The sequence below is a fragment of the Triticum urartu genome, chromosome 6A (assembly GCF_056163025.1).
Source record: "Triticum urartu cultivar PI428250 chromosome 6A, HENAU_Tu73, whole genome shotgun sequence".
NCBI classification, from domain to species: domain Eukaryota; kingdom Viridiplantae; phylum Streptophyta; class Magnoliopsida; order Poales; family Poaceae; genus Triticum; species Triticum urartu.
In genome coordinates, this window is record NC_141878.1 from 262,559,470 (window position 1) to 262,631,558 (window position 72,089).

The 72,089-nt window shown below is 45.7% G+C and overlaps 1 pseudogene; it reads right to left on the reverse strand.

Moving 5' to 3' along the window:
* Positions 1-6,940: 6,940 nt before the first annotated feature.
* On the reverse strand, positions 6,941-44,915 carry LOC147964938 (uncharacterized; annotated as a pseudogene).
* Between the last annotated feature and the right edge of the window lie 27,174 nt (positions 44,916-72,089).

The window sequence follows — 72,089 nt, forward strand, 5'->3', positions numbered from 1 at the left end:
CATGGCATGGTATAGTAGATGAATTGTGCAATATCATCACATGAAAAACAAAAGCCAATGACCATCATCTCGTCATCTATGCCATAAGTGCAAATGGGATTTATTTTAATGGGGCAAGCATAGTTACTATGTTGAGATTGAAATGATGCAATATGGGATATCTCACGCACAGCATATAACAAGTTCAATGGATTGTCAAACATGATGTGACCAAAAGAATTTTCACATGATATCCTATGGAGCATAGCATCACAACTAGGCAACTCAACATGCTCATCATCATATTCATCATAAATAGGTAAGTCATGACATGATGAAGTCACACTAGCATGAAGTATGGTAATAGGTGTGTCAACATCATGCAAGCAATCATTGTGAGAAGAGTCCACTAGTGGGACAAGTGAAGCACCATCACCCATGTTACCTTTGGAGCTCCACTCACGTGGTGTAGGTGAAGTGTCAAAGACCGAGTCGTGGTCATCTTCATCATGATGGAACCATGCGTGGGGTGCATCATCGTATTCCACCATGGCCATCATCTTGTCCATAGGAAGGATGAAGTCGTCGAGGATTGTCGCATCATCATAAATGGAACCTAGCACCAAATGAGAATACACAATATAGGTAGAGGTCAAGTCATTAGAGTTGAAAGTGGCCTCACATGACCTATCAACTATCTCACTCTCTCTATGTGGTGGTTCACTGACTCCCTCAAGGTAGGTGCACTTAGACTCACATATGGTGGAGTCACTCATCTCACTCATGTGGTGGGGGTTGTGGCTCTCCTCACATGGGAGTTGTGGCAACTCGTCATATATGGGGCTAGTGGTGAAGTCACTCTCACTCTCAGTATGGTGGCACAAGGCACTCAAGTCATCATATGTCGCCGTGGTCGAAGGGAAAATCCCCTGATCAACCATCGCCCTTGAGGGGCTTTCGAAGATGGAAGTGTCGCCCTCGCTCGTAGGTGATCGCCTTGGACTTGATGATGTCGAAGTAGGCGTACTTGTCAGAGGTAGGCGAAGATGCCGTATGTTGAAAGGCAAAGATGCCTTGATAACACTTGGCGAAGATGCCATAGTTGTTGAAGAGGCCACAACTTTGTTGTCGATGTTGTGGTTTTGTAAGGCCCGTGCGCACGAGGTTGTTGGAGGCCGTGTGCACGGGGTCTCGTGTGTACGGGGGTCCAAGGCCCGTGTGCACGGGGGTGGCAGATAAGCCATCTCTCGTCCCGAAGGTCACTCTTCATGGTCTTGTCCGTGGTCTTGGCGGTCCCCTCGAAGATGATGACGGTGCCGCGTGGTACTTGCATCGTGTGGCCATAACGAAGACTTGCGACTTGAGCGTCTCCGCCGTGAAGATGACGAAGAGGACGAAGACTTGTAGTTGGCCCACACGTGTCGGATGTCATCCAATTATGCGTCCAACTTGGTGTCGATGCAGTCCCTTGTCCGTGCTTCGCGTTGGTGAATATCGACGGTGAGCCGCTCAATGCCTCGCATTGCTCGTTTTGGTCCGAAGATGGGCATTTTTTGATGTAGTCGTGATCACCTTCTTGCTCCTCGAAAAGCGGGTTCGCCGACGAAGTTGGCCTATCCATCATAACCAAGTGGAGTGAGTAGGAAAATGAGAGAACAATACTGAACTTACCTTTTCTGAGGATTGAGGATGTATCTCGTATCACTCAATGTGAGGTGAAAGAATAGTGGAATTTGTACCGGACTTGTTCACTCACACCTACAAGTAAAAGCTTATCGAGTGGCTTGGTTAGGACGAGTGGCACAAATTTCATGCAAATTGAAGTCCAAGATATTGTAAATGTTGAAATAAATCCAAAGGACTCAAAATGCAAAGCAAGTGATCACAAATATAGAGGAGGGCAATAAAGAAACACACACGGTGGGATAATGGGGCTTGTGCAACTATAGGGATGAGCAATGCAAAATCGCCTAACAAAGACTAAGCTCGTGTTGCACAAACACTAGGAGAGCACTAGCTTGATTGCACACTTGGGCACGATTCACCACTTGGCACCAACCTATATGTATGCAAGCTAAATGTTTCCTATTCCATGTATCCTCATCCACAAGTATCTCTTTTCATGCTCAACTCTCCTTTGCTTATAAGCTTATGATCTTTCTTTTCTTGCTTAAAAGATTTTTTTGGACTTTCCTCTTCCTTTCCACTATGCTTAATGAGCCTAAACCAAACACATGAGATAAGTATCACAAGATATGCACGGGAGCAAGCAATTGCACTATATGATATATCCAATGATGCAACAATATGATATCGTATGACTATGGTGCACAAGTTTTCGCGAAGCCCGACAATACTCAGATAGCTAGTCTCAATAGGTATGAAGGTATGCGCAAAGATGGTGGGGCTATCAAGATGTAATGCCAAGGAAGGAAAAGTTCCTGACGGAATGGATACCTTCGTCACACTTAACCTTTCACGAAGTCAGGTGTAACCGACCTTGCTTCTGGTTGAACATGGTCTCAAAGGATGGTTGGTCGTCGTCGATGTGGAAGCTCGTGGTGGATGTAGTCGATGGAACGATACAAGTGTTCGGTGGTGATTGAATATGTAACCGTCCCTAAGTAGCCGAAACACCTTAGGAGACTCAAATCACAACTCAAACAACCACAAATACCAAAGGAACCAAAATGGGTTAGTTTGCGGATGTTTTATGCAGTGGTGCGGAAGTTATGGCAGATGGCCTATGCAAAAGATGCAAAAATGGAGGAAATTTTATGGAGTCAAATGGTGGTAAAACAAATATGAGCAGCTCAGGCATGTCGCTAGCTTTTCAACGAGCCAAAGAACACCCAAATCCGAGTTCGGGAGTGGAAGTTATGACCGAAAATGTAAAGTGGACGCGGCTGATTCTGGGAGGGCCGTGCGCATGGGGTCCAAGGCCCGTGGACACGGGGTCCCGTGCGCACGGTACACGTACCAAGGGCACGGGGTCACCTGAGACTACACGGGGCCCATGGGCAAGGGGCTGGGAGCCCGTGTGCACGGGGTAGGCGGAAATTTCGCGATTTTCTTGTCAAATTCGATGGGGGAAAGAAAAATTTGGGTATGGGGACACAAGAGGGGGTAGATATACTTGCTATACATCACATCCACGGATCAAAATCAACAAAAACTCACAAGAAACTTCAAATCACAAAAAAATTGTATGGCTCTTTTTGCGGGGATTTTCGAAATTGGGCAAGAACAAGCAAAATTAGGCTAGAAACTAAGAAGGGGGGCTGCAATTTCGTGATCAACCATGGCTTTGATACCAAGATGTTGTAGGGCAAAACCCTAGAGGGGATCTTTTCTCACTTGGAGGGAGAAAAGAGGAAGAACACTCAAGAGCACAAGACACAAGACACTCAAACAAACCCAAATATCACATCCACTAGAGTAGCACACATGAGATCCACAAGATTACATGAACAATTCAAGGAAAATAGCACTAGGTAAGTTCTTCCCACTAGGTGAGGTCTTGATCTTGATCTTCTCCAAGAGGAGGGCTTGATAATCCCAAGGATTCTTCCCAAAAGGGGTCTAGATCTCCAAGAGGAGGGGATACAAGGAGCAAAGCTCACAAATGTCTCACATATACTTTGCTAAGTCTAAATGGAGTAGGGAGAGGGGTATATATAGGTAGGTGGAGGAAGGGGACGAAGTGGAGGCCCAAAACAGCAGCCACGGCCGGCCATCCTGTAGGGCCCGTGCGCATGGGGTAAGTTGGGCCCGTGCGCACGGGGGTCCCGTGGGCATGGTACAAGCCCGTGCGCACGGGGTGCTCCAGCGCCAACCCCCTGTGTAGTCCGTGCGCACGGGGTCTTCGAGGCCCGTGGGCACGGGGTAGCCTGGGAGGTGCAGAGTTGACCTTGTTGCACTCCTTCCTCCTTGTGGCCTTGGGGTCCTTCTCCTTGGCCTCCGGGATGCTCCCCAACTGCTTGGTGGCGGCTGTCCTCGTACCTAGTGATGCACAATGATCCATGGTGAGGTAGCAACCAAGTCCTATGGATATTCATGTAAATCTTGAAGAGGAGCGTGTCGACGTTCTGGGAATGGGGGTCCCCAGACTTGCCTGCCTGCGGCCTGCGGCGTGGCTCAAAGGGGGGCCCAGCACGGCCCGTCTTCATCGACACAACCCCAAGACCCTCGTGAGGGGCCAAGCCTCGCGGGGCGGACGACACGGAGCTTCCTCAGGCACGGCCACATCAGGCTGGCTCGCGAGGAGGCGGAGAGATCAAGGCGGGGTACCTCACGAGGTGCCCGTGACGCAAGCCATGACGACCAAGGGCGCCAGCTGGGCGCCAGCCCGCGCAGTGTCCTCCTTTCCTCTTTGGTGCAAAGGGAGCAAGCGTAGGCGAGAGCATCAAGCAAAGGCACCCGTTTCGGTGCAACGAGACCAAGACCAGTCCAACGGCAGGAAGGACGTCATTGTGGAGCCCAAGCCAGCGTCACCACCAGAGCCTTTGGCAGGCGAGGACCAACTTTAGTCAGGATAAGTGTACCAGATGTTCCCCTTCAAAATGGCCAATTTTTGGCGCCCTTCCCGCTCAATATTTGGGAAGAGGCCCAGGGCCCTTGCCTATAAATAGGACTAGCCACCCACAGGGTGAAAGGGGGGAAAATCAGAGAGAGGATCGGAAATCAGAGAGAGAATCGAGAAGAGAGAGAGAAGGGTGACTGAACTCCTCCTAGCAGTTCATCCCCACAGCCAAGAGCAGATCCTCGCGAGGCTGTTCTTCCTTGTATTGCTCATCATCATCAGCCCAAGAGGCAATCCACCACACCACACACTGGAGTAGGGTATTACACCACAACGGTGGCCCGAACCAGTATAAACCCTATGTCTCTTGTACTGTCCTTTCCATAGCTTAGATCTCAGCGAGCCGGAGGGGTGCAGGTAGGTAGAAGGCGAAATCTCCACGCGCACCCCAGTGTTTGAACCTCAAGGGTCTGCCGGAACCCGAAATCCGACATTTGGCGCGCCAGGTAGGGGTGCACCGGAATCCACCTTCTACCACTTCGTGCTCCGCCGCGTCGTCGTCACCATGTCCGGCGACCAGGCGGGCAACCCAGATCCATGGGCGGCATGGCCCGCCCCCGCAGAGCCGCTCGCCTCGGGCGACCCCGTGCCCCAGGCAGCTCGCGGTCCGCAGGGCGCTGCGGGCCGTGGGCGACGCGGACAGGCTTTGACAGCTCTCACACCGCGGCAAGCGTGGTCGGCAGCAAGGGCCTCCAATCACGCCGCGACCACGACACCGTACACCTGCCGGGAGCAGACGAACTCGAGGGCCGCGCTCACGGTGGCCCGAGAGCTGCTGCAGTGCAGGCTGCTGGAGGGCGGCCGCGACATGCTGCTGGAGCGGGTGGCAGAGCTCCTGGGCTTCGCCGCCTCGGGGGCTCACCCCTTCTGCACCCAGCTCCCATCTCAAGCCTAGGGCGGCCCGCGCGGGGGCTCCGTGCGCGCCCGTGGGCTCCAAGGCTACTCCAACGCCAGCAAAGCTGTCGTTGCCGGATCGGCGGTGGCGCTACCCCCGCTCCCCGTTCGCGAAGAAGAAGGACTCGACGTGACCCACGGCCCCAGTGGACGGCCGCGCTACCACCCCACGGTGGGCGCGTCAAGCAGAGCTGCGTGGCACGTGGAGCACTACGGCATGGCCTTCGGGATGACGGTGCCAGAAGAATACGTGCCCCTGATGATGGACCAAGGACACCCTCACTAGGGCGAACAAGGCTCGCTCCTCAGCCCAAGCTGGGGGGACGAGGCGCCAGAAGCTGAGCCCTTCCAGGAGCCCCGGGACGGTCCCGCTGGCCACGCTGGAGGCAACGATTATCGGGTACCGCTAATTCCTCAAGAGCAAGCATACGCTAATCATGGATCGCAGGAGGTGCAGGTCACCACAGCGAGCAGCAGCCCCGCTCCACAGTCTCCTACCCCTCGGGAGGAGGGCGCAGGGGGCTGTAGGAGAGGGGCCAAGATCCGACGTCACCACCGCGGCGTTCGGAGCAAGGTGTTCTCAAGAGGTAGGCCCTCTGCTGGGGAGGTGCCTCAGGGCCTGCCCCTGGCGGAGGACCCATGGTCGTCGGGGGAACCGCTGGCAACCGCTCTACCCCATCGGCGACGTCCTGGTTTCCGGTCATCGTGGATGGCACTAGAGTGTGGCGCAAGGCGGGGCCCTTGTCTGGCGATATGAAGCAAGGCCGGTTCCTGTGAAGAAGGCCCAGTGCCTGTGAAGCTCGCCGCCCCGTGACACTCTCACGTAATAATGAGTGGGGCTGTACACGCCCCGGAGTCTCAGGGGTGCCGGCCTCAGGCCCTGGGGCTCCCTCCCACGCCCATCGAAGCACTTAGCTCCGTGCTGGTGAGAAGACGTCCAAGACTAGATTAGGTGCCGGACACGGCCTTTTGTCTGCTTTCGTTGCTTTTCCCTTTGGTTGTTGCTTTCCCCCGCTGGATTTAAGTTGGATTCGAATTTGAGATTTGCGTGTGTTCGGGGAAGGCGTGCTTAGTCTCGTTCGAGCAATTTCTCGCGTTTTGGTTACCACTTCGCCTCAGCTGCCTCCCCTCGTGAGCCCCTCACGAGCCGGGTCAGGCCTAGCTTGCGCGCAGCCCAGACTGCCGCTGCTGCGTCCTCTCAGGAGGGTTTTTTACTGTAGATCCTACGGATTCGATCAGGGAGCACTCGGGACACCACAGCCTCCCACAGGCTACCTCAGGGCCCACACGGGACAAAGGTAAACTAGCCTACCAGTGCGTCGCGTAAGCCAACCACTTGGCGCGGGTGCATGGGCAATGTAACGTCTACTAATACGATGAACACAAGTTTTACATGAGGGGCCCCCCTCCAAAATGCTCTCACAGCCATCAGGCCAAAACCTGAGTTCTATTCATGCAGGGTAAGGGAACAGGAACGATGCATGATCAGTCGGATAAATCCCCCAATGCGTCCTCAGGAGCACCACCCGAACCATTGCTGGCATCGCTGAACTTGCCATCACTGTCTGTGTCGCCGCCAGCAGCGTCAAGGCTGTTCACCACACCGCCCTCGTCAGCAGCCACGATCATGCCGTCATTGTCTGAAGCGAAGGCCCTGACAAGAGCACCCACATTGTCTTCCACCCAGTGCGCCAGGTCGTCTCGGACGGCCTGGGGGACTGGGGCGATGGTGGCGTCGAAGTCGAAGTGGGGATCCATGTTCCGGAGATGGCTGAAGACGCGAGAAAAGGCGCACCCGAGCAGGGCGCGGCTCTTCTCCTCCACCAACCTGTCGGCCCTGACCGACCGCGCCTCCAGCTGCGTCACCACGTCGGTGAAGAACTGAAGGTTGCCGGCGTAGTTGACTGCGTGCGGCTCGCCAACAGTCGCCTCGCAGAGGTTGCCCAAGGCTGTGTTGGCTCTTTCCTGGAGCGTGGTGAGCATGGGGCCGTGCTCATGCTCCAGGATCCGCCGCTGACGTATCTCATCCGCATTCTGGTGCGCGACGACCTCGGCCTCCTCCACCCACTAGCGAAGAAGGAGCACCTCGGCTTGGGAGGTGGTTGACTCCCCTTGCGCTACCTCAAGGGCGGCCCGAAAAGCATCGGCCCGCCGCGTCGCTTCCTCCAGCTTGGCCCTCAAGGCAGCAGTCCTACCTTCAGCCTCGGCCCGGATCAACTCCAGCCTCTCCTCGAACTCGTGCTCGAGGCTCAAGCGCGCCATCGCCACCCGACGTCCGACCTCCTCCAGGACACAGGCTTCCCGTGCAGCGACATCATCCTCTGCCTGCGTCACCAAGCGCTCCCTCGTCTCCAGGCGCTCGTACTCACGGGTACGTTCGGCGGCTTCCAGTGTCAGCGCCTCCTCGCGCTTCTGGAGCTCTGCTGGGTTGCCAGAGGCCACCTTCATCGACGCGAGGGCTGCCTCGCGCAACTCCACTTGCTCCTCCAGTGAGTGGCACTAGGCCAGGAGCTCCCGAGCCCGCTCCTCTACCGCCTCTTGCCACCGGTCGGCTTCCCGGGCCTCCTCAGCGGCCCGAGATCGGGCCTCCCGAGAGGCCACCAGCAACGCCTTGGCCTCTGCGTTGTCAAGATCACGCTGACAGCGCGCAAGGGCGATGGCGCCCTCCAGCTCGCGCCTCTCTGCAGCCAGGCGCAGGCCCTCGGCCTCAAGGCGCGCGTCTTCATCAGCAAGCTCCTCACCAAGCAGGCTCACCGGGTCAGCCGCCCTTCGAAGGAATCCTTGGCGAAGAGCGCGACGCTCCCTGGCGCGCTCAAGCACGTCTTCCACACCATCATCTGCCCCGAGCAAGCGCCGGGGCCACGAATCAGCACTCCCCCTCCGGGCAGGGGGCTGGGGGCTGGCACCCTCGCGACGGCCGGGCACGTCACGCCAGAAGCCCGGCCTGGAGCCAGCCCGTCCCTAGATGAAGAGCGCAGGGAGCGCCTCAGCCAATCGCAGTCCACAATCCGGCGAGAAGCCCACGGCGGGCTGGCTATGCCACGAGAAGGCCTGCGAAGGACGGTCGCGAGGTGCGCAGGGCCACGATGCGCCTCGAGATGGTTCGCCTCTCCGATCGCCCTCACCACAAGGGCTCTGCTGCTCGGAGCGCTTGAGAACGATGGAGGGGGCGGAGCCAAGGGGGACGACACCTCAACCGTCTCCGCGAGCTCAGCTGGAAGGGGCCTGCAGAGCAAGGATCAGTAAAAGCAACAGAAGGATCGGGAGCTAGGAAAGGAGAAGGCTTACTCATCAGTGGCGAAGTACTTCCTACGCTTCAGCAGGCGACAAGGGTAATCGTCTCCCAGGGCCTTCCTTCTCTTCCGGAGGGCCTCAAAGTCCACGCGGAAGCGGCCCAAGAGTTGAGCGCAGGGATCAACCTGCGACGAAGATGGAGCGTCAAGGCGATCCGCGTCAGGGGCGCCTGCCTGATGCGCGCAGCCGATCGCCTCGCCAAGAGAAGCGGCTGGAGCCTCAGGGGCCTCAGTCGCAGGCACTGAGGGCAGCTGCTTGCCACCCTCAGCCTCAGCGGCACGGGCCCCAAGAGCTGCTCCCTCATGAGCATCGCCCGGTGCTGTCACCCCGCCGGGAGCCCCCTCGGCCTCTGGCGCCTCATGCCTCCCTGCTCCGCCACTTGAGGAAGAGCCGCCTTGGTCGACTGGAAGGGCAGTCACCATCACTGGGTTCTCGCGAGGCCCCTGGAGGCCGGCGGGGCGCGACCCCCACTCATCAAAGATAGGCATCTGGTTCACAAAATCGCCCCTGTTCTGGCAGAGGTACAGCAAGGCCCCTCCCTGCTGGATGCTGCCAGGGTTGGGGTCTCCAGTCAAGATCAAGAGCACTGTCCTCAGCACTTCAGGCGTCAGGTCCTCTTCCTGGAGCCTCATACGATCATCACGCCCGCTGAAGGCCCACATCCGATGGGAGTGGCGTTGGAGAGGAGCAATGCGGCGAAGCAGGAACTCCTTCACCACCTTGGGCGCTGTCACGCCAAGCGGCCTCAAGAACGCGAAGCGGTGCCTGACGAAGACGAGCCGGGGGCTCTCAAGCGTCTCCTGGCCCCAGCCCGAATTGGGGACAGCAGGCGAAGTTGGCTCCGATAGCAGGGGGCTGGGTACCCCTGCATCCACATACAGCCACCGCTCGCGGAACCCAGCCACGGGCAGAGGGAGCCTGAAGTCAATCCCTAAGGCCGCTGTCTCAGACACGGCAATGAAGCTCACGCACGCCCAGCATTGGGTAGGGTCGACAAGGCGCAGAGAGAAGAAGTGGCGCAGCAAGGCAACCGAAGGAAGGATGCCCATCATTGCCTCGTAAACAAAGGCAAAGACCGAAAGGAGGGTGATGGATTCAGGACCCAGATGCACCATGTGGATCTGATAGTGGGAAAGCACGACATTGAAGAAATCAGAAAAGGGGGGAACCAGACCCGCCCATAGGGCGTCGGCAAAATACGGGACCTCGGTGGCTATCCCGTCGATGGAGAAGTGGGACGCGGGCCAGGCCGTTGTCCTCCCGCATTCGTTGAAGATAGTAGCCAGAGCCAAGCTGACCTTGCCCAAGCCCTCGGCGGGGGCCGCCAACGGCGGCGAGCAAGGCGGAGGCACGAGTTTCTTCCCTCTTCCCTTCTTCGTCGGAGCCATGGCGATAGGAAGGGGGGGGGGAAGGTTCGAGATTGGGTTGAAGACGGAAGCTGGAGTTCGAGCGGAGGAAGGACAGAGGGCGCTCGAGCAACAGAAAGGGGAGCGGCTGTGTACGACTACGAGTCCGCCTAGCAAGGCACAGAATAAGGAGGCGTGGGGGAATAGTGCCGCCCACGCCCAATCAACCGCCACGCGGCGCCCAAGGCCGCAGGCTGTTAGGGCCCGCGGTGCTTCGCCCTTGTCCTTTCGCCTCCCTGCACGGCCAAGTCCGGGCGCGCCTTGGGCCCCGGGGGCTACTATCGGCGTTCTAGGAACGGGGGTCCCCAGACTTGCCTGCCTGCGGCCTGCGGCGTGGCTCGAAGGGGGGCCCATCACGGCCCGTCTTCATCGACACAACCCCAAGTCCCTTGCGAGGGGCCAAGCCTCGCGGGGCGGACGGCACAGAGCTTCCTCAGGCACAGCCACATCAGGCTGGCTCGCGAGGAGGCGGAGAGATCAAGGCGGGGTACCTCACGAGGTGCCCGTGATGCAAGCCATGACGACCAAGGGCGCCAGGTGGGCGCCAGCCCGCGCAGTGTCCTCCTTTCCTCTTTGGTGCAAAGGTTGCAAGCGCAGGAGAGAGCATCAAGCAAAGGCACCCGTTTCGGTGCAACGAGAGCAAGACCAGTCCAACGACAGGAAGGACGTCATTGTGGAGCCCAAGCCAGCGTCACCACCAGAGCCTTTGGCAGGCGAGGACCAACTTTAGTCAGGATAAGTGTACCAGATGTTCCCCTTCAAAATGGCCAATTTTTGGCGCCCTTCCCGCTCAATATTTGGGAAGAGGCCCAGGGCCCTTGCCTATAAATAGGACTAGCCACCCACAGGGTGAAAGGGGGGAAAATCAGAGAGAGGATCGGAAATCAGAGAGAGAATCGAGAAGAGAGAGAGAAGGGTGACTGAACTCCTCCTAGCAGTTCATCCCCACAGCCAAGAGCAGATCCTCGCGAGGCTGTTCTTCCTTGTATTGCTCATCATCATCAGCCCAAGAGGCAATCCACCACACCACACACTGGAGTAGGGTATTACACCACAACGGTGGCCCGAACCAGTATAAACCCTGTGTCTCTTGTACTGTTCTTTCCATAGCTTAGATCTCAGCGAGGCGGAGGGGTGCAGGTAGGTAGAAGGCGAAATCTCCATGCGCACCCCAGTGTTCGAACCTCAAGGGTCTGCCGGAACCCGAAATCCGATAGAGCGGGTTCACCTTAAGTCCGGTAGGTCCACTTGGGGCTTGATGTGCTATGAAGGTGTACATGGAGATGACCATGGGATGCTCCGCATCAGAAACGAGGGTAAACACGGGGAAAACACAAGAGAGACACTCAAACCAACAAGAATGATTACACAAGTGCTAGATCCTCGAAACACGATAGGAGATACAAGATCCAAAGTCAACAACGGACGGTACACGGTAGCCAGTTCTTCCCCAAAGGATGTCTTGAGTTCTTCCCTAAAAAGGGGTCTTGAATCTTCTTGGGGGATCTTCTCCGGTGGAGGCTCGAATCTCCGAGGAGAAGGTAACCAAGTGGATGAGCAAAGCTCTCACACGAAATATGAGCTAATCCTTTGCTAACCCTAGAAAGAAGGACGAGGAGGAGTATATATTGTCTAGGTGGGCGAAGGGGTACCCGGGCCTCGGGCCCTTACACTGTGCGTAGACAGGGGAGGCCGGACGTCCGAGCGTCGGGCCAGATGTCCGGGCGTTCGCGGAGGGTCGAATGTCCGGGCTGTGGAGGCCGGATATCCGGGCTGGTGAAGCTAGCCATGTTGCTCTCGGGTTCGAGGCTGTCCGGATATCCGGGCTGGCAGCCGGATTTCCGGGGGCTTGGGAAGGGCCGGATGTCCGGGCCCTGTAGTCTCCTGGTGGCTGAGCGGCTGTGGTGGGTGAAGCTCTATGGGCCAGACGTCCGAGGTCATGGCTGGATGTCCGGGGCCTGGGAGGTGTCCTTGACTCCTTCCGTTGGTCTTCTTCATCCGTGAACTTGGGGTCTTGTACATCTTCACGTGCATCTTCGGGAGGATCCTTTTGATACCTAATCATGCACAACGTCTGAGACTTAGGTAGTAGCCATGTCTCATGCATAGGAAGTGGGAGTTTGGAGAGGAGTGAGTTCACCTTATCTTTGATAGCCTTGGCTCGGGCTCTTGTCATTGGTCCAAGTGGTGTCGTTGGAGGTGTAGGTGCGTCCATGGGGATGATCGTGGGATGCTCCGCATCAAATTCTTTCTCAAGAAAGGACCCGGTCTTTGTGACAAACACTTTGCCTTCAGATCTGCGGTAGGAGGTTTACCCAACTGTCTCTTTTGGGTATCCTATGAAGACGCATTTGTCCGCTTTGAGTTTGAGCTTTTTCAGCTCAAGCCTTTTGACATAAGCATCGCAGCCTCAAACCTTAAGAAACGACAACTTAGGTTTCTTGCCAAACCACAGTCCATACGGTGTCGTCTCCACAGACTTAGATGGTGCCCTATTTAAAGTGAATGTAGCTGTCTCTAACGCATAACCCAGAATGATAATGGCGGGTCGGCAAGAGACATCATAGAACGCACCATATCCAGTAAGGTACGATTACGATGTTCGGGCACACCATTACGCTGTGGTGTTCCAGGTGGTGTCAACTGTGAAACAATTCCACATTGTTTTAAGTGATTGCCAAACTCACAACTCAGATACTCTCCCCCTCGATCAGATCGTAGGAATTTGATCATCTTGTTACGATGATTCTCAACTTCACTATGAAATTGCTTGAACTTTTCAAACGTCTCAGACTTGTGCTTCATTAAGTAAATATACCCACATCTACTCAAATCACCGGTGAAGGTGATAAAGTAACAATATCCACCACGTGCGTCAATGCTCGTCGAACCGCACACATCATTATGTATGATTTCCAACAAGTCACTTGCGTGTTCCATTGTTCCGAAAAATGGGGTCTTACTCATCTTGCCCATGAGGCATGGTTCGCATGTGTCAAGTGATTCAAAATCAAGTGACTCCAAAAGTCCATCAGCATGGAGTTTCTTCATGTGCTTTACACCAATATGACCTAAGCGGCAGTGCCACATGAAAGTGGTACTATCATTATCAACTCTACATCTTTTGGCATCAATGTTATGAACATGTGTATCATCACTATCGAGATTTAATAAGAATAAGCCCCTCACAATGGGTGCATGACCATAAAAGATATTACCCATATAAATAGAACAACCATTATTCTCTGATTTAAATGAGTAACCGTCTCACATTAAACAAGATCCAGATATAATGTTCATGGTCAACGCATGCTCTAAATTTCAGGTTCATCACTAATCCTGATGGTAATCGAAGTGCGAGATTGCCAACGACGATCACATCAACCTTGGAACCATTTCCCACGCGCATCGTCACTTCGTCCTTCGCCAACCTCTATCTATTCCGTAGTTCCTGCTTTGAGTTGCAAATTTGAGCAACCGAACCGGTATCAAATACCCAGGCACTACAACGAGAGTTGGTAAGGTACACATCAATAACATGTATATCATATATACCTTTGTTGACGTTGTCCCCCTTCTTGTCGGCCAGATACTTGGGGGAGTTCTGCTTCCAGTGGCTAGTTCCCTTGCAATAGAAGTACTTAGTCTCCGGCTTGGGTCCAACCTTGGGTTTCTTCACGGGAGGAGCAACTGCCTTGCCACCTTTCTTGAATTTTCCTTTCTTTCTATTTCCTTTATTGAAACTAGTGGTTTTGTTCGCCATTAACACTTGATGCTCCTTCTGGATGTCTGACTCAGTGACTTTCAGCATCGTGAATAGCTCAGAGACTGACTTGTTCATCCCTTGCATGTTATAGTTCAACACAAAGCTCTTGTAGCTAGGTGGTAGAGATTGAAGAACTGTGTCAGTGACAGCCTGTGGCGGGAGCTCAACTCCCAACTTAGCCAGACGGTTTTAGTACCCAGACATTCTGAGTATGTGCTCACTGGCAGACCCGTTCTCCTCCATCTTGTAGGCATAGAAGGTCTCATACCTCTTGATCCGGGCATTCTTCTCAAAGATAAACTTGAACTCTTGGAACATCTCATATGCTCCATGACATTCAAAATGCCTTTAAAGTCCCGGTTCTAAGCCATACAACATGGCACACTGAACTATTGAGTAGTCATCAACACGCGACTGCCAGGTGTTCACAATGTCCACATTCGCTGGAGGGGGTGGCGCACCAAGCGGTGCATCAAGGGCATAAGACTTTTGGGCAGCCGTGAGGATAATCCTCAGATTACGGGCCCAGTCTACAAAGTTGCTTCCATCATCTTTCAGCTTAACTTTCTCTAGGAACACATTGAAATTCAGGGGAGCTACCGCACGAGCCATTGATCTAAACATAATTTGCAAAGATAGTTTAGACTATTGTTCATGATAAATGAGTTCAATTAATCATATTATCTAAGAACTCCCACTCAAATCAACATCCCACCGGTTGTCCGAGTGTAGCATTATCCAAATTCACCAACCCAAGTCCGATCATCACATGAGATGAGGCGGTTTCAATGGTGAACATCTCTATATTGATCATATCTACTACGTGACACATGTTCGACCTTTCGGTCTCTTGTGCTCCGAGGCCATGTTTGTACATGCTAGGCTCATCAAGTTTAACCCAAGTGTTCCACATGCGCAAAACTGGCTTGCACCCATTGTATGCGAACGTAGAGTCTATCACACCTGATCATCACGTGGTGCTTCGAAATGATGAACTTTCGCAATGGTGCACACTTGGGGAGAACACAATTTTATCTTGAAATTTTAGTGACAGATCAACTTATAATGCTACCGCCATCCTAAGCAAAATAAGATGCATAAAAGGATTAACATGACATGCAAATAATAAGTGACATGATATGGCCATCATATTGCGCTTTTAATCTCCATCTCGAAAGCACCAGCATGATCTCCATCATCACCAGCATAACACCATAATCTCCATCATCGTGTCGCCATCAGGGTTGTCATGCCAACCATGCTTCTACAGCTATTGCTACCATTTAGCGATAAAGTAAAACATTACATAGTGCTTAATGATTGACGCGCATGTCATACAATAATTAAGACAACCCTATGGCTTCTGCCGGTTGCCGTATTCATCGACATGCAAGTCGTGATTAACTATACAAAACTTGATCATCTCATACATCAAATATATCTCATCATGTCTTTGGCCATATCATATCACAACATACCCTGCAAAAACAAGTTAGACATCCTCTAATTGTTGTTGCATGTTTTACGTGGCTGCTATGGGTATCTAGCAAGAACGATTCTTACCTACACAAAGCCACAATGGTTATATGCAAGTTTCTATTTAACCTTCTAGAAGGACCGCCTTTGTCGAATCCGATTCAACTAAGGTGGGAGAGACAGACACCCGCCAGCCATCTTTATGCAACGGGTTGCATGTCAGTCGATGGAACCGATCTTATGTACGTGGACATGTAAAGTTGGTTCAGACCGTTTCATCCCACAATACCGCTGGATCAAGAAAAGACCAAGGAAGCAAGCAATTTGAATATCAACGCCCGCAGACACCTTTGTGTTCTACACAAGATCTAGCTCATGATACCACTGTTGGGGAATGTTGCACGGGAAACAAACAATTTCCTACGCTCACCAAGATCAATCTAGGATATGAATATCTACGAGAGGATAGATTGCATCTACATACCCTTGTAGATCGCTAAGAGGAAGCGTTAAGAAATGTAGTTGATGTAGTCGAACGTCTTCGTGATCCAATCACGATCCGTCCCGCGAACTCCTGATCCAAGTGCCGAACGGACGACACCTCCGTGTTCAACACACCTCCTTGATCCAGCGAGCGATCATGAAGTAGTATCTCGAGTCCTCTGGCAGCACAATGGCGTGGTAGCGGTGGTGCTGGTGGAATCTCAGCAGAGCTTTGCTAGGCACTACGAGGGAGAGGGAGGGCACTGCTGTGGCATTGATGGGGACGACTGCCCTCCCTCTACCCCTCTATATATAGGGGGAAGGGAGGAGGGGGCGCCCCTAGGGTTTCCCCCAGGGGGCCGGCGGCCAGGGTTTGGGTGGCCCCCCTAGGTGGCTTGCCCCCAAGCAAGGGGATGCAGCCCTAGGGGGCGCACCACCTCCCTCATGGTCATGGGATGGGGTGAGGGGGGCGCACAACCCCTTAGTGGGCTGGTGTGCCCCCTCCCCTTGGCCCATGAGAACCCCCAAGACTTGCCGGGGCCCCCCGAAACCCCTTTTGGTCCTCCTGGTCATAACCCGATACTCCCGGAACACTTCCAGACTACTATGCCCTTCATCCTATATATCAATCTTCACCTCCGGACCACTCCTGAGTTCCTCATCACGTTCGGGATCTCATTCGCGACTCCGAATAACCTTCGGTTACCACCATAACAACTCAACTATACTTATATCGTCACCAAACGTTAAGTGTGTAGACCCTGCGGGTTCGAGAACAATGCAGACATGACCAAGACACCTCTACGGTCAATAACCAATGGAGGGACCTGTATATCCGTATTGGTTCCTACATGTTCTATGAAGATCTTTATCGGTCGAACCTCAATGTCAAGGATTCCGACAATCCCGTATGCAGTTCCCTTTGTCTATCGGTATGTCACTTGCCTGAGATTCGATCGTCGCTATCACCATACCTAGTTCAATCTCGTTATCGGCAAGTCTCTCTACTCGTTCTATAATACAAGATCCCGTGGCTAACCCATTAGTCACATTTCTTGCAAGCTCATCGTGATGTTGTATTATCGAGAGGGCCCTGAGATACCTCTTCGTCATACGGAGTGACAAATCCCAGTCTTGATCCATGCCAACTCAACAGACACCCTCAGAGATACCTCAAGAGCACCTCTACAGTCACCCAGTTACATTGTGATGTTTGGTACACACAAGGCACTCCTCTGGTGTTAGTGAGTTGCATGATCTCATGGTCATAGGAACATATACTTGACATGCAGAAAATGATAGCAATAAACTTTATACGATCATATGCGACTTTATAGTTTGGGTCTTGTCCATCACATAATTCTCCCAATGATGTGATCCCGTTATCAAATGACTACTCATGTCTATGGCTAGGAAACCACATCCATCTTTGATCAACGAGCTAGTCCAGTAGAGGCTCACTAGGGACATGTTGTTGTCTATGTATCCACACATGTATTTGAGTTTCCGGTCAATACAATTATAGCATGGAAATAAACGATTATCATGCACAAGGAAATATAATAATAACCACTTTATTATTGCCTCTAGGGTATATTTCCAACAACCTCTTTGAGAGAGCCCGAACCTGGGTAAACATCGTGTCTCTTGGTCGTCCTATTAGCATCTAGCTAAGATCACCAGCTCGGGACCCCCTTCCCGAGATCTGCCGGATTCAACCCCGACATTGGTGGCCCATGCAGGTCCCGTTGTGTGGTCAGGATAGCTCGCTGGCTCATCTTCGAATCAACAAGAACATTGGCTGTGGTAATACCTTCTTCCTCTGTCAACTCTTTATCTTCGGCAGCGTCATGCTCTACGCCGATGCTTCTGGCCATATCGGCCAGATCAGGAACTTCTCTTCAAACCAGACCATCAGGTTTGGAAACATGGAGTACGATGCGGATGCCCGTGGCAAACTTGCGTTTGCAGGCTGGGTGTCTGACCAGCCTAAGGAATCCGCCGACACCGATACGCCGATCTTAGATCAGGACCACGATGCAGATCACTCATTGGATCTGGCTTCAAGCTTGGATCCGAACACTTCCCCATCTGTCTTGGTTTTGTCACGGCGGATGTCCTCACGAGAGAACTTAGTCGTGAGGCCATCGCTGCTAGGTGATTGCTTGAATGGGGTTGGTCGGAATCGAGAGATGCGAGTTTTACCTAGGTTCGGCCCCTCGCGGTGAAGGTAAAAGCCTACATCCTGCTTGATTGATATTTATTATGATGATCTCAATTACAAGGGTGCTATTTCGCTACCTCTACTCTTGAGAGTCTCTACCTTGATGTTGTTTAAGACTTGTCTGTCTATCTTGACCTCAACTTGTCACTGGTACATCGAGGTGCTATACAAACGGTTTTTAACCCCTTTCGCGACGATGTTCTGAACCATTGCCTAGTGAGTGAATGCAATAGGGGAGTCCTTCCCACAAAACCTAGAAACCATCAGGGATAGGGAGCCTTGATGCATACAGTTGTCCCTATATAACCATTTCTGATATCTCGAATATCCCAAACGTTCCATCCTTGCTACTCGTTTGTGCTCGCATTGCCATCGCAGTCGGAGTTTTGTGGTTTTACCTAAAACTAGGTACATTCCAGGCACGGGAGTTTTCCAGGCAGTACCAAACTGGCTCTATGTTTACGATGCCTGACACATCAGGAACAGTTCATGTTTGTAGATCATGTATGATAGGTAGATAATCACACACATTTAATTTTCCCACATCGTTTGTGATAGTGTCTGACATCACACACGCTTTTCAAACGACAACTATATGCATTGTTACACACGTTTCCTCTCCGTGAACCGTGTCAGATTATGATGTATATCGCACATGTTGTGCTTTATAGACCGTGTGTGCCGTAATGACCTGCACACCGTAATTTCACCCTAATTTAATTGCTGCTATTTAAAATTTTACCTAATTTGAACTTGAAAGTATGATGAACCATCAGGTTCAAACAACCAATGCATTATTCAATTCACAGGTACATATGTTCAAGAATTACATAAGCACCAAATAAAGAATGATGAACGATGGTTCTATACTTGTACTATTACAGATGGTAAAGAAAGAGGTGACAGACATTCTGGTTGCTGAACAAGGTGAAGCGGAATGTCCCTATTGTGCTCTCCTGGTTGCAGAAGGTACGCATGACTCTAGTCCAACCCCTAGTGATGGCCGACCGCCAATCATGTACTTTGAGAGGTAATCTTGTGTAAACCGCTTCAGGATCCACTGCAAAGGAAAAAAGATTCAGACATTGTCATCTAACACAACTCATTACGGGCAGTAAAAGAAGGCTACAAAGTTCTTACTTACCATCCCGCAGTTCACTATTGTCTTGCATAAAGTGTAAACAAATAGTTCGATTAACATCTTTTGACCCATTTTAATAACAATCTTTATCAGTTTCCTCACTTGATGCTGGTTCATGGATATCTCATTTCCCCATACGCAGAAAGGGTCGAAGTGTGGATCTTTGGCAATGACATATGTACCTAAAGCACCAAGTTAATATTAGAAGCTAAAAAACAATTGCAAAATGATGTAGTACAACACTCCCTCCATCCCATTATATAATATTTTATTACATGTATATCTAGACATCATCAGAACATTAAGGTAACACTCTCCCTTGTTGCTATGTAGCCTGGGATTGCATATTTAGTCATTTAGTGCAATGCATGTTGCTATGTAGCCTCGGATATATTAAATATGGCCTTAGTTAACCTATTGTAAATGGGTTACAGATATATTCAGTGAAATGTACAGTTTGACGATTAATCCCTTATCAGCCCCAGGCTATATGGTACCAGCTACCGATATCCTGAACAGTGAGTACATATAAGCAATGCGATGAAACTAACCTTGATGGAAAACAACACTGTTCTCAATATTATCCTGTATGAGTACATAAAGGCATGTTAAGCACAACATGCTAAACATCAACCAAATATATCCATGGTAGAAAACATAATCTACAAACAATAGCTTCAGTGTGCAGGTTTAAGCACGCTAGTTAAGCCAAACAAGAAGTGGAAAGGTGTGCTAACTTCATCAGACATAACATTTAAAAACAAGCAAATAGTCATTCAAACTGGTATTGTACAGGTCTAAAGTACACTAGTTATTGTTAAAAAAACGAAAAGGCATGTTAACTGCAACATCCTTAACAACAACCAAATATGGTAATTCATAGTGGTATTGTTGAAACTCTTATTGATGAAATTGAACTGCATGGTAAATAGTTGCACATATAGAGCATCACATTGTGAAGAACTAAAATAAACAAGGCATAAGGCCATCTCTAGCCGATCCTTTAAAAGTTAACAGACTAAAACCCTTAGTGGATATATGTATACATCCGGTCTATTCTGCTAATATTAGCAGAATAGTTATTCTGACAACACTTCCGCACTGCATGCTCAATAGAAGCGAATTGCATCGTCCTTACGTTGGGAACTGCAATGCTTCATGGGAGAACTGCTTCATTTTCTGGTGTTCCGCCCACGTTTTCTGTGTGGAATCGGGTGTTGCAGGATGATTTACTTTGTCTCTGCATCTCATTTTACCTATATTCTTTCTAATTTACAGGAAAATCTACTAGAGTGCTTGCAAATCGAGGGATGTGGCGGACGAGCTTTCTCTGTTCGTTCGTGTTCGCGTCAGATGCGATTTTTTTGTGCTCGGATGTTGTTTTTTAGTAGGAATTCTTTGATTGCATTTGTTTTAATCGGTCCATTCACTCTATAATTTGTTAATTTTTAGGAGTTAGTTTTCAATTCCTGTTAATTTGATTGTGCGGGCGAGTGAGCTTCGTCCGCTCCTCTGCTCTTGTTGATTTTTCGGATTTTGTGTGTCCGTGCGTGTTTGAATACTGTAATTACTGTTGTTATAGGTTTGAATTCATTTTATTGCGGGTATAATTGTCATTTTTTGAATTGCATTTTTTAAATGAAAGCTGATGCTGTTCGTCCAGTTGCCGTGTCTTCCATATAATTTTTTGCGGGGGTATTTTTCGATAGTTTAGTGGTTAGACAATTTTTTGGCAAGTTAGGGAAGTGCGAGTGAAATTGACACCTCTGTTAGTCCACCACATGTCTGGAGTTCTACTGCTTAAATTTTATTTGTTGTAGTTGTCGCATACGTTGTAGTGCACTGCATTTTCGTTAGTAGTGTACTTCGTTGTAGCTGCATTACAATGGTTATGGCAGCTTATGAGATTTCTCTTTTCTTAAACTGCATTCTGTGTTCTAGAGGACTGCATAATATGCACTTTCGTACTGCATTAGCAGTGTGGTTGATGTTCTATTCTGCTATTAGAATGGATGGTCCATTATATGCTTGTGTTAGCTGAATAGTTATTATAAGAATTTTTTTGAACTGCATACTATGAGAATTGTTTTTTAACATCATATGTTAACTGCAAAGTTTCGACCATTCGCATTTCCTTGTTACTGTTCAGAGGACTGCTTTTATTATTTATTAGTACCACACTATGTGTTTGAGAGAACTGCATTACTGCCAAGAGCAACTTGTCTAAAAAGGATGATAAAATGATGCAGTTGAGGTTGCATACTTTAAATATGCATCGTTCAAAGTGTCTGATGGCCATAATTTTAAAAGCATGTAGCATAAGCAAAGCATTAGAAATATTGGTTGCTTCATATTAAACAGCCTAGAGGCAAATATTGTAAACTTGAGGGAGTCTTCTTCTTTGTAGAAAAACACCATGGCCACTTCTCCGACCTCAAAGCCATTCTGGGAGACAAAATCTTTCCAACCAGTAGTTATGTTGATGTAGTCTTCAGAGTCGATGTGATAGTCAGCTTGCATGTCTGCATACCCATTCTTGTGTTGTGTCTCCAAAGTAACCTTCCCTGAACTCGGAGCAGGAAATTTTATTGTGGATGGCAGTTTCTGCATATTGGAATGGGTGGAAAAAGAATTTATAAGTAAACAACAAATGTTTTTATTTATACTTAGGATGATCTATTTACGTTGACTTAAATACTTACATATATATGACTACTATTCTCTAAAGTAGTTGCAATGTATGAACAAACTTGTATACGGAATTGACCTCTAGTTTTACTAGGATATATATTATACTGCATCATGCTTGTACTGCAAGGTCAGTTACAGTGTACTTCACCAGCATATTAAGAGAACTGCAACGCTGATCTACTGAACCTTTTTTGTTCGCGTGTTGGGGTTCTGATCTAACTAGTGTCGATACCTGGTGTGGTACTGAAGAAAATTAGGTGAAAGCATCTAGTCTTAATAGCTGACCAATGTGAACAACAATACAAATTCTGTTTTGTATTTTGTTAACACTACTGAACAAAATGATTGAACTATATATTCAGATGTGGATTTGCAGGCTAGATTATGTCCAAAATTGTGAGGGGAAAAACATACCCAACTTTCCTGCAGATTTGTGGTTGTGAGGCGATGAAGAAGTGGTGCCCGAAACCTCCTATTGGGGATCATTAGGCACCCGAGCATGCTGCGCCACTCGGTGTTGGTGAGCTCTAGGCCTTCTGCGTACACGCATGTATCCGCTTCCGGCGCCATCCTTGCCAAACACCCGCACTTACAGTCCACGGCGGGTTCAGTGGAATTCCAGAGAAGAGCTGGGGATGGGATGAACCCTAGATCTATGATTTGAAGAAAAAGAGGAATGGGGGAGGAGTTGTGTTAGTCTGGAGAACGAATGGATATGTTTTTATGCAACCAATTGAGCAACGAAAGTAATAAATGTTGTGGTTGGTGTTAGGTGGTGGATTGGTTCTGTTTCAGTGTACGCGAATGCATTTTAGAAGCAACAGGACTGCTTACTTGAAAATAGCGAACTGCATTGTCATATCATGACGAACTGCGGAACACGTGGTTGGGCCTGTGTTTGTGTATGGTATGTGGGATTTTTTTTTAATTTTCAGTGGCCTCTCTTTTGTGTGTTGGGCCTGTGTTTGGGGAGTGAAGATGCATTGGGCCCAAGTCGGCCTGTGAGCACGACTGGTTCCCGGTGCATTGTGTGCGGCCTAATGTTTAGTCCCACCTCGCCTACGGAAGGCGTGCCCGACCTGTTTATAAGCGCTGGCGAGGCAGCCGTGTCGAACTCCTCTGGTTACTTATTTGGGCGCTTATGCACGGGGCTCGCTGCTCTATGCTCTCTGACCTGTGGGCCCATGTGTGCCCGGCCCCATACATCGTGGCTCAGAACGACTCCCATGCTGTGGGCGTAGGTCTACTATGAGACTGGCTGGGGCCGGTTGCACCTGGGTGGTCAATTTTTTTTAATATTTTTTGTCATGTATTTTTTCAGTGTCGGGGCGTGCACCGCTTTAGTAAATCATCCGTGCACTGCATTGATCAAGGTTCTGTACTGCATGTGCACGCATTCCGTACTACATGTACAGTTCTCATTTTTGTTTTCGTGTTTTTGCTCTTATGTAATATTTTTTTCCAATGTAGGGGAGTGCACTGCTTAGTAAATCATACGTGTACTACATTGATTATGTTTCTGTACTGCATGTTCATATATTTCCGCACTACATATACAGGTCGCATTTTTCTTTTTGTGTTTTTGCTCTTATGTATTCTTTTTTCAAATTTAGGGGCATGCACTACTTTGTTGGGTATGTGTAAACTTCATTCGACAGAGTCTGTACTGCATTCGTACACAATTTGCACTGCATGCGTCCTATTTGCACACTGCATCTTATTTCGTTTTGCGCACTGCTCGAATCTAATGATACATAAGAAAACAACAGAAAAAAATTATCACAAGCATTCTGTACGACAAGTTCATCATCAGCAAACTAAGTTGAATATAAAGCAATCTAACATAATCAAAGTTCATCATTACAAGCGATTCTGCATGGCAAGCAAACGAAGTTTAGCAAAAGCAAATGATCACAAGAAAACTAAGGATGCATAAGTAAACAACATAAAGCAAATTTGATGATAATTCTAAAACGACGCTGGCATTGTTGGCTCTTGGCCGGCACCATCTTCTTCTTCACCAGTTAGCGTCTCCCCATCCCCAGCTGCTCCTGGCGCGCTTTGATACGTCTCCAACGTATCTATAATTTTTGATTGTTCCATGCTATTATATTATCAACCTTGGATGTTTTATATGCATTTATATGATATTTTATATGATTTTTGGGACTAACCTATTAACCTAGAGCCCAGTGCCAGTTTCTGTTTTTCCTTGTTTTTGAGTATCGCAGAAAAGGAAAACCAAACGGAGTCCAATTGACCTGAAACTTCACGGAGCTTATTTTTGGACCAGAAAAAGGATATGGAGTAAAAGAGTTAGGCCAGAAGAGTCCCGGGCTGCCCACGAGAGTGGGGGCACGCCCACCCCTTAGGCGTACCCCTGCCTCGTGGACAGCCCAGAGACCCCCCTGCCTTGTTCCTGACTCCAACACCTCTTATATAACCCATAACTTCCAGAAAGAAACCTAGATCAGGAGTTCCATCGCCAGAAGCCTCCGTAGCCACCGAAAACCAATCTAGACCCGTTCCGGCACCCTGCCGGAGGGGGGAATCCCTCTCCGGTGGCCATCTTCATCATCCCTGTGCTCTCTATATATGATGAGGAGGGAGTAGTTCTCCCTCGGGGCTGAGGGTATGTACCAGTAGCTATGTGTTTGATCTCTCTCTCTCTCGTGTTCTTGAGGTGGTATGATCTTGATGTATCACGAGCTTTGCTATTATAGTTGGATCTTATGATGTTTCTCCCCCTCTACTCTCTTGTGATGGATTGAGTTTTCCCTTTGAAGTTATCTTATTGGATTGAGTCTTTAAGGATTTGAGAATACTTGATGTATGTCTTGCATGTGCTTATCTGTGGTGACAATGGGATATCACGTGATCCACTTGATGTATGTTTTGGTGACCAACTTGTGAGTTCCATGACCTCGTGAACTTATGCATAGGGGTTGGCACACGTTTTCGTCTTGACTCTCCAGTAGAAACTTTGGGGCACTCTTTGAAGTTCTTTGTGTTGGTTGAATAGATGAGTCTGAGATTGTGTGATGCATATCATATAATCATACCCACGGATACTTGAGGTGACATTGGAGTATCTAGGTGACATTTGGGTTTTGGTTGATTTGTCTCTTAAGGTGTTATTCAAGTACGAACTCTTGAATAGATTGATCGGAAAGAATAACTTTGAGGTGGTTTCGTACCCTACCATAATCTCTTCATTTGTTCTCTGCTATTAGTGACTTTGGAGTGACTCTTTGTTGCATGTTGAGGGATAGTTATATGATCCAATTATGTTATTATTGTTGAGAGAACTTGCACTAGTGAAAGTATGAACCCTAGGCCTTGTTTCAACACATTGCAATACCGTTTGTGCTCACTTTTATCATTAGTTACCTTGCTGTTTTTATATTTTCATATTACAAAAACCTTTATCTATCATCCATATTGCACTTGTATCACCATCTCTTCGCCAAACTAGTACACCTATACAATTTACCATTGTATTGGGTGTGTTGGGGACACAAGAGACTCTTTGTTATTTGGTTGCAGGGTTCCTTGAGAGAGACCATCTTCATCCTATGCCTCCCACGGATTGATAAACCTTAGGTCATCCACTTGAGGGAAATTTTCTATTGTCCTAGAAACCTCTGCACTTGGAGGCCCAACAACGTCTACAAGAAGAAGGTTGTGTAGTAACATCAAGCTCTTTTCTAGCGCCGTTGCCGGGGAGGTTAGCGCTTGAAGGTATATCTATAGATCTTGCAATCAAATCTTTTTGTTTCCTGTTTTATCACTAGTTTAGTTTATAAAGGAAAACTACAAAAAATGGAATTGAGGGTACCTCATATGCTTCATGTTTTTAATATCTTTCATGAAAATAAGGATTCGGATAATTGTGCCAAAGTGTTAGAAGAAGAATGCATTATAATGTTTGGCACTAAATCTTTGAATGATGAGCATGATTGCAATGTTATTAGTATGAACTCTTTGAATATCCATAGTACTAATGATGATTGCACTAGTCATGATGAAAATGTCTCTTATAAGAATGCCAACTTTTGTGGAATACATAGAGCTTGCAAGCACACACCAAATAGGGAAGATAGATTTCGCAAGAGGCATAAGTATTTGGAAACTAAATGGTTGCAAGAAAGGCTAGATGATTGTGCTGAAAGATTCAATATTTATCGCCATCCTTGTGAACTTTGCAATGAACATGGTCATTTAAAGCTCCAATGCTATTTGTTTCATGATCGAATCGTGTCCAAAAATTGTGATAACTTGATTACCCTTGAGCATCATAAAGAGCTTAGTATTCTTTTGGGGTATGAATAAATGAAACGTATAACTGAAGGTATTCCAAAATTTAATCTTGATAGATTTCTTGATTTTGATCTAGAAGAAATTTTTATGTATTGTGCGGTGAATTGCATTGAAAATCCTTATATTGCCAATTACATCAAGACAAGAAAACAAATAGAAGATGAAGAGAATACTAATGAATGGGAAGAGACTTCCCAATATTCTCCTATTATTTCTTATGATGAATCAGGTAACGAGGAGGAGCCTCCTATTCAACCAATCTCATTAATAAGGAGCTCCGAAAAGAGGATTAAACCCACACATGATGTGAAGAAGAAAAAGAAAAGACGGAGGAGCAAAGGTGAAAAGGTATCCCTCCCAAATGAGGCTGCTCCTATTACTCATTGTGTTGATGATAATTGCTATATTATTAGTGTTATCCATACTATTAATGATGAGAGTGATTATGCTTATGATATGAAAAGGCCCAGGCTTGGGGATGCTATGTTTGATGAGAATGACAAGTTTGAAAATATATTTGCTGCAATTAATGTTTTTCCCAAGCTTGGGGATGCTATGTTTAATGAAGATTATATTTGTAGTCTCCCAAGTTTTGATATGCAAATTTATTATGATGATAGCATGCCTCCTACTTATGATGATTATATTGATGCAAGTGGGTTCAGAAGAGTGTCAACTTTAGGAAGTAATGATCCCACTATTTTGGAGGATGTTGAATCTTATTGAGATAATTATGAAAGTGGATTTGGATAGGTCATGACTTTATTTAGTAATGATTCCACTATCTTGGAAGAGGTTTCAATTGATTATAATGAGAACAAAGTTGCTACTTATGATGATTATATTAAAACTTGTCATGATTATGATTACCCTTTTCCTGAATATTACTCTATTAATGTGGAAACAATTTGTAGTATTCGAGTTTCTTATGATACTCCCACGATTCCGAGTGAAAAGAATTTTGCTTATGTGGAGAGTAGTAAATTTTCTATGCTTGTAGATCATGAGAGAAATGCTTTATGTGATGGTTATATTGTTGAATTCATTCATGATGCTGCTGAAAATTATTATGAGAGAGGAACATATGCTTTTACATATTGCAATAATATCAAGTTTCCTCTCTATGTGTTGAAAATCTTGAAGCTATGCTTGTTTAACCTTCCTATGCAAGTTGATTCTTGTTCCCATAAGTTGTTTGTTCACATAATCCCTATGCATAGGAAGTGGGTTAGACTTAAATTTGCTCATATTCTTCATGATGCTCCCTTTATGTTTCAATTCTTATCTTTTATGTGAGCATCATTGAAATCATCATGCCTAACTAGGGGCGTTAAACGATAGCGCTTGTTGGGAGGCAACCCAATTTTATTTTTGTTCCTTGCTTTTTGTTACTGTTTAGTAACAAATAATTCATATAGACTCTGTTTAGATGTGGTTTTATGATTTAATTAGTGTTTGTGCCAAGTAGAACCTTTGGGAAGACTTGGGTGAAGTCTTTGCGATCTTGCTGTAAAAAACAAAAACTTTTACGCTCACGAGATTAGCTGTCATTTTGTACAGGAGAGTGCGTTTAGGTTGATTCTTTTTGCAGATGATTAATAGAAAAATTCCTCACGTCCACAAGTTTATTTCAGAATTTTATGAGTTCCAGAAGTATACGTTTGATCCATATTACTACAGACTGTTCTGTTTTTGACCGATTCTGTTTTCTATGTGTTGTTTGCTTATTTTGATGAATCCATGAGTAGTATCGAAGGTTACGAACCATAGATGAGTTGGAATACAGTATATATTACACCAATATGAATTTAGAATGAGTTCACAACAGTACCTAAGTGGTCATTTATTTTCTTATACTAACGGAGCTTACGAGTATTCTGTTAAGTTTTGTGTTGTGAAGTTTTCAAGTTTTGGGTGAAGATTCGATGGACTATGGAATAAGGAGTGGAAGAGCCTAAGATTGGGGATGCCCAAGGCACCCCAAGGTAATATTCAAGCACAAGCAAAAGCCTAAGCTTGGGGATGCCCCGGAAGGCATCCCCTCTTTCATCTTCGTTCATCGGTAACTTTACTTGGAGATATATTTTTATTCACCACATGATATGTGTTTTGCTTGGTGCGTCATTTTATTCTCTTTTGTTTTGCTTGCTGTTTGAATAATATACCAAGATCTAAAATTCTTAAATATTATAAAGTATTCACATAATTACATAATTATTCAACTACTCATTGTGCTTCGCTTATATCTTTTGGAGTAGTTTGTCATTTGCTCTAGTGCTTCACTTTTATCCTTTTAGAGCACGTCGGTGTTTTTTTTTGAAGAAATAGATGAACTCTCATGCTTCACTTATATTATTTTGAGACTCTTTAGAAAAACATGGTAGTTTGCTTTGGTTATGAAACTAGTCCTAATATGATGGGCATCCAAGATGGGTATAATAAAAACATTCATATAAAGTGCATTGTATACTATGAGAAGTTTGATACTTGATGATTGTTTTGAGATATGAAGATGGTGATATTTTAGTCATGCTAGTTGAGTAGTTGTGAATTTGAGAGATACTTGTGTTAATTTTTGTGATTCTCGTAGCATGCACGTATGGTGTACCGTTATGTGATGAAGTCGGAGCATGATTTATTTTTTGATTGTCTTCCTTATGAGTGGCGGTCGGGGATGAGCGATGGTCTTTTCCTACCAATCTACCCCCCTAGGAGCATGCGCGTAGTATTTTTTCCCGATAACTAATAGATTTTTGTAATAAGTATGTGAGTTCTTTATGACTAATGTTGAGTCCATGGATTATACGCACTCTCACCCTTCCACCATTGCTAGCCTCTCTAGTACCGCGCAACTTTTGCCGGTACCATAAATGTAACGCCCACGATGCGGCTATATCTCCCACGTGTCGAAGCACGACTTAGAGGCATAACCGCATTGAAAGCAATGTCGCAAGTGAGGTAATCTTCACACAACCCATGTAATACATAAGGGAAAGAGATACATAGCTGGCTTACAATCGCCACTTCACACAATTACATGAATAAAGCATTACATCAACCAGATACAATCAAGGTCCGTCTACGGAACCAAAATAAAAGAAGACTACCCCAAAGCTACACAGATCCCCGATCGACCCCAACTGGGCTCCACTACTGATCGACTAAGACAGAACAAAACAAAGGACAAGATCTTCATCGAGCTCATCCTTGAGCTTCGTTGCGTCATCTGCACGGTATCCTCGGCACCTGCAAGCTGGTTTTGAAAGTATCTGTGAGTCACGGGGACTCAGCAATCTCGCACCCTCGCGATCAAGACTATTTAATCTTATAGGTAAGGTAAAAGGTATGAGGTGGAGCTGCAGCAAGCGACTAGCATATATGGTGGCTATACATACGCAAATGAGAGCGAGAAGAGAAGGCAAAGCGCGGTCAAGAAACTATGATCAAGAAGTGATCCTAGAACAACCTACGTCAAGCATAACTCCAACACCATGTCCACTTCCCGGACTCCGTCGGAAAGAGACCATCACGGTAACACACGCGGTTGGTGCATTTTAATTAAGGTCAACTTCAGGTTTTCTACAACCGAACATTAACAAATTCCCATCTGCCCATAACCGCGGGCACGGCTTTTGAAAGTTCAAAACCCTGCAGGTGTGTCCAACTTAGCCCATCACAAGCTCTCACGGGCAACGAAGGATATTCCTTCTAGTGGGAAGACCCGATCAGGCTCGGAATCCCGGTTACAAGACATCCTCAACAATGGTAAAACAAGTCCAGCAAGACCGCCCGATGCGCCGACATCCTGATGGGATCTGTACATATCTCGTTCTCAGGGCAACAACGGATGAACACTACATACAGCTAAAACCAGCCCTCAAGTTTCCCCGAGGTGGCGCCGCAAGTGGCTCTGTTTCGGACCAACACTTAGACAAGCACTGGCCCCGGGGGGGTTAAAATAAAGATGACCCTTGGGCTGGCCTAACCCAAGGGAAAAAAGGCTAGGTGGCGAATGGTAAAACCAAGGTTGGGTCTTGCTGGAGGAGTTTTATTCAAAGCGAACTGTCAAGGGGTTCCCATTATAACCCAACCGCGTAAGGAACGCAAAATCCAGGAACATAACACCGATATGACAGAAACTAGGGCGGCAAGAGTGGAACAAAACACCAGGCATAAGGCCGAGCCTTCCACCCTTTACCAAGTATATAGATGCATTAATTAAATAAGAGGTATTGTGATATCCCAACAAGTAAAAACATGTTCCAACAAGGAACAACATCTCCATGTTCCAACAAGGAACAAACTTCAATCTTCACCTACAACTAACAACGCTATAAGAGGGGCTAAGCAAAGCGGTAACATAGCCAAATAACGGTTTGCTAGGACAAGGTGGGTTAGAGGCTTGGTTCAACAATATGGGAGGCATGATAACCAAGTGGTAGGTATCGCAACATAGGCATAGCAAAAGAGCGAGCAACTAGCAAGCAAAGATAGAAGTGATTTCGAGGGTATGGTCATCTTCCCTGAAATCCCGCAAGGAAGAAGAACGAGTCCATGAAGAAGACAAACGGACGTAGTCGAACGGGTCCTCACAATCACGACGTTACGGGAACCAACCCGAAGAAGCAACACCGGAAAGAAGCACACAAAATAGTAAACAAACCACACACGAACATGGTATGATATGCGGGATGCGGTATGTGATGCATATGCATGATTTGGAAAGGAAAGATTGAACCTGGCCTCAACTTGGAAATCCAAGAGTGCCACTGGAGAGATGAGATGATTTCGGTTGAAATCGATATAAAGATCACCGGAATCGGAACCACGGTTTGGAAATGGCAAGCAAAACAAATATGGCATCAGTCTGCGACAATCAGCAAGTAGCCTTCTAAATGCATCAAGATAAATATGCTAAAGCACGCAAACATGGCAACAAAATACATGGCAAGATCCACTCAAGATGCTTGACAAAAGATGAACACTGAGCTACGACTAATTCATCCATTAACAGGTTCAAACAAGCATGGCAAAAGAGCAAATGATAACATGTTTCAGACTTAGTGAAATTAACACAAGTCTGGAATTTATCATCAGGAAGCACACTTTAGAGCATGAAAACTACATGCTACAGGAACTTAACATGGCAATGCAAGGCATGTCATGAAGCTACTCAAAGCACTTAACAAAAGTCCCTTAGTGACCGTGATCCAAAAGGGATCACAAAATACAATTGCAAGCATGTGAACATGGCAAAAACATAAACAGATTCAGACTTAGTGAAAAACTGGAGCATGGCAAAAATAGTTAACAAGTAGGCATGTTTACGAGCTCGATGCACTCACTACAGAGCATGGCATGATAAACTAAGCATACACCCACCAAGAATACATGGCATAGAAGCTAGACATGGCAATAACAACAACATAGCATGCACGGATCAATAGCAATATCCTCGGTAAAATCGCTAAACATGTCAACGATCTACCAGGAACATTTCATAGCAAAAGTAGAGCTCTATTGACTCAAGCTAGGGTGCTCCATAAATGCAAAAAAAGACATGGATGGATATATAACCACAATATTAACAAAACTTCCTTACTGATCATCCTCAAAAGAGGCACGAAACACTAGGAAACAACATGAACATATGGCATAATGACAAAAACAGAACAAGGACTGTGAAATTCTAAGTCCCTAAAATCAGCATTACCGATTACGCTACTTTGCAAGCTTGTGCTAGTCACCACATAGATCACAAAAATACATGGCAAGCACCTCTGTAAAGATGGCAGGGCATATAACAAAACACATGTAGAGCTCAGGATCATAGCATGCACACATTAAACATGTCAAAAATGACAAAATGCCATTTGCTGAAACGGATCTGCCAAATTCATCACATAGCCCTCTTCCAACAGCATTTCGGGCATCAAGTTGAGCTCAAATGAAAATGATGTAATGAGACGAAATGATGTACTTGTCGAGGCGAACATGTTGATATGCTACACGCGCAAATCGGAGCTACGGATGCAGAGATACAATGCGATGAAGATTGCATAAAAATATAGCAGGTCTGGGGACTTGGAAGAAATTTGGACCTCTCCGGGAAAAGTCAACCCGGGACGGAGACGTGCGGGACGGAGGGATCTGGATCTGGGCAAGGGTGTTTGGTTCAGGGAATTGGTGGATCTGATCCACCTTGCCGGATCGGATCTGGAGCGGATTCCGGCGAGCTTGGGCGCGGACTCCGGCGAGCTTGGGTGCCGGAGAGGAGGAGATCCGGCGGCGGGGATGGCGAGGTCCGGCCGGCCGGCGCCGGATCTGGGCATGGCGGCACGGTTGGGCACGGGAAGGCGGAGGCGAGGTCCGGCAGGGCCTGGGCGGCGGTTGGCGGCAGGGTGCTCGCGCCGGCGACGAGGGCGCGGGTCACTGGCGGGCGGCGGCGCGCGATGGCCAGCGCCGGCGAGGAGGCGTGCGGCGGCGATCCCCGGCGAAGGGCGGCGGCGCGGGAGGCAGGACCGGCTTGGGTGCGGCCAGGGAGGCGACAGCGGCGGGATGGGCTCCACAGGCCCGATCCGAGCCCGGCGGGCCTGGCGCGGTGGGAGGAGAGAGAGGGCGGCGGTGGTAAGGTGGCGAGCTCTGGTTGGCTGGAGGCAGCGGCGCAGACATGTCCGGCGCGGGGAGATTTTATCCGGTGGCGCGAGGTAGATGGAGCTAGGGTTTCATCCGCGAAAATTGGGAGGGGATCACATATTTATAGGTAGAGGGAGCTAGGAGAGTCCAAATGAGGTGCGGTTTTCGGCCACGCGATCGTGATCGAACGACCGAGACGATGGAGAGGGTTTAGGTGGGTTTTGGGCCACTTTGGAGAGATGTTGGTCTGCAACACAAATGATGCCTTTTCGGTCCTTCGGTTAAGCGTTGGAGTATCAAACGAAGTCCAAATGGCACGGAACTTGACAGGCAGTCTACCGGTGGTAAACCAAGGCCGCAAGACAAGTCTCGGTCCAATCCGAAAACATTTAACACCCGCACACGAAAAAAGGTAGAAAGGGACACCGGGTGACATAGGAGCGCCAGATTTCAAAACGGATAACGGGGAAAATGCTCGGATGCATGAGACGAACATGTATGCAAATGAAATGCACATTATGACATGATATGCAATGCATGAAACACAAGCAATGACAACGCAACAACAGCGAATAACTGGAAGACACCTGGCACATCGGTCTCAGGGCATTACAACACTCCACACTACGAGAGGATCTCGTCCCGAGATCTAGAATGGCACCGGAGGGAAAAACGGAAGAGAAGGAGAAGAGGTAAAACTAAGCTGCTTCTTTGACAAACGAGTGAAACCAAAGAACCTTGCAAAGGTTAAGCCATTTCGATAAAAGAATACAATGGAGATGAATGAAGTTGAAAGTACTCCGTTAAAGAAGAGAAAAAGGAAGAACCGATTCGGGTAACATTCCGGTTGAAAAGAGATGAAAGGCTTGATAAAATGAAAGAACTTGAGTAGCGGGCACACATTCCGGTTAAATGGACAAGCACGAAAAGAACACGATCCAAGATGGTGAGAGAAAAGAGCAACACCACAATGGCTCCAGAACAAAAAAAAATAGAAGATAGATAATTGAAATAAAAGAATGGAGACGAAAATGCCATCTTATGCCACAAAAGAGCTTGAGAAGGCATACTTAGGAGACGGGTCGAGCGGAGTTGTTGGAACACCAACAACGAAAAGAATACACTTGATATGGTCTATGGAATACATCTCAAATTATGAGGTGACGACCTGCCACTCACGGGAAAAGAATTGGAGTGATATGAACAAGAAGACGAGAAACTTATCTCACCGGGAGGATAAAAGAAGAACTTGGGTCATTTATAAGCACCATAATAGCAACAATCCTTAGGAAAGGCTTTAGGTGAAACATGACACAAGATAACTCCAACGAAAAAGTAGATGGATTTAAAATATCTCATTCTTAATAACATGTGAATCATGAAACATGAGCTCAAATTATCAAGAATGACATAACACCACCTTAAAAGATAAGAGGGGAAAACAATTGCACTCCGGATTACAAGAAGAAGAATGCTTGAACTCCTTTGAAAAGAATCTTGATGAACACTTCGAGAAAAAATTGAATCCTTCATCAACCATCATGTAAAGCCTCCTTGGAGAACTCCGGTAAGAAAAGAATGAACAACCAAAATGAAGGATAAAAAAATAAGGTTGAATCCTTGCAATGATTTAGATGGATCTTCGTGATGATATAATGCGGAAAGCCATGGAACTCTGGAAAAAGAAAAGATAAGCATCTCGAACTGAGAATGTGATACGATGAACCACTCCGGAAAAGAAATTGAATAAACTTGATGAAACAAAAATAAGAATTACATTATGCTTTATCCTTCACCAGTTGAATTGATGACAAACAATGGATTTGGCACACCACTTATTCTTGTAGAAAGGACTAAGATAGATATTGCATAAATTTGAGAAGGTCTTCGACGAACCACCAGTAGGATGAAAGAACGAATGAATCGATACAATAACAAAGGAAGATAAATCTTGAACGAGCCACCGGTAAGAATTGAAAACGAACGAAGTAAAAGTGGTGAATCACCGGTAAGAATTAGCAAATGAACGAAGATACATGAGAGAGTTTAGATGCAAGTGAACGAAGAGATCGTGAATTGATTAGAGAAAACTTGAACGAAGCACAAGTAAGATTTTTGAAGAACGAGAGCTGAAGCTGAAATGGATAATCCCAAAATGATGGCCTTCGGACAAACAAACTGAAAAACTCTTGAAATGCTCCGGATAGGTGAAAAGAATTCTCACAATCGAAGATAATTATGCGAGGATGGCAAAAGGCTAGAACCATGAATCTTGAGAGAACGGATATGATTTGGAGGGAAAATCTTCTTCTGTCTTCAAAATCTGAGAATTACGACGGGAAACACCACCAAGAATTGTTTAGACACTCCGGAATGAAGAATAGAAAAGGTAGAGCCAATGATGAAAGAATTTGAAAGATCTTGGAGAAAAACACCTGACTGATGAAAATTCATTCTTACGTCAAAACTTTGAAAAGAATTTGAGGATAGCTCCGGACAAATAAGAAAAGTCAGGTAAGATCCTGGAAAAAGACCTGTGGGTTAGGGCCCACTCAAAAGAAACACCATTGAATGATTTAAAAGATAGATTGCGCCGATTGAATTAAATGACTTGAATGAGATAACATCCTCGAAAGATCTTGAACGACTGCAGAGTGGAAACACGAATCTTCGAGATATCTTGAGCACTCCGGAACAATTGAATAGCGAGAGGTGAATGATTAAGAATTGCACCGGCATGAGAAAGCATTGAAACGAGGAAAGGATATGATCAACAAAGCTTGACTTGAAACCACCGGAGATGAAAAGAATGAAGAATGACGAACTTGAAGCTCCATTAGAATCTTCATGAGAATCACCGGATAAGAACATTGACGGAAAAGGAATGGAGAGACTTCACAAGAATAAAAGGATACTTGATTAAGACATCGGATTCCTTGAAGAAAAAGGGCGGCTGGGCGGGAAAACAAAGGCAACTTGGAGACGGATGAAACAAATACCGTTGAGAAGAAATGATACTTGATCTTGCGGATGTCGTAATGATCGGATCCACTTGAAGAGAAGCACACCGGTTAAAAAGGATTTACATGACAAACTCGATGATCGAGAAGGATTATTGTTCACATTGGGGTATGAGAACACCGCTTAGGAAAAGGTATGGAATCAACATTTGACTTCGAAGCAACTCGAATACCACCATTCAAAACAAAAAAACAAAGGATTGGCTTCGGAACAAACATATGATAGAGATTTCGTCCGAAGTTTTCGTGGTGGGGCCTACACGGGCTCGATCGTACAACACCATCATGTACAAGGCAGTGCACATGACATATGAAGCGTCCCCGAGTCGGCATAGCCAAGGACTCTTTAAGACACAACGAGACCACTGTAAAACTGACCGTGGATAGGCGGACCACTAGACGTCGAACCCCAATTTCATATCATACATCTGTCGGAAAGATATCCTAAGAGTTACTTGAATTCCCACTTATAAACTCCCAAAACTTTTTTGGTTATGCAATCAGGTGTTGGGGATACAGGGGAAGCATAATATGTCACCCAAACTAGCAAATCCTACATCCAGCTGTATCCATCCTTCAACACATAACCAAGAAAACTTTGGAAATCATTTAACTCAACCTTCGAAAAGCATCCGTTATACGAGTTATGGCAATACTCCCGAACTCCCGCCCCAGTACTGGGTGGCGTTGAGGTTATCTCACCAACAACTGCATAAAAGAGATTTTCGATGTCGACAAAACTAGACTCAGGTTCTCCAGAACTGCAACGATAAAATTGTGACGACAACACCTCGGAGCTCAACTCCCCGGGACACTGCCACAACCCCTAGGAACAAAGAACAATGTTCTCGTCACAAATCGATCGGAATGATTCCAAGATACCCGCGTGATCCTAAGTTTTTTTAGTGAAATTTGAGAAGAGAAGAGTCAAAACACTATGTCAGGATGCCTCACTAGAGCGACGAAGGGACTGAGGAGTAAAAAGAATTCCTAACTCTCCGATTTATATAATTCCTAAATGACCCAAAACATTTCTAGACTCAATAACACCAGCGATTCGATCAAGCAGGGGGCTCCTAAGGTCAGGGAAGGCTCTGATTCCAACTTGCAACGCCCTCGATACAGCTATATCTCCCACGTGTCGAAGCATGACTTAGAGGCATAACCGCATTGAAAGCAATGTCGCAAGTGAGGTAATCTTCACACAACCCATGTAATACATAAGGTAAAGAGATACATAGCTGCCTTACAATCACCACTTCACACAATTACATGAATAAAGCATTACATCAACCAGATACAATCAAGGTCCGTCTACGGAACCAAAATAAAAGAAGACTACCCCAAAGCTACACAGATTCCCGATCGACCCCAACTGGGCTCCACTAATGATCGACTAAGACAAAACAAAACAAAGGACAAGATCTTCATCGAGCTCCTCCTTGAGCTTGGTTGCGTCATCTGCATGGTATCCTCGGCACCTGCAAGATGGTTTTGGAAGTATCTGTGAGTCACGAGGACTCAACAATCTCGCACCCTTGCGATCAAGACTATTTAAGCTTATAGGTAAGGTAAAAGGCATGAGGTGGAGCTGCAGCAAGCGACTAGCATATATGGTGGCTATACATACGCAAATGAGAGCGAGAAGAGAAGGCAAAGCGCGGTCAAGAAACTATGATCAAGAAGTGATCCTAGAACAACCTACGTCAAGCATAACTCCAACACCGTGTCCACTTCCCGGACTCCCCCGGAAAGAGACCATCACGGTAACACACGCGGTTGGTGCATTTTAATTAAGGTCAACTTCAGGTTTTCTACAACCGGACATTAACAAATTCCCATTTGCCCATAACCGCGGGAACGGCTTTCGAAAGTTCAAAACCCTGCAGGGGTGTCCCAACTTAGCCCATCACAAGCTCTCACGGTCAAAGAAGGATATTCCTTCTAGCGGGAAGACCCGATCAGGCTCGGAATCCCGGTTACAAGACATCCTCGACAATGGTAAAACAAGTCCAGCAAGACCGCCCGATGCGCCGACATCCTGATGGGAGTTGCACATATCTCGTTCTCAGGGCAACACCGGATGAACACTTCGTACAGCTAAAACCAGCCCTCAAGTTTCCCCGAGGTGGCGCCACAAGTGGCTCTATTTCGGACCAACACTTAGACAAGCACTGGCCCGGGGGGGGGTTAAAATAAAGATGACCCTTGGGCTGGCCTAACCGAAGGGAAAAAAGGCTAGGTGGTGAATGGTAAAACCAAGGTTGGGCCTTGCTGGAGGAGTTTTATTCAAAGCGAACTGTCAAGGGGTTCCCATTATAACCCAACCGCGTAAGGAACGCAAAATCCAGGAACATAACACCGATATGACAGAAACTAGGGCGGCAAGAGTGGAACAAAACACCAGGCATAAGGCCGAGCCTTCCACCCTTTACCAAGTATATAGATGCATTAATTAAATAAGAGGTATTGTGATACCCCAACAAGTAAACATGTTCCAACAAGGAACAACATCTCCATGTTCCAACAAGGAACAAACTTCAATCTTCACCTGCAACTAACAACGCTATAAGAGGGTATGAGCAAAGCGGTAACATAGCCAAACAACGGTTTGCTAGGACAAGGTGGGTTAGAGGCTTGGTTCAACAATATGGGAGGCATGATAAGCAAGTGGTAGGTATCGCAGCATAGGCATAGCAAAAGAGCGAGCAACTAGCAAGCAAAGATAGAAGTGATTTTGAGGGTATGGTCATCTTGCCTGAAATCCCGCAAGGAAGAAGAACGAGTTCATGAAGAATAAAAATGGACGTAGTCGAACGTTTCCTCACAATCATGACGTTACCGGAACCTACCCGAAGAAGCAACACCAGAAAGAAGCACACAAAATAGTAAACAAACCACACATGAACATGGTATGATATGCGGGATGCGGTATGTGATGCATATGCATGATTTGGAAAGGAAAGATTGAACCTGGCCTCAACTTGGAAATCCAAGAGTGCCACTGGAAAGATGAGATGATTTCGGTTGAAATCGATATAAAGATCACCGGAATCGGAAGCACGGTTTGGAAATGGCAAGCAAAACAAATATGGCATCGGTCTGCGACAATCAGCAAGTAGCCTTCTAAATGCATCAAGATAAATATGCTAAAGCACGCAAACATGGCAACAAAATACATGGCAGGGATCCACTCAAGATGCTTGACAAAACATGAACACTGAGATATGGCTAATTCATCCATTAACAGGTTCAAACAAGCATGGCAAAAGAGCAAATGATAACAGGTTTCAGACTTAGTGAAATGAACACAAGTCTGGAATTTATCATCAGGAAGCACACTTTAGAGCATGAAAACTACATGATACAAGAACTTAACATGGCAATTCAAGGAATGGCATGAAGCTACTCAAAGCACTTAACAAAAGTCCCTTAGTGACCTTGAGCCAAAAGGGATCAGAAAATACAATTGTAAGCATGTGAACATGGCAAAAACATAAACAGATTCATACTTAGTGAAAAACTGGAGCATGGCAAAAACAGTTAACAAGTAGGCATGTTTACGAGCTCGATGCACTCACTACAGAGCATGGCATGATAAACTAATCATACACCCATCAAGAAGACATGGCATAGAAGCTAGACATGGCAAGAACAACAACATACCATGCACGGATCAATAGCAACATCCTCGGCAAAATCGCTAAACATGTGAATGATCTGCCAGGAACATTTTATAGAAAAAGTAGAGCTCGATTGACTCAAGCTAGGGTGCTCCATAAATGCAAACAAAGACATGGATGGATATATAACCACAATATTAACAAAATATCCTTGCTGATCATCCTCGAAAGAGGCATGGATCACTAGGAAACAACATGTACATATGGCATAACGACAAAAACAAAACAAGGACTTAGTGAAATTCTAAGTCCCTGAAATCAGCATTACCGATTACGCTACTTTGCAAGCTTGTGCTAGTCACCATATAGATCACAAAAATACATGGCAAGCATCTCTGTAAAGATGACATGGCATATAACAAAACACATGTAGAGCTTAGGATCATAGCATGCACACATTAAACATGGCAAAAATGACAAAATGCCATTTGCTAAAACAGATCTGCCAAATTCATCACATAGCCCTCTTCCAACAGCATTTCGGGCATCAAGATGAGCTCAAATGAAAGTGATGCAATGAGATGAAATGGTGTACTCGTCGAGACGAACATTTTGATATGCTACACGCGCAAATCGGAGCTACGGATGCAGAGATATTATGCGATGAAGTTTGCATAAAAACATAGCAGATTTGGGGACTTAGAAGAAATTTGGACCTCTCCGGGAAAAGTCAACCCGGGACGGAGACGTGCGGGATGGAGGGGTCCGGATCTGGGCGAGGGTGTTTGGTTTAGGAAATTGGTGGATCTGATCCACCTTGCCAGATCGGATCTGGAGCGGATTCCGGAGGAGATCCGGCAGCGGGGATGGCGAGGTCCGACCGGCCGGCGCCGGATCCGGACATGGCGGCGTGCGGTTGGGCACGGGAAGGCGGAGGCGAGGTCCGGCAGGGCCTGGGCGGCGGTTGGCGGCAGGGTGCTCGCACCGGCGACGAGGGCGCGGGTCATCGGCGGGCGGCGGCGCGCGGTGGCCAGCGCCGGCGAGGAGGCGTGCGGCGGCGATCCCCGGCGAAGGGCGGCGGCACGGGAGGCGGGACCGGCGCGGGCACGGCCAGGGAGGCAACGGCGGCGGGATGGGCTCCGCGGGCCCGATCCGGGCCCGGCGGGCCTGGCGCGGTGGGAGGAGAGAAAGGGCGACGGTGGTGAGGTGGCGAGCTCCGGTTGGCTGGAGGCAGCGGCGCGGACATGTCCGGCACGGGGAGATTTTGTCCAGTGGCGCGAGGTAGGAGGAGCTAGGGTTTCATCCGCAAAAATTGGGAGGGGATCACATATTTATAGGTAGAGGGAGCTAGGAGAGTCCAAATGAGGTGCGGTTTTCGGCCACGCGATCGTGATCGAACGACTGAGACGATGGAGAGGGTTTAGGTGGGTTTTGGGCCACTTTGGAGAGGTGTTGGGCTGCAACACAAACGAGGCCTTTTCGGTCCCTCGGTTAACCGTTTGAGTATCAAACGAAGTCCAAATGGCATGAAACTTGACAGGCGGTCTACCGGTGGTAAACCAAGGCCGCAAGACAAGTCTCGGTCCAATCCGAAAACGTTTAACACCCGCACATGAAAAGAGGTAGAAAGGGACACCGAGTGACATAGGAGCGCCGGATTGCAAAACGGACAACGGGGAAAATGCTCGGATGCATGAGACGAACATGTATGCAAATGAAATGCACATGATGACATGATGTGCAATGCATGACACGCAAGCAATGACAATGCAACAACAGCGAATAACTGGAAGACACGTGGCACATCGGTCTCGGGGCGTTACAATAAACCCACCATTTACCTTCCTCAAAACAGCCACCATACCTACCTATTATGGCATTTCCATAGCCATTCCGAGATATATTTCCATGCAACTTTCCACCGTTCCGTTTTTTATGACACGCTTCATCGTTGTCATATAGCTTTGCATGATCATGTAGTTGACATCGTATTTGTGACAAAACCACCTTTATAATTCATTCATACATGTCACTCATGAGTCATGGCACATCCCGATACACCGCCGGAGGCATTCACATAGAGTCCTATTTTGTTCTAAGTATCGAGTTGTAATTCTTGAGTTGTAACTAAATAAAAGTGTGATGGCCATCATTATTAGAGCATTGTCCCATGTGAGGAAAGGATGATGGAGACTATGATTCCCCCACAAGTCGGGATGAAACTTCGGACGAAAAATAAAAAAAAAGAGAAAAAAGAGGCAATAAAAAAAGAAGAGAAGGCAAAAAAAACAAAAAAATGAGAGAAAAAGAGAGAAGGGGCAATGCTAATATCCTTTTACCACACTTGTGCTTCAAAGTAGCACCATGATCTTGATGATAGAGAGTCTCCTATGTTATCACTTTCATATACTAGTGGGAATCTTTCATTATAGAACTTGGCTTGTATATTCCAATGATGGGCTTCCTCAAAATGCCCTAGGTCTTCGTGAGCAAGCGAGTTGGATGCACACCCACTTAGTTTCTTTTTGAGCTTTCATATACTTATAGCTCTAGTGCATCCATTGCATGGAAATCCCTACTCACTCACATTGATATCTATTGATGGGCATCTCCATAGCCCGTTGATACACCTAGTTGATGTGAGACTATCTTCCTCCTTTTTGTCTTCTCCACAACCACCATTCTATTCCACCTATAGTGCTATGTCCATGGCTCACGCTCATGTATTGCGTGAAGATTGAAAAAGTTTGAGAACATCAAAAGTATGAAACAATTGCTTGGCTTGTCATCGGGGTTGTGCATGATTTAAATATTTTGTGTGATGAAGATAGAGCATAGCCGGACTATATGATTTTGTAGGGATAGCTTTCTTTGGCCATGCTATTTTGAGAAGACATGGTTACTTTGTTAGTATGCTTGAAGTATTTTTTTTATGTCAATATTAAACTTTTGTCTTGAATCTTTCGGATCTGAATATTCTTGCCACAATAAAGAGAAATACAGGGATAAATATGTTAGGTAGCATTCCACATCAAAAATTCTGTTTTTATCATTTACCTACCCGAGGACGAGCAGGAATTAAGCTTGGGGATGCTTGATTCGTCTCCAATGTATCTATAATTTTTGATTGTTCCATGCTATTATATTATCAACCTTGGATGTTTTATATGCATTTATATTATATTTTATATGATTATTGGGACTAACCTATTAACCTAGAGCCCAGTGCCAGTTTCTGTTTTTCCTTGTTTTTGAGTATCGCAGAAAAGGAAAACCAAACGGAGTCCAATTGACCTGAAACTTCACGGAGCTTATTTTTGCACCAGAAGAAGGATATGGAGTAAAAGAGTTGGGCCAGAAGAGTCCCGGGCTGCCCACGAGGGTGGGGGCGCGCCCACCCCCTGGGCGTGCCCCTGCCTCGTGGACAGCCCGGAGACTCCCCTGCCTTGTTCCCGACTCCAACACCTCTTATATAAGCCAAAACTTCCAGAAAGAAACTCAGATCGGGAGTTCCACCGCCAGAAGCCTCCGTAGCCACCGAAAACGAATCGAGACCCATTCTGGCACCCTGCCGGAGGGGGGAATCCCTCTCCGGTAGCCATCTTCATCATCCCGGTGCTCTCCATGATGAGGAGGGAGTAGTTCACCCTCGGGGCAGAGGGTATGTACCAGTAGCTATGTCATTGATCTCTCTCTCTGTGTCGTGTTCTTGAGATGGTACGATCTTCATGTATTGCGAGCTTTGCTATTATAGTTGGATCTTATGATGTTTCTCCCCCTCTACTCTATTGTGATGGATTGAGTTTTCCCTTTCAAGTTATCTTATCGGATTGAGTCTTTAAGGATTTGAGAACACTTGATGTATATCTTGCATGTGCTTATCTGTGGTGACAATGGTATATCACGTGATCCACTTGATGTATGTTTTGGTGATCAACTTGCGAGTTCCATGACCTCGTGAACTTATGCATAGGGGTTGGCACACGTTTTTGTCTTGACTCTCCAGTAGAAACTTTGGGGCACTCTTTGAAGTTCTTTGTGTTGGTTGAATAGATGAATCGGAGATTGTGTGATGCATATTGTATAATCATACCCACGGATACTTGAGGTGACATTGGAGTATCTAGGTGACATTAGGGTTTTGGTTGATTTGTCTCTTAAGGTGTTATTATAGTACGAACTCTTGAATAGATCGATCAGAAAGAATAACTTTGAGGTGGTTTTATACCCTACCATAATCTCTTCGTTTGTTCTCCGCTATTAGTGACTTTGGAGTGACTCTTTGTTGCATGTTGAGGGATAGTTATATGATCCAATTATGTTATTATTGTTGAGAGAACTTGCACTAGTGAAAGTATGAACCCTAGGCCTTATTTCAACACATTGGAATACCATTTGAGCTCACTTTTATCATTAGTTACCTTGCTGTTTTTATATTTTCAGATTACAAAGACCTTTATCTATCATCCATATTGCACTTGTATCACCATCTCTTCGCCGAACTAGTGCACCTATACAATTTACGATTGTATTGGGTGTGTTGGGGACACAAGAGACTCTTTGTTATTTGGTTGCAGGGTTGCTTGAGAGAGACCATCTTCATCCTACGCCTCCCACGGATTGATAAACCTTAGGTCATCCACTTGAGGGAAATTGGCTACTGTCCAACAAACCTCTACACTTGGAGGCCCAACAACGTCTACAAGAAGAAGGTCGTGTAGTAGACATCACACTTCTTGGGGGGCTCCTCCTTCTCCAGCTTTGCACGACGAAGCCCGTCCTGGGTGAGGTTGATGCGGTTCCATATCTCGTACGCTGCGTAGGTGTCCTTTGCCGCGTACTTGATGTGCCTCATGGACAGAGGCAGGGTGGCCCAGTGCTTGTGTTCGTCGTCGGTGATCTTCTTCATGTTGTTGTAGTAGTCGTCGATGAGCATGCCGGAGACGTCTCCAAGGGAGTTCAACTCCTTGGTTGCCTCGGGCACCCTCCACTCCTTCTGGATGTCGACGAAGTTGGCGACCTCCAGATTGATGCGCTCTAGCCTAGTTTTGTTGCCGTCGATGGAGAAGCCTGCAAAGGTGTACCTAGGGTCGGCGAGGAAGTTGTCGAAGACGGTACACCTTTCAGTGGCGCTCAGTTGAAAGAGAAGCACTGGGTGATTCTTGCCGATGGAGAGTTGGCAGAGGGCGAGTTTCTACGTCGCTTTAGGCTCGTTCTTGTACTCGAGATCAATGCCGATGATCTTGTGGCGCTGGAGGCTGAGGTGGCGCTCGTACTGCACGAGGGAGATCGCCATCTGCTTCTTGTCATTGGTGTGGATGACGTGCAACTTGGTGTTGCCGTGGGCCTCCACGCCCTTGTACTCGTCGATGAACGCCATCGCCGGTAGTAGGGCTTGGTGTTTTTGCATGGATATCGATGTGTTGGAGCGATTTGGTGGCAACGCAATGGATACTTGTGTTATTGTGGATGAGAAGGCCTTTGGTAGGGGTCTGAATTTAAGGGGAGGGCGCGGGGTGGGATGGACGCATCAGATGAACTGCACGATCTCACTGACTATGCGGTTGTGCAGATCGTGGGTTGGTGTTGCGTATGTGATCGTGGGCTTGTGGCGATGGAACCTCTCCGATTGGGTGGTTGTATGCGAACGTGGTTTTTTAACATGGTTTTAATTTATTTTTGATCAGTAAATTTTTTAACCACCACTTTCTGTGCGAACAGGCATTTTTCACGTTTATATCTATCCTGCATGAGAATGAAACTGCATTGGTTATAGTTCTGTACTGCATCGTCTATAATACAAAACTGCATTTTGTCTATAGGTGCGTACTTCACCGTTTTTTGCGTGTCCTTGTTGCAGCCCCTGAAAAAATTGCAATGTATTCCGCAATTTTACGAGTTTTTCGCTGTGTTCTATACCGTGTACTTATTCATGTAGGTAATCCAGAACTGGATTGCTATACCGTACTGCATCTTGTAACGAAATGCACTACATTTTTCTAGTGCTGCGTACTGCATCTGTTTTTTGCCTGTACTTACTACAGTCACTGGTACAGGAGGGGTAGGGGGGTTGGCCCCCTTTTTTTTGGTGTGGCACTTATTTGAAGGTAGACTTTTTTTGGGTGTGTTTTCCTAACATGCGTGTTGTTTTTTATTTTAACCTTTTTACGAACTGTATGTATTTTATTTTGTTTTACTGTCTGAACTTCATTGTTCTTCATAGAGAACTGCATCATGTGCATTTTGATGTAGTCTGTCTTATTTTAGCCAGGCCGTTTTTGGGCCGGCCCGTTTTATGTGACCCTTTGCCACACGCGGGCCTCCTATGTGTCCCTTCCAGGCGATCCCACCGCTCTGCTGATAGGGAGAGAGACTGAGAACAATCGCCTCTCCTCTCTTGCAGTTTCTCCCGAGGCATCTCTCCCTCGAGCAAAACCGCCGTCGCCCACAGTAACCGCCGTCGCCCGAGGAACCGCTGCCCTCAAGAGGTCCTTATTCCTGCATTCCGCGTCGCCATCCACTCCGTGAGCCCTTGCTGCTGCGCTCCCGCGGCCCTTTCCTATCCGTTCCTGACGCCGCCCCCCTCCCCGCTACCATCGCCGCACCCTTTTTTGTGGTATGTTCTGCTTGGTCTCGGTCTTGATCGTCCCCTCGTCTTGTTGTGTGATTCTCGTAGTTGCTGTTGCTGTTTTTGCTTGTGTAATTTTTCCATAGGCAGTCAATTTTATCTCGATTTTGAAGATTTTGTTGCTTATATCTGTCACTTCGTCCTTGTGCTGCAGGCAAACGCCATGTCTTCGTCGAGCAGAGTAGGAGGAGGAGTTCAGGGTATGTGGAGTGCTTATTTTAGGCTTTGTTTATTTTGTTTCATGTTTATCTAGTTTCCTAATTCATCCTGCATATTGGTTTATGCTCTGTTAGTTGTCAGCGTTCGTTTGCATTATTTTGTCATGTGATGTTTTGTAATTTCTGGTTCTGGTTCTTTTTGAATCCAGTAGGTGATTGCAGTGCTCATAATGATACACCAATTGGCCCTCGTTGTCCTGGTGGTAAGTGATGCGGAGCATCCTACGATCATCCCCATGTACACTCAAGCATACGCCATTGGACATAAGGTGAACCCGTTCCTAAATACTTCCCCTTCCCACTCGTGTGAGACATGGTTGCTACCTAATGCAAAGACACTACGCGTGCTCAGGAACCGAGGAGACGACCATGGAGATGCTCGAAGCATAGGACAAGTCCACACGGAACCAGATCGAGAAGTGCCTCAAGTGGAGTCGCCGCGGAGCTACAACGGCCGGACATCCGGCGCCACCAACAAGAAGAAGACCAGAGAGAGACAGACGCCACGCGACTCTACAGCGGCCGGACATCCGGTGCCCCGCAACGGGCCGAACATCCGGCGCCTGCCCGGAAATCTGGCGCCCCCTATCCAGAGAGCTCTGAGGCCGACCTCGCCAGCCCGGACATCCGGTCCGTGCCCCGGACATCCGGCCACCGGCGAACAGTCGGACATCCGGCCCCCAGCCCGGACATCCAGCGCCTGTCTGCGCATAGTGAACGGGCCAAGGGCCCATGTATCCTCTCCCACTTACCCCTTCATGGTTAAGGCCTATATATACCCCCCACCTCCTTCTAGTTAGGGTTAGCGTTGTGATAGCTCATTTGAGAGATAGAGCTTCGCTCATCCATACGGATCTACTCCATGAGAGAGACCGCGACCCCTCTTCGGATAAGATCCACCTTGGATTCAAGACCCCCTCTTGGGCGGCCCCATCAAGACCTCCTCACGGAGAAGAACTGGTTACCCTATGTATCGTACTTTGTTGGATTCGGATCTTGTATCTCTTTGTGTTTCTAGGATCTAGCACATGTGTGATCATTCTTGTTGGTTTTAGTGTTCCTCTCGTGTTTCTCCTCGCGATCCACCTCGTTTCCCCCCTCGTGTTCTTCGTGTTCATCGTGGGATCTGCTCCTTTCGTGAAAGATCGGCCATATAGGGTTCCACCCTACATCATCTTGGTATCAGAGCCACGTTGATCATGATTTCGGAGCCTCCCCCTTGTTTTCTAGCCTAATTTTGTTGTGTTCTTCCCCAATTTCGAAAATCCCCACCAAAAATAGTCCCAATTTTTTTGATTTGTTGGTTTTGATGATGTTTTGTTGGATTTGATCCATGGATTTGCTTGGTTTTGATTGGATCTAGTATATCCCCACTTTCCATCCACGAAATCTCTCCAATTTTGCCTTTGGAATCATCCATTTCCGCCCCCAATTCAAAAATTTCCGCCCCAAACGAGATCTGGAATCGTCGGGCCGGACATCCGGGTCCCCGGCCGGACATCCGGCTCCTGGAACACCAAATCTGCTCGGTTCTGGACAGACAGCCCCGGAAATCCGGGCTCCACCCCGGACATCCGGCCCCTGACATTTCAGCCACCACCGTTTTACCGTTTTGTCCATAACTAATTCATCCGGAGTCCGTTTTTGACGTTCTTTAGCTCGTTGAAAAGCTCTTGACATCCCCCTTCCCACAAAAATACTATCATCACCATTTGACCCCATCAATTTTTTTGGAACTTTGGCATCTTTGCCTAGGGCTTCCACCACAACCTCCGCATAACCAGCACCGACTTCCACAACCTAAACAATATTGTTCCTTATAGCATTTGTGGTTGCTTGAGTAGTGATTCGAGTCTCCTAAGGTCTTTAGTCTAGTTAGGGACGATTTCTACTTCATCAACAACCACCACCACCATAACTCCCACATAGCCCACCATACTCTTCCGCCACCCCTACTTAATCCAATTTTGTTTATGTTGTGAGTTGTGTCTCCTAAGGTGTTTCAGCTACTTAGGGACCACGCTTTCAACTCCGACACTGTGTATAGTCCACCACCTTACCCTCCACGTCCGCATTGCGTCTCAAATCCCATTATTGCATTTCCGCAATCCCATTGAGTTTCCGCAACCAACACCAAATTCCCGCTACCACCATTTGACATTTGACATTTGAGATTTTGAGTTCGCGGTTTTTACGTTTCCTAAGGTGTTTCGGCTACTTAGGGACGAGTCTCGATCATCTTGGTATCTCCATCAAGATCAGCGCCACTCATCATCACCGCTGACGGTAACCTCCATATCATCTTGGTATCGTGGTATCCCTCCATTGTATATTCCCTTGCCATTGCATTGTTAACCCCTAGCCCAGTTTGCGTCACTTGCCTATCGAGACTAGCCATTTGAGTATTGTCGGCAACGTTACTTGTGCACATTAGTGATCTATACCTCCCATTGCATACATACCATATCATATTGGTATCATATCATCTCGTGTGCCTCAAGATTGTCCCCGTATATACCGAATTGCTACCTTGGTTTATGCATTTCGCATTGTGGCCATATAAAAAAAGAGGAAAAAAGAGAAGAATAAGCTTTTAAGCAAAAGAGAAAAATGAAGAAGCTTGTAAGCAATAGCCATAGCATCATACCACATTGTCATATCCGATCATCTTGGATCATAGCACTGGAACATCATACATATATTGCATACTTGGGATAGAAGGTGTTACATTTTGCATCTTATAGGTTGTGCACAAGTGTCGTATCCGCCTATTGAGCAATCGTGCTAGCGTCTCTCTTGAGTTTTGCAACACGAGCGTTTTCCGTGGATCCCACATTTTATGCTCATCCTTGGTTGCACGACCCCATTTATCTATCCATGTGTGCATTTTCGTGTGCCATTCATTGCTATTGGTCTACTTGTTTCACTTGCGAATTTGTGAATCTCTTTCAACATTATTGACTCTTGCTAACATTTTGCATCAAATTTTTGTGCCACTATCCTCACCGAGCTCCACCATAAGCCTTACTTGTGTAGGTGTGAGAAACCGACAAGAATTGGTACCAATTGTGCTATTTCCTTGTCCACATTGGAGTTATCATTGATCCACTTTCAACATCGGTCAAGGTACATTTGGTATTCGTTCTTCTCTTTCTACCACTCACATTTTTCTCTTGGAGTGATGGATAGGCAAGGCATTTCATCTCCGGTCTTCCACAACAACGACAGCGTGAACAACTACATCACCAAAGCGTCAATCTTCGATCTACAACGACAAATGCAAGGCGCACAATCAAGATTGCGAGAGCGCATCGAGGACCTCTCCATCGACAATCGTTACTCCGAAGCAAGGAAAAGGGACTACATTGACAACAAGCTTTCCACACAAAAGGAGGAGGAAGATGCAAGGATGGATGAGATTCGGACCTTGTTGATCAACCGTTCTTCCCCTTCATCATCCTCAAGGCGGCGACGTTCAAGTCACAAGTCTTCGGAGCGCAAAAATGATGCAAGCGTAAGTCGTCCACGTCCACATCTCCATGGAGACCACCATCACGTTCGTGATCCACATCGTCATGAAGGGCAAGTCACCTCCAAGCATCATGTGCACGATGACGATGAACGCCGTCGAGCTGAAGCACGAGAATGACACCATCATCATGAAGATGCTCGCCAAGCGCAAATGCACAAGTCCCAACAAGCCCTACTTCACGCCAAGGTCAAGCTTCAAGAGCACGAAAGAAGATCACGAGATGACCACAACCAAGACGGAGCTACGGTTACAACAACCACTTCGGCATCTTACACAAGTGCTATCAAGGCATCTTCGCCTTTGGACGTACGGCATCTTCACCTACTTCCCATGAGTTCGCCTACATCGACATCTTCACCAATGAGGCGACCACCTACAAGCGAGGGCGACACTTCAATCTTCACAAGCCCCTCAAGGAAGATGGTCGAGCATGGGAATTTCCCTTCGGTCATGGAGACAAGCTACGAGGTGCCACATCATATGGGCCTCCAACAACAAGAAGGTGACAAGAAGGTCGAGCAAGGACCATCCCCTTCGACTACGGCGACAAGCATGAACCTCTTCAACAACATGAATACGACGCCCATATTGGACTCATACTCCGAGTCAAGCTACGAGACCGCACACGAGACCTTATCTTTGGTCTTAGAGGAGAGTGATGATGTGCCATCTTCGGCCTTCATCCACGGCTACGACCACGACATGATTGAGCATGGAGACATTTGCCCCACCATCTCTCCGACACCAACATGTGATGAGATGCCCCAATTGCCATGTGAGAAGAGCCACCACCCCATGAGTGAGATGAGTGACTCCACCTTATATGACATTGAGTGCATTTCCTATGAGAGGATGAGTGTGACCACCACTAGCCCCACACTTGAGAGCATGCCACACATCCTATGTGAGGTTGAGAGCCATTTGAGTGACTCCACAAACCATATGTGTGAGAGCATCATACCGGGAGTGAGTGAGACACAACATTTAGTGAGTGGGTAGTTGAGACGGCATGTGAGGCCACTTTGATTTCTAATGACTTAACCTCTACTCCTAGTGTATTTTCTTCTTCGGTGCTAGGTCTCCTACATGATGACATGCCTATCCTCGACAAGTCCATACCTCCAATGGAGACGACGATGGCCATGGTGGAAGAAGATGCACCCCCACATGGTTCCATCAAGATGAAGATGACCACGACTGGGTCTTCGACACCTCACCTACAACACATGACCGATGCTCCAAAGGTAACATAGGTGATGGTGCTTCTCTTGTCCCACTAGTGGACTATTTTACGAATGATTGCTTGCATGATGTTGACACACCTATTCCCATGCTTCATGCTAGTGCGACTTCCTCATGTCATGACTTACCTATTTATGATGAATATGATGACGATCACGTCAAGTTTCCTAGTTGTGATGTTATGCTCCATAGGATATCATGTGAAAATTCTTTTGGTCACATCATGTTTGACAATCCATTAAACTTGTCATATGCTATGAGTGAGATCTCTCATATTGCATCATTTCAATCTCAACATAGTAACTATGCATGCCCCATTAAAATAAACCCCATTTGCACTTATGGCATAGATGACGAGATGATGGTAATTGGCTTTTGTTTTTCATGTGATGATATTGCCATACTTCCTTTACATAATTTTCACAATTCATCTACTATGCCATGCCATGATCACAATGTTCCAAATATGCATTGTTTTGGATGTTGTCAATATTCTCCATGTGATGTTTCCACTAATGATCATGAGGAGACCCCCATAGTTTCCTCATACATATTAAGAGATTTTGATGCATTCCATACTTTGCATGATTCTCATAATTGCTTGCACCATATGCATTCCATGAATAACAATGCTCTACATATTTCTCATGATGCATTGCCCAATTTGAGTCTCCATTATGCCATACATAACAACAAACCTATCATGAGGGATGACATGTTTCTATATCACGCATCTCATTTATTTGAGAATTGGATATTTTGTTCTAACCAACACAAGCACGTGCACATCATGATGGATGATGTGTACATCTACCACGCACACACAATTTTCCCTTTGTCTTTGTTTTGTGTAGGTACTCACGTATACTCGTCAACCTCTCAATCCCAAGAGTTGACGAAACGAGCTCTTGAGAGCAAAGATGACTTGGGATCCCGTGAACTATCCTTCCCACCACTCTCTTTGCGCAACGACTACGCGCATCTCTCTCACTTGGCTCTCACACGACTATGAGCTATATACCGCTTGTCACTTCATGCGCATTTTACCGTGTTCCCTTCGCATGCTACACTTGCTTCTATGCCTTTGTCATGCAATTGTGAGCCTTGCTTGCATCTACCCATGATTCGCCATTATGCTACTCCTATGTGTATTTGCATGCTTGGTGGAGATCCTTGTTGCTATTGCCATGTTTATCATGTGCCTCATGCTATTGATGCTATTTTTCTCATATCCTCCTTTCATGCTTGTGCTATGTCATGTGAATTATTCATGCACACTATTTGCATCCATGACATGCTTGCCATGATTCCTTCTAGTATGTTGCATCTTCGCACTACTAGCTTGCTTGACTTGATCGCCATGATTGCTTGCTTTGTCACATCACCCATGTTCAACTCTTACTCGCTTTGTTGGGTTGATGACGTATATGCTCGTGCCTCTCACATGATATATTTTGTTCATTGTCGCTTGCCTCCAATTTTTGCATCTATCCTTATTGATCTTGGAGACTTGGATACTTTACTTGTGATGCATGCTTTTTTGATTGAGCCTATTGAATTTGGTTGTTCTCGCATCATCTGCCTCCATACTATGAAATGCTCCCTTGTCCTTTCTTATGATGAGCATGATGCATACACTTGTTCAGTATCTTACCACACGAATGATAGGTTTTTCCGAGTGTTTGTCATGTTCTTTCATTTTGAAGGATTCACAAGGCGATACCGTCATGAGACAATTTGGTCATGTGAAGGCATACACGATGTGCAACACCAACATTTGCGAGAATCTCCTAAAGGTGAACTCCTTCCCTTTGAGCCATCCTCAATTACGCATATTGGATGGGTCACTCTTTCATTGTTGTCTACATGATACATCTCGCGAATGGAGGAGCGACATGGGAGATTGGCTCTATGGACCTTCAAAATTGAGGAGCGCTCGGACTTATTGGAAGCACCTTCGAACCTCCACTCATGCCATGACATCGACCATTGGTACACAAACACCTCCATATTTGTTGATTGTGCTCACACATGTCATGCTCATTGGAAATATCATACACATGACAAAATTGCATCTTATGCATGGATTGACTCACATTATGATTGCCTTGTTGCATATTGTATTCCCATGTCATCCATGATATATGAGCTTGTGCATTTCCTTAGCAAATTTGTTGTGATCTTCCTTGATGGCATATTCATACATCATGATCATATTGCCTACCATCAATTGCATGATAACTTATTCATATTGAACATCCATTGCCATATTCATGCTATTGATAAACCGTCTCTCCATGACATCATTTTGCGCCGTGGTTGCATTGATCATATTCACAACAAATTTGGGTGCAAAATGAATGCTTTTGCTCCCATGAATTCTTTCCATATCATTCTCTATCATCTTGATAAGCTTCATGCGCTTTGTCACGAACAATCTTGCCGCACGGACTCATTCTTACATGATGGACCCTTTGTGTGCGCTAACCATTGTATTTCCGAGTGTTGTTTGTGTTTGCTCTTTTTACATGTATACTCCTCCGGCGACACTTTGGAGTACTTGGATTGCGCCATGTCTTCCTCTTCGTCCAACTACAAGTCCGTCCACAACAAAAGTTTCTATGGTGATGAGGTTTTCGATCCGAGGTCGGATCTTCCCCAAGGGAGGGGAGATGATGCGGAGCATCCTACGATCATCCCCATGTACACTCAAGCATACACCATTGGACATAAGGTGAACCCGTTCCTAAATTCTTCCCCTTCCCACTCGTGCGAGACATGATTGCTACCTAATGTAAAGACACTACGTGTGCTCAGGAACCGAGGAGACGACCATGGAAATGCTCAAAGCATAGGACAAGTCCACACAGAAGCAGATTGAGAATTGCCTCAAGTGGAGTCGCCACGGAGCTACAATGGCCGGACATCCGGCACCACCAACAAGAAGAAGACCAGAGAGAGACAGACGCTAGGCGACTCTACAGCTGCCGGACATCCGGCGCCTGCCCGGAAATCCGGCGCCCCCTATCCAGAGAGCACTGAGGCCGACCTCGCCAGCCCAGACATCCGGCCCGTGCCCCGGACATCTGGCCACGCGCGAACGACCGGACATCCGGCCCCCAGCCCGGACATCCGATGCCTGTCTGTGCACAGTGAACGGGCCAGGGGCCCATGTATCCTCTCCCACTTACCCCTTCATGGCTAAGACCTATATATACTCCTCCACCACCTTCTAGTTAGGGTTAGCGTTGTGATAGCTCATTTGAGAGATAGAGCTTCGCTCATCCATACGGATCTACTCCTTGAGAGAGTCCGCGGCCCCTCTTCAGAGAAGATCCACCTTGGATTCAAGAGCCCCTCTTGGGCGGCCCCATCAAGACCTCCTCATAGAGAAGAACCAGTTACCCTATGTATCGTCCTTTATTGGATTCGGATCTTGTATATCTTTGTGTTTCTAGGATCTAGCACATGTGTGATCATTCTTGTTGGTTTTAGTGTTTCTCTCGTGTTTCCCCTCGTGATTCCCCTCGTTCCCCCCTCGCGTTTTTCATGTTCATCGTGGGATCCACTCCTTTCATGAAAGATCGTCCGTATACGATTCCACCCTACATCAGTAAGGATCATGATGTAGAGGGAGGACATGAAGTGAACTCGCCGATTGAGTCTTCTCCCATAAGTGTGGCCCCTCCTTCTGGTATGTGATTGATTTTTTTATTTTTGTGTATGTTGGTTACTTGATGCTGTACAAATTAGCGTTGCCTTGCTGTATCTAGTCCGGCATTTTGTTGGGAACAAACATGAAGTTAGTGTATGCATCACTGCATTTATTTGTATATGTGAACTCCACTATATGTATGTGTGAACTGCATTGTTGTTTTATTAAATTTTTTGTACACTGCATTATTTTTTATTTTGAGCTTATGGTTGGAGCACTGCATTTATATGTCTAAGTGTACTGCATTTGTTCTTTTTGTGCACTCTTTAATGACCATAGTCAAACTTCATTTTGACGCAGTGTCTGTTTTCCATGCTGGGGTGCCTGGGTTTGAGGAGGTTACTCAATTGATTGACCATTATTTTACAGAGGGTAATGTTGGTGTGAGCTTTGACCAGAGACATCCTGTCTTGTCTGAAACACAATCGCGGTCTATTGATGGTACAGAGGAAGTTACACATGATTGGATGGTCTTGGAACAGCTTCATGAATATGAGTTAAAGCAAAGCAAGAAGAAGTTGAGGTTTGAAAGTGGCTCAAAAGAGTTTGTGGAGAAGGAGAAGCAGAGGAGAGCTACAGATGGTGCCAAGGGTGCCAAATTTGCCAAGGTGAAGCAGCCTTGTTTGCAGAAGAAGAGGCTGAGTACTGTTGCTGAGGAAGGTGGTACACCTCGGCAGAGTCCATGTGTTGCTGGCATGAAGAAGAATGTTGGCAAGAGAACTTCTGAAGCTGGTGGAAAGGATGATCCTCAGCGGAAGCGACTACATGCCACTGAAGGTCCCAACTCTGATGATGACGACTTTGTGCTTGCTGATTTTGTGAGGGATGTTCATACTGGTAGACGCAAAGACTATGGTTCATCTAAGAGTCTACCCAAGCGTGCCCGTGATGATGTCGGTGAAGATGTTGGTGGTGACTCTGGCGAGGAGGTGGATGTTGTTCCAAAGGTTTGTTGAAGTGGACTGCATTTGTTTCCTTCATTGTTATTCTATCTGTGTTTTCTCTATCTCTTTTTTATGGCTAGTCTTCTAATGTGGATTGCATTTCCCTTTACACAGAGGAAGAAGTCTAGTAAGAGCAATGCAACTGAAGATGATGCCGAGGGAGATGATTCTCGATTTAACAAGACCATACGTTTGTCGCTTCCCACTGTTTGCAAGGCTGCTTCTTTGTTGAAAGAGGCACACTGTAGTCGTGATCGGGATGCTGGATTCGATGTTGTCTTTGAACTGACAGTAAGGAAAAATGTGTCGCGCATTCTTATGTGCTATCTGATGGGAGTGATTGACCCTGCCACCATGATAATGGACTTTGGGAATGGTAGGGTTCTTCGAATCAATTGTGATGCAGTTCATCACATTTTTTATTTACCTATGGGACGTCACACTGCACCCATGCCTGCTGCCAGCGGCCATGATGACTCGTTGACTGCCCTTAAGGATGAGCTTGGCTTTGGCCGTTCAAGAAGTATAGGTGTCAAGGACTTGCTTGAGAAGTTGAAGGTGTTGGTGGAGGAAGATGATCATGTGACTGTTGACCTTGCTGTGAAGGTGTTCTTCCTGATACTTGACCAGAATTCGCTGTGCCTCGGGCCCGCAGTTTGTTTGAGTAGAGTTGCTGCAATGGTAGAGAACATGGATTATGCGGCTATGGCTCAGATGGACTTTGGCCAGCTTGTTGTTGATGAGTTACAGGCAACTGTGGTGAGGTGGTAAACAGAAGGCAGCAAGCAGAATTGTGTAGAGGGTTGTGCCATTGTCCCCCTGATTATGTATCTTGACTGCTTGAAGCTTCGCAAATTTTCAGTCATGCACACGTTGACGCCACGTGCGTCATACCTGACGACCAAGGACCTCATGAACTTATACAATGAGGATGTGCTTGTGAAGGGAAAGATTTACTTGGAAACTTACAAATTTGGGAAGCTGCCAGTTAGTGCATCTGAGTTTTTAATATCAGTTTTTTTTAAAAAGGTGCAGCCATTATAAATCTGAACTTTTCTAGTACTCACATGTGTACTTCTCTTTGCATGTTTTCTTTTTTTGCAGTGGAAGGCGTCAGGTGATATTGTGTACAACCGTCCTGTTGTAGTTGTATGCGGCAGCTCTAATGCGGGGCCTAGCACTCATGCTAGGTTTTATGAGCCTATCTGTAGCCAGCTTCCTGCCTGTGATGATGAGGTGCCGCGTACTCGTGGTTTCATGGCTCGACAGATGTTTGATAATAGAAGCTCTTCTAAACAGACATTTGTTGGCGGCAAAAAACACGAGGATATTGATGAGCTTCTTCTGAAGGTTTTGAAGTTGACTGAAGATTTTCCAACCTCTGGTGACAGGTTGAGGACAGTTGCTGGTTTTTTCCCTGTTGGCCATGGCCCACGAGATGAAGATATTGTTGCTGCTCACAATTTTGATTGTGGCGTGATTGAAATCCTGAAGATTGTAGTGACGAATGTTCAGTCTTCGTATGCTCAATTGAGACATTCACAGGAGCAAAAATGCGGTCGGTATGAGAAGGATGCTGGGCATATTTTGGATGAAATGAACCATCAGGACACTAGCGTTGGCGCTGATAATGTATGTTCTAGGTTTTTTGTGGCTTTGAACCTCTTTTGTGTATTATGTGTACTGCTCCTCACTTTTTTTGTTTTTTGTGATAGGCTGGAGTGGAATGTTCTGGTGTCCATGGAACTAGGGACGATGGAGTTGGTCAGGTACAAGTACTTCTGCCATGTCTGTTCTGCCATGCGTCCCTCTTCTTGAACATGCATTTGTTGCTTTCCATTTTATTGAATTTTTTGTGTACTTCACGGTTGTAAAGTGTGTACTGCTTGTGCATAGTTGAAGTTTTTTCTTTTTTGGTCATTACCATATTATTTTAGTTTTTGGTTTGTTCTATGCCTGTAGACTGGTTTTGCTGCTTGTGATGTGCACAAAGAGTCCTACGATGGCTCTGGAAAGGATGAGGTCTTGGCTGATGCATCGTCTCCTCTGGATGTTGTAGCTGATAAGGTATAGTTGTATTACTTGTTCTGATCGTGGGTTGTAATCTAATATTTTGTTGTTTTTATAAACTTGATGTACGCTGTTATGTTCACTCATATGCGTTTTCATTTACATATGTTATCTACAATAGTTTTACATGTGTGAGCTGTAGTATTTGACAGAAGTGAACTGCAGTTCTTTTCGCATGCGTGGTCCATAGTGTTTTACATACGTAAGCTTCAGTATTTAACATAATTGAACTGCAGTGTTTGACAAAGTGAACTGCGGTTCTTTTTTACGTTTATGTGGGTTGTAGTTGTAGTTGTTTTGACACTTGTGAACTGCAGTTGTTTTGTGTATATTGTCAGCAGTCTTTGACATAAGTGTCCTTTGTGTTGTTGTGTTAATTATCCCCACGCTCATCTTGTGATATTGTGTGTTTTTTAAACTTTCCACAACCTTGAGAAGAAAACATGGAAGTTCACGTTTATCTGAATCAGGGAGGTTGTGCTGTTGATGGTGGTGGCAGTGTTGATGCTTCTGCATCAGTTGCCATCGACTGTGCATATCCCTCTGCAGCTCAAGAATTCCATGATGCTGTTTCCCCTAGTGGTGAGGACATCAATACCATTATTACACCCACAACCCCTGCTGCTATACATACTGGACCAATTACTAGAGCTCGTGCACGCCAATTGAATTATCAGGTACTTTCGTTTCTTGGTAACGACTCTAATGTTTATGAGAATATGATGCTGCCTAAAATGGATACATTTGTTTTGCTTACAAATGAAGGGCCTAGCTTGGACAAGAAAGATGAACCTTGGAGCAAGTTCAACCATGGAGATGATGGCATGCACAAGGGGATCAAGAACGGAGTTACAAGTGATGATTTCAGGACTTTGAAGCCACCATAAGGAGTGCATGAAGCCTTGGACGAAATATACAAGATGCCACTTCATAAATTTTGTCCAGAGGCTATTCTAGGTGCCGTGTCACCTTATTATAGGGCCAGGCCCATGTATTTTCGAAATACATAAGTATAGGCTGTTTTAAGAGTCCGTATGTGTGGGGAAACAAGAGTTAGGGTTGGTTTCAGACCCCTCCTCCAAGGGCCACGAAATTCCGCCCTCTTCCTCCATATATACAGCCCTTAGGGCGTCGTTTAGACTTTGGATTTTGTTTAGATTAAAGTTCGCCATAGCTGCAACTTCGCATACTTCGTTTGTGTTCAACGACCAGACAAAGGCGTCACAGAACCCCACCTTTGATCAATAAAGATTGCCTCTTATATTCGCAATATCTAGATTGCAATCTTAGTTTCTTGCTTGTTCTTCATTTGCCTGCAGGAAATAGACCTTCGTGGTCAGGTTGATCATGCTCCGGCGTGGTCAATAACCTCTCGGAGTTGGTTTAGCGATTGCTAAGGTACGACATCCTCGCACGTTTGTAGTCCGATCGTCAAAGTCGACTTCCTCCAGAATGATAGCCACCATCTCATCGAAAGACGGAACACCTTTGCCTCTATCAAGTGGTATCAAATTTCCAAGTTGCTCGGTGAGATTTTACAGCTTTTCGTAGTTTAGATCGAGTCTGTTCTTCATACCTATAGTCCACGAAATAGCCAAAAAAATTTAGGGTTAGTTCATCCTATCCGAACCAATCCGAGCCTTTGCATAATCTTTTCTTTATTTGCTTTGTTGAATTTGTGGTTGCATCGTCGTGTCAAGTTGCTGGTCTTAGTGTCTAGTCCTTTAGAGTTTCGAGTTCTGTTCACAGGTTGTCACGTCGCCGCTACCATATATCACCACCGCATAATCATCACCGCTGCTGCCATATACCACCACCGCACCAACTTCATCGTCGCTGCCATATACCACCACCACATATCAGTCACCATCACACCAATCCGAGTGCACCTGCAACATAAATCCGCCACCAGTCTGAATTCCACCAGATTAATCTCCGCCACCAGTCCGAGATTCCACCAGATTCATCTCCGCCACCAGTCCGAGTCCAGTAATTGTTGCTTTTTTTTCGATTTCCAGATCATGGGATGCTCCAAGTCGTGATAGAGTAGGACTCCCAAACTTCCGAGCCATCCACAGAAGAAAAATAGTTCCAGTTTAAAAAAACTAAGTCTGGAAAATTCTGGCTAGCCAGTTTTTAGGACATTTGTAGACTTTTTCGAAAAAAAATTTTGCGGAGCAAAAAAAAGAGAAAAAGTGAGAAAAGAAAAAAAATCAAAGTGTGCTCCTCCCTTGTTTACGTGCAGCGTCGTGATTTTGTTAGTGTTCTAGGCTCGCGTCTCTAGTACGGTCTAGCCTAGGACCAGCACAGTACCGTCGTTGAGCGTTTATTCAACTTTGCATATCTGAATTGATTATTGCTGACCCTTTTTGCTACCATATTATAAGCCTTCCCAGCTCCACATACATCTACGTCGTGCGTTTGACTCTCGCTGGTAATTGCTCTATGCAAGCTTTGAGAGTTTTGACTACAACGGTTGCTAATCACCACCTGCTGCTTGGTAAGAACTGGTAAGAATTTGAGATTCGCTTGACGGATTTGTGACTGTACACCACACCATCACCACCACTTCCTAGTAGTCTGTAGGATCATATTCTTGTGTGTTTCTATTGCTGCTAACCATGGCAGGATCACAAGCCGACGAGACTGACTGGGAGACTATGACAAACAAAGAGTTACATGATAAGTTTCAGCAAATGATGAGTGGACAGGTGGAAGATGTGCTAAATAGATTTGAAGAGGCCATGGAGAAGATAGATGGCTTTGAGAAGGCGTTCAAAACAACGCTCGATAACAAGTTTAATGAATTGTTCGCGCGTCTTCCACCGCCCGCTGCACCTGTCGCACCTATAAAACAACAACAACAATAACAACAATAACAAAAACAACAACAACAACAACAACATCGTCTTCCAAATCAAGTGGGACGAGCACAAGGCGTTCCCATTGAGCCTGGTCAAACTTCTGGTGCTGCTATACCTACTGTTGGTGCTGCTGTAGCTCCTGCTGCTACTGCAGAGGTGGAGGACCATTATGAGGATGAGGTTGATCAAAATCAGAACTACGTGCAACCACCAGCACCACCACCACCAGGTCGTCCTCATGCATATCATCGCAACAGTAGGGCTGCACCACCACCTGAGGTACGAAATCATGAACATCTTCCTAAACTGAAATTGAATATTCCACCATTTGAGGGTAGATATGTTCCTGATATATATCTTACTTGGGAGTTAGAAACTGAACAACGTTTTACATGTTTACAACATCCTGAGGAGAGACGTGTTCCTGCTGCTGTTTGTGCTTTCACTAGTTTTGCATGTGTTTGGTGGTCTGAACGTTGTAGATTATATCCCATTCCAGCTACTTGGGCTGCTTTGAAAACTGCTATGCGTACTCATTGGGTTCCACCATATTATCAACGTGAATTACTTCAAAAATTGTAGCGTTTAAGACAAGGAATTTTTTTTGTAGAAGAATAGTATCAGGAATTACAAACTGGCAAGATTAGATGTGGTATTGTTGAGGAGAATGAAGCTATGCTTGCACAGTTTATGGGTGGATTAAATAGAGAGATTCAGAACATTCTAGAGTATAAGGAGTATACTAATATCACTCGTTTGTTCCATCTTGCTTGTAAAGCTGAACATGAAGTGCAGGATCGACAGGCATTGGCGCGAACTAACTTTTCTGCAGGTCGATCTTCATCATGGACACCACGTGCATCCTCTACTTCCACTACACCAGCACCTCCATCATGTGCCACCTCCAGCCGTGATACAAGAAAGCAGGCACAACCACCACTATCTGCCAAGACCACACCTGCTGGGCCTGCGCAGAGCTCTTCTTCTTCCATGGCATCAACAGGGCACACAAGTGATATTATTTGTCGTCATTTTAAGGGAAGAGGACATTTTGCGAGAGAATGTAGATCTTAGCGTGTGATGATTGTTACTGAGGATGGTGGGTATGAGTCCGCTAGTGACTATGATGAGGAGACTTTGGCTCTTATTACACATGAAGAACACGGCGGAGATGATTCTGATCATGAGACGTAATACATGGCTACTGAAGATGCTGACAGGTATGAATGTTTAGTTGCTCAACGTGTTTTGAGTGTGCAGGTTACACAAGCTGAGCAAAATCTGAGGCATAATTTGTTCCATACAAAGGGAGTTGTGAAGGAACGTTCTGTTCATGTCATCATAGATGGAGGGAGCTGCAATAACTTGGCTAGCATGGAGATGGTGAAGAAGCTATCTATCACCACAAGACCACATCCACATCCTTACTACATCCAATGGTTCAACAACAGCGGCAAAGCTAAGGTAACATGTACTGTTCGTGTGCATTTTAGTATCTATGCAAGCATGTTCCTTATTACTTTGTAGACCATGGGAATTTGATAAAAATTCTGTACACCATGGTAGACACAATCAATATACTCTTGTTCATAAGGATAAAAATATTACTTTGCTTCCTATGACTCCTGATTCCTTTCTGAAAGATGATACTAATAGAGCTAATAAAGCAAAACAGGAGAAAAATAAGAGTGAAAATCAGATTGTGGCAAAAGAATTTGACCAACAATTGAAGCCTAATAATGAACCATCTAGTGTTGCTTCTGAAATCAAATTGAAAAGTGCATGTTTAATTGCCACCAAATCTGATATTGATGATCTAGATTTTAGCAAATCTGTTTGCTATGCTTTTGTGTGCAAAGAGGCATTACTTTCATTCGAGGACGTGCCTTCCTCTTTGCCTCCTCCTGTCACTAACATTTTGCAGGAGTTCGCCGATGTGTTTCCACAAGACGTGCCACCGGGATTACCACATATTCGAGGGATCGAGCATCAAATTGACTTAATTCCCGGTGCATCATTACCCAACCGTGCACCATACCGTACCAATCCAGAGGAGATGAAGGAGATTATGTGTCAAGTACAAGAACTGCTCGACAAAGGTTATTTACACGAATCCCTTAGTCCTTGTGCTGTTCCTATCATTTGTGCCGAAAAAGGATGGTACGTCCCGTATGTGCGTTGATTGTAGAGGCATTAATAATATTACTATTCATTATCGTCATCCTATTCCTAGGGTAGATGATATTCTTGATGAATTGAGTGGCTCTACAATATTCTCCAAAGTTGATTTTCGTAGTGGATACCATCAAATTTGTATGAAATTGGGAGATGAATGGAAAACAACATTTAAAACTAAGTTTGGATTATATGAGTGGTTAATCATGCCTTTTGGGTTAACTAATGCACCTAGTACTTTCATGAGATTAATGAACAAAGTTTTACGTGCTTTCATTGGACGATTTGTGGTAGTTTACTTTGATGACATATTGATTTATAGGAAATCTTTGGAGGAACATTTGGAACATTTATGTGCTATTTTTATTGCTTTACGTGATGCATGTTTGTTTGGTAACCTTGGAAAGTGCACCTTTTGCACCGACCGAGTATCTTTTCTTGGCTATGTTGTTACTCCACGTGGAATTGAAGTTGATAAAGCCAAGATTGAAGCTATTGAGAGTTGGCCGCAGCCCAAAACGGTCACACAAGTGAGGAGATTTCAGCACCATTGTTGCACTTGTCAACGAGCTTACAAAGAAGGATGTGCCTTTTGTTTGGGGTGCCGCATAGGAAGAAGCCTTCACGGTATTGAAAGATAAGTTGACGCATGCTCCTTTACTCCAACTTCCTGATTTTAATAATACTTTTGAGCTTGAATGTGATGCTAGTGGAATTGGATTAGGAGGTGTGTTATTACCAGATGGAAAACCTATTGCATACTTTTCTGAAAAATTGAGTCGGCCTAAGTCTGAACTATTCTACTTATAATAAATAATTATATGCTCTTTTTAGGACCTTAGAAACATGGCAACATTATTTATGGCCCAAGGAATTTGTTATACATTCTGATCATGAATCTTTGGAACACATTAAAAGTCAAGCAAAACTGAACCGTAGACATGCTAAATGGGTTGAATTCATTGAGAATTTCCCTTATGTCATTAAATACAAGAAGGGTAAAGAAAATTTTATTGCTGATGCATTGTCTCGTCGTTATACTATGCTTTCACAACTTGACTTTAAAATATTTGGTTTGGAGACCATCAAAGATCAATATGTGCATGATGCTGAATTTAAAGATGTATTGCAGAATTGTAAGGAAGGGAGAACTTGGAACAAGTTCGTTCTTAACAATGGATTTGTGTTTCGTGCTAACAAGCTATGCATTCGACCTTGCTCCGTCCGTCTTTTGTTGTTGCAGGAGGCGCATGGAGGAGGATTAATGGGACACTTTGGCGTCAAGAAGACGGAGGATATACTTGCTACACATTTCTTTTGGCCAAAGATGAGATGGGATGTTGAGCGTTTTGTTGCTTGCTGCACTACATGTCAAAAAGCCAAGTCATGACTCAATCCTCATGGTTTATATATGCCTTTGCCTGTACCTAGTGTTCCTTGGGAGGATATATCTATGGAATTTGTTTTAGGTTTACCTCGAACAAAGAAGGGGAGGGATAGCATATTTCTTGTCGTGGATAGGTTCTCGAAAATGGCACACTTTATACCATGTTATAAAAGCGATGATGCTGTTAATGTTGCTGATTTGTTCTTTCGTGAAATTATTCGCTTGCATGGCGTGACAAATACTGTTGTTTCAGATCATGATACTAAATTTCTTAGCCACTTTTGGAGATGTTTATGGGCTAAGTTGGGGACTAAACTGCTTTTTAGTACTACTTGTCACCCCCAAACTGATGGACAAACTGAAGTAGTCAATAGAACATTGTCTACTATGCTTAGGGATGGTTTGAAGAATAATAAGAAAATGTGGGAAGAATGCTTGCCTCATATTGAATTTGCTTATAATCCTTCATTGCATTCTACTACTAAGATGTGCCCTTTTGAAATTGTGTATGGTTTCCTACATCGTGCACCTATTGATTTGTTGCCTCTTCCATCTTCGGAGAAGGTTAATTTTGATGCTAAAGAACATGCTGAATTGATTTTAAAAATGCATGAGTTAAATAAGGAAAACACTCAGCGTATGAATGCTAAATATAAACTTGCTGGAGATAAGGGTAGAAAACATGTTGTGTTTGCACCTGGAGATCTTGTTTGGTTACATTTGCGTAAGGATAGATTTCCTAATTTCCGCAAATCAAAGCTAATGCCACGTGTTGCTGGTCCTTTTAAGGTGTTAGAGAAAATAAATGATAATGCATATAAACTTGAGCTGCCTATAGATTTTCGGGTTAGTCCCACTTTTAACATTGTAGATTTGAAGACTTATTTGGGTGAGGAAGATGAGCTTTCGTCAAGGATGACTTCATTTCAAGAAGGGGAGGATGATGAGGACATCAATACCATTGTTACACCCACAACCCCTACTGCTATACATACTGGACCAATTACTAGAGCTCACGCACACCAATTGAATTATCAGGTACTTCCGTTTCTTGGTAATGATTCTAACGTTTATGAGAATATGATGCTGCCTAAATTGGATACATTTGTTTTGCTTACAAATGAAGGGCCTAGCTTGGACAAGAAAGATGAACCTTGGAGCAAGTTCAAGCATGGAGATGATGGCATGCGCAAGGGGATCAAGAACGGAGTTACAAGTGATGATTTCAGGACTTTGAAGCCACCATAAGGAGTACATGAAGCCTTGCACGAAATATACAATATGCCACTTCATAAATTTCGTCCAGAAGCTATTCTAGGTGCTGCTCACCTTATTATTGGGCCAGGCCCATGTATTTTCGAAATACTTAAGTATAGACTGTTTTAAGAGTCTGTATGTGTGGGGAAACAAGAGTTAGGGTTGGTTTCGGACCCCTCCTCTAAGGGCCACGAAATTCCGCCCTCTTCCTCCATATATACAGCCCTTAGGGCGTCGTTTAGACTTTGGGTTTTGTTTAGATTAAAGTTCGCCATACCTGCAACTTCACGTACTTCGTTTGTGTTCAACGACCAGACAAAGGCATCACAGAACCCCACCTTTGATCAATAAAGCTTTCCTCTTATATTCGCAATATCCAGATTGCAATCTTAGTTTCTTGCTTTTTCTTTGTTTGCCTGCAGGAAATAGACCTTCGTGGTCAGGTTGATCGTGCTCCGGCGTGGTCAATAACCTCTCGGAGTTGGTTTAGCGATTGCTAAGGTGCGACATCCTCGCACGTTCGTAGTCGGATTGTCAAAGTCGACTTCCTCCAGAACGATAGCCACCATCTCATCGAAAGACGGGACACCTTTGCCTCTATCACCTAGTCGGCATGAAGATTCTGATTTTGGCATTGAAAACCCGCTGGAGAATGTCGTCCCTGCTGTTAGTGTTGTTGCTTCCCCTGTTTGTCTGGCGGCCAACGATGTTCCTGAAGTATCGAGAGTGGAGCCTCATGTAGCTGAAGTATCTAAGGACGTTGCGATTGACCAGACTGTTGTAAATGCAGAGAATGTTGATGTTGCTGCAGAAGGGTAGTCCAGTGAGGTTGTGGTGGATTCGTCGCAACCTAGCCAAGAAAATGATTTGGTCAGCTCTGAAGAACAACATCATGAAGACTCTGACACTGAAGGCAAGAGTTTTGTTTCGAACAGTGCAGTTAAAGTATTTCTCATTCATTTTGTTTAATTACTATGGTATCTGTATTAGATGTTTAATGATAAGTGAAACTTGATCTTTTGTTTATGATTTTCGACATAGCTTGCAGAATTTCCTTATCTTAATATTTGAAATTCATTCTTTGGATATGTGAACTTCATCTTTTTATTACAGATGACGAACTTCCTGTCGTGACACCGTCGAGCATTGGTCCAACTCTTCTGAAAAGATACAATGAGTTGTACGCTGCTATTACGAGGGTTCGGAAGGACAAGAAGAAGAAGTATGGTTTTTTAGAAATTGTTTTGTTCATATGCATTTTCTTATTTTGGTATTTACCCCTTTTTCTTTGTTGTTAATTTTTTTAGTATCTTATGTTTCAGTTTTTCATGAAAAATTCAGGGACATGATTGCTTTTAAAACTGAGATGGCTGATATTACCATTGACGAAGTTGGTCAATCCTTTTGGGATAAAGGGATGCTCACTACAAGCCTTGTAGATCTTGGGGTTTCTTTGCTGATAGATAAGTTTAAGGGATCTCCGACAATGGTTGCCCCGTTCAAATTTGTGTAAGAATGCAGATGTTTTTTTGATTTTATTTTCTGATTTCGTGCGACGACCTGCTTGCTTGAGCACTATTTGATTTTTGGTTTTTTTTTGGCACACAAATATTTGGAATGGTGGTACTGTAGGCAGGAGTGTTAAAATGATGTTCTCTTCAAAAGCCGAGGAGCGTGTTGGTAAAAAGGATATGGTGAGTAACGTTTTTATGTGTCGAAAACTATATTTTGTGTGTTTGTTTTTATAGTGTTCTATTTCTTATTCTTATAATAATTTTATTTATTTTTTGCTACTTTTTGCAACTTTTGATCCGCCAGAGATGAGGGATGGCGTTGGTCATTATTGTGTAGTTGCATTAAATGTGAAAGAAAGGAGGTTTGAATTTCTTGAGTCGCTCAATAAACCTGGCAGCCCTGTTGCGATCAGGGTTTTTAGGAGGATGGTTAAAAATATCAACCGTGGATGGAAAGAAGGAAGGTCAAGTTCTGATGAGCCGCTATATCCTCCTGCACTTGATGGTTTTGTGTTGAAACATGTCATTGTCCAAATGCAGCCAAATGGGTGTGTTCTGTATGGCCCATCTCCACCATACTGCTCAAGTTTTTTAATTTCATTTTGTGAAACTGATGTTTTTTATTCTTTTTATTGCAGTCATGATTGTGGATTCGTTATGTTTCAATTCTTGTAGACTTGGGATGGTGTTCGAGTTGCTCAGTTTGGGGTGGAGCACATTGGCTACATCAGAAAGGACATGCTCTATAGTTGGCTCACATCGAGAAAGTGTTGCCTTGATTTAACATCACTTTTATTTTTTGCAGATAAAGGTTGTTTTAGTGAACTTCTTTATCCTCCCTTTTATTATTTTTTTGTCTACTGCTTGCTTCCGCTTCTTATGGGCTTTTTTTACTAGTTTTTTTAGTTAAGTTCACGATTTAGAATGGATGTGTATATTTATTTGTTGTGTTAGTGAGATGCATTTTATTTTTTGGGCAAGTGAGCTGCATTGTTCTTTATAAGTGGGCTGCATTGTTGTATACAAGTGGGCTGCATTGTTGTAGACAAGTGGGTTGCAGTAGACAAGTGGACTGCGTTGCTGTAGACAAGTGAACTGCATTGATGTAAACTAGTGGGCTGCATTTTGTTCTTTAGTGAACTGCATTTTTATATTAATGAGATGTATTACATGTTTTTTGGTGTTGTATTTTGTGCTGAGTGTTTCCATGTTTTTTCTACACGTTTTTAGGTTTTGATGGGGGGGCTTCATGAAGGCTATATGTCATTGTTTGAGTCCCAGGGTTTTGAGGTGGTTATGGAGGATTGTGTCATTGAAATCTCTCCAGATAATTCTAGTTGTTTGGCTGGAGATGGTTTGAACACACATGTGGCGTCTAGACCTGATGGTGGAAGTGTCTCTCGACCTAGCTCTCCACACGATGTATTTGATGTTGATGATGATGATTTTGTGACGCCGTGTCCACGCGTCACTAGGACTAGGAGTGCAACAATTAATCATCCTCCTATCGATGAGGTTGAAGTATTTTCGAACAAGAGGGCAGGCGAGAAGGCTTTTAAGTTGAGATGCTCTATAGAGAAACTGAAGCCTCCGAGGTTCAAATATATTGATGAGGCAAGGAAAATAAAGGATATTGTTCTCAGCCAAATACCACGAGAGAAACTGATGCTCTATAGAGAAACTGAAGGCTTTTAAGTTTTATGTGTGTGCCCTTCATCCTTTTTGTGTGTTTTGTTTTTAATTTTAATTTTATTGATCCCATCTGTGTATGTTTACTGCAGGAACACGTTCTTTATGGTGAATAGTCCTTTTGGTGATGTCAATACTTACACTGTTGACTATATCTATAATACATTTGGCAAAGGAGCTTTAATGGATTCGTATCTCATGGATTTTGTCATCAAGTACTAGAAGCAAGACCATGAATTGAGTTTAGTTTATCATTCCGGTGAACGTGTGCTACTTTCACCTTTATTTATCATGGTAAATGTGTGCTGTCATTTTTTCCTATTGTACTGGTTTTTTCATGTCCATGCCTGCATGCATTGTTTATTCTTTTTTTCATGTCCTTTTTGTTCTTTTTTCTGTGCAGTACGTTCTTCAAATGGAAACCTTTGTGATGAGAGATGATGATTTAAACCCTATGTAGCCAGTTGTGCATAGCCCGTTTGTTTTAGAAGATGCAGTTAAGCAGTTCAAGGTTTTTATGAGCGACGACGTAAACCTGTTGGATGCAAAACTGGTAAGTTCATTGTTTTCCGTCATTTATTTTTCTGGTTTGTTGCATTTCTTTTTATAGTTATTTTTGGAACAGTGGTCCTTGTGCTACGTGCCGAAAGAACTTTTCATTTTCATTTTTGTTTTTTATGTGAACAGATTATGATGCCACGTTGCAAGGATGGTCATTATTCCTTATACACGATGAATCAACATCGCCAGATATTTGATATCCATGACACTAGGAAGTACACTGGCCATCCTGATGTCACGACAAAGTGGCACAGGACTGACTACCACTCAGATTGCACTGAAGTGGCATGTCATTTTTTCTTGCCAAGTGCAAAGCTTTTTTGTGTTTCTCCTACTGCATTTTTTATAAACTGCACATGCAATGTTGGTACACATAGAACCACACTTGTTTATGTAGTGCACTGCAACGTATGCGCGACAGAACTACATTTTCTCACACCCCCCATAATCTGTGTAAAAAGGGTAAAAGGAAATGATCTCGCGTGCATTTAAAAGAGGGACTGTCTAGACGTTGAGAACAACTTTTGTATTTTTTGGTTCGTCTGAATAGTAACTTGATCTATGATGTCTGTTATTTTTACCTTGTGCTTCCTTTTTTTTGCAAGATGAGGAGGATGACTCAGCTGGTGAAGGTGATTTTTGGTGAAAAAATGTATAAATCGAAGAACCACCCTGACTGGGTTAAATTGGCAGAGAAGCCCTCTTACCCAGTCGTGCCAGCGCAGGGAGCAAACGAGTGCGGAATCTATGTTCTGAGGTTGACGCAGTTGTATGACGGCCAACGTCTAGTTGAGAGAATTATCAAATCCGACGTAACACCTTCTCTGTTTTCTTCTTTTTCTTGTTACTTTTTTTTACCTTTTCACTTTTTGTTCTTTATGACAACCTTTTTTTAATCACTGGTCTGCATTTTTTTAATTTTCTTTTCTAGCCTGTTGTTGAAGATTGGAAGGCGGAGTACATGTTCCAGTTGCTGTTCAATCCTTCGAACATGTTGTGTTATGAAGACATGCCGCTTGAGCTACGAGATCTAATTGCGGACCTCGGGCTTACTTCCCTGTCGCAATCGCAGACGCAGTAACATTTATTTTGGCATTGTTTCTACTAGGTAAAAGCCTATGTATGGAGAAGAACTAGGGTTCACGTTGTGTGTTGTGTGCTGTCTAAGGTAGATAATGTATGAAAAAGACTTTTTTTTAAGTTGTTGTGTTTTCGTGTGCTTTTTGCAGCAGTTTATATGGACGAATTTGTATGTGTATGTATATTTTATATAAATAACTCATACAGTATATATATGTGTATATTTTTATTTTGTTGACGACCACGTTCTGTGTGAACTAGCATTTGTCATGCTTATATGTATCGTATGTGTCCCATAAACTGCACCGCATGTGATGCAGAACTTCTTCGTCCAACAAAAAGCACTGCATTTGTCTACAAGTTTGTGATGTACCTTTTTTTGCTACACTTGCAGCAGACCCTGTATTCATGTGTGTATCCCGAAACTGCATTGCTTTATGATACTGCACTATTTTTTGCCTAACCAAATGCGTTGCTTTTGCCTAAAGATGCGTCCTGCAGTTGTTTTTTATTGATTGTACGATAAGGTAGTGGGTTGGGGGCCCCCATTTTTTTAGTTGTCTATAGATTTGTATTGCTCCTATATTCCGTGTACTTAATGCATTGTGTTCGTTAGCGCGAGGCCGAGCAGGGGGGTGGGAGGGGGGTCGTGACCCCCTCCCCACCCGCCTGCGAGGCCGAGCCTGGAACGATCCGGAGCAGGCGGCGACGCGGCGTACCGCAGCGCCGCATGCGTAGGCGAGTCCGTCACACCCCGTCGCCTGCCTGTCTATCTTAGGGGTGTGGCTCTGGGGTTGCATGCGTCCTATTGTTGGAAAACAGAATGTCCGCACTGCTCCTGTCAAAAGCGCACTGTGTGCGTTAGCGCGAGGCCGAGCAGGGGGTGGGAGGGGGGTAGTGACCCCCTCCCCACCCCCTGTGAGGCCGAGCCTGGAACGAGCCGGAGCAGGTGGCGACGCGGCGTGCCGCGGTGCCCCATGCGTAGGTGAGTCCATCACATCCCGTTGCCTCCCTATCTATCTTAGGGGTGTGGCTCTCAGTTGCGTGCCTCCTATTGTTGGAAAAATAGAATGTCCGCACTGCGCCTATCAACCAAGCGCACTGCGTACGTTAGTGCGAGGCCGAGCAGGGGGTGGGAGGGGGGGTCGTGACCCCCCTCCCCACGCCCTGCCAGGCCGAGCCTATAACGAGATGGAGCAGGCGGCGACACGGCGTGCCGCAGCGCCGCATGCGTAGGCGAGTCCGTCACATCCCGTCGCCTCCCTGTCTATCTTATGGGTGTGGCTCTGGGTTGCGTGCGTCCTATTGTTGGAAAAATAGAATGTCCGTACTGCGCGTGTTAACCAAGCGCAGTGCGTGTGTTAGCGCGAGGCCGAGCAGGGGCATGGGAGGGGGTCGTGACCCCCCTCCCCACCCCCCTGCTAGGCCGAGCCTAGAATGAGCCGAAGCAGGCGGCGACACGGCGTGCCGTGGCGCCACATGCGTAGGCGAGTCCGTCACACCCCGTCGCCTCCCTGTCTATCTTAGGGGTGTGGCTCTAGGGTTGCGTGCGTCCTATTGTTGGATAAACAAAATGTCCGCACTGCGCTTGTCAACCAAGCGCACTGTTTGCGTTAGCGCGAGGTCGAGTAGGGCGGTGGGAGGGGGGTCATCACCCCCCTCCCCACCCCCTACGAGG